The sequence below is a fragment of the Erigeron canadensis genome, chromosome 3, assembly GCF_010389155.1.
Source record: "Erigeron canadensis isolate Cc75 chromosome 3, C_canadensis_v1, whole genome shotgun sequence".
Lineage (NCBI taxonomy): Eukaryota > Viridiplantae > Streptophyta > Magnoliopsida > Asterales > Asteraceae > Erigeron > Erigeron canadensis.
The window spans coordinates 37,216,023-37,287,669 of NC_057763.1; the positions used below are offsets into that span (position 1 = coordinate 37,216,023).

General features: G+C 32.5%; 9 protein-coding genes and 2 long non-coding RNA genes across 13 annotated transcripts; 4 read left to right on the plus strand and 7 right to left on the minus strand.

Moving 5' to 3' along the window:
- Positions 1–3,945: 3,945 nt before the first annotated feature.
- On the minus strand, positions 3,946–5,908 carry LOC122592434 (serine/threonine-protein kinase OXI1-like). Its single transcript, XM_043764658.1, has 2 exons — positions 5,329–5,908; positions 3,946–5,177 (listed from the first exon to the last, which is right to left on the minus strand). The coding sequence occupies exons 1-2, from the start codon at positions 5,718–5,720 to the stop codon at positions 4,340–4,342; spliced, it is 1,230 nt and encodes a 409-aa protein (XP_043620593.1). The 5' UTR covers positions 5,721–5,908; the 3' UTR covers positions 3,946–4,339.
- A 3,456-nt stretch (positions 5,909–9,364) lies between these two features.
- On the plus strand, positions 9,365–10,612 carry LOC122594663. 2 transcript variants are annotated; one of them, XR_006323060.1, is made up of 4 exons: positions 9,365–9,718; positions 9,854–9,950; positions 10,261–10,430; positions 10,516–10,612. It is a non-coding gene; the product is annotated as an uncharacterized LOC122594663 (long non-coding RNA). The 2 variants fall into 2 exon arrangements; XR_006323059.1 differs by having other exon boundaries at positions 9,365–9,950.
- A 38-nt stretch (positions 10,613–10,650) lies between these two features.
- On the plus strand, positions 10,651–12,469 carry LOC122594597. The gene is made up of 3 exons (XR_006323041.1): positions 10,651–10,758; positions 12,095–12,159; positions 12,304–12,469. It is a non-coding gene; the product is annotated as an uncharacterized LOC122594597 (long non-coding RNA).
- Positions 12,470–22,772: 10,303 nt separating this feature from the next.
- On the minus strand, positions 22,773–23,867 carry LOC122592057. The gene has a single exon (XM_043764268.1). The coding sequence runs from the start codon at positions 23,865–23,867 to the stop codon at positions 22,896–22,898; it is 972 nt and encodes a 323-aa protein (XP_043620203.1). The 3' UTR covers positions 22,773–22,895.
- Positions 23,868–29,404: 5,537 nt separating this feature from the next.
- Positions 29,405–30,443, minus strand: LOC122592059. Its single transcript, XM_043764270.1, has one exon. It carries the CDS (start codon positions 30,441–30,443, stop codon positions 29,517–29,519), a length of 927 nt encoding a protein of 308 aa, XP_043620205.1. The 3' UTR covers positions 29,405–29,516.
- Positions 30,444–32,907: 2,464 nt separating this feature from the next.
- Positions 32,908–36,630, plus strand: LOC122593611. The gene is made up of 4 exons (XM_043766037.1): positions 32,908–33,175; positions 33,984–34,650; positions 35,540–35,684; positions 36,387–36,630. Exons 2-4 carry the CDS (start codon positions 34,098–34,100, stop codon positions 36,466–36,468), a joined length of 780 nt encoding a protein of 259 aa, XP_043621972.1. The 5' UTR covers positions 32,908–33,175; positions 33,984–34,097; the 3' UTR covers positions 36,469–36,630.
- A 1,141-nt stretch (positions 36,631–37,771) lies between these two features.
- On the minus strand, positions 37,772–41,227 carry LOC122594460 (peptidyl-prolyl cis-trans isomerase FKBP62-like). The gene is made up of 13 exons (XM_043766911.1): positions 40,919–41,227; positions 40,703–40,789; positions 40,047–40,307; positions 39,868–39,942; positions 39,701–39,781; positions 39,420–39,614; positions 39,253–39,342; positions 38,985–39,160; positions 38,786–38,908; positions 38,545–38,691; positions 38,330–38,457; positions 38,119–38,230; positions 37,772–38,032 (listed from the first exon to the last, which is right to left on the minus strand). The coding sequence occupies exons 1-13, from the start codon at positions 41,103–41,105 to the stop codon at positions 37,982–37,984; spliced, it is 1,713 nt and encodes a 570-aa protein (XP_043622846.1). The 5' UTR covers positions 41,106–41,227; the 3' UTR covers positions 37,772–37,981.
- Positions 41,228–44,663: 3,436 nt separating this feature from the next.
- LOC122594459 (peptidyl-prolyl cis-trans isomerase FKBP62-like) lies at positions 44,664–50,031 on the minus strand. Of its 2 annotated transcripts, XM_043766909.1 has the most exons (15): positions 49,887–50,027; positions 48,225–49,516; positions 47,827–47,982; positions 47,635–47,721; positions 46,928–47,188; positions 46,749–46,823; positions 46,576–46,656; positions 46,295–46,489; positions 46,129–46,218; positions 45,873–46,036; positions 45,675–45,797; positions 45,434–45,580; positions 45,220–45,347; positions 45,013–45,124; positions 44,664–44,931 (listed from the first exon to the last, which is right to left on the minus strand). In XM_043766909.1, exons 2-15 carry the CDS (start codon positions 48,451–48,453, stop codon positions 44,917–44,919), a joined length of 1,863 nt encoding a protein of 620 aa, XP_043622844.1. In that variant the 5' UTR covers positions 48,454–49,516; positions 49,887–50,027; the 3' UTR covers positions 44,664–44,916. The 2 variants fall into 2 exon arrangements, with proteins under 2 accessions (XP_043622844.1, XP_043622845.1); XM_043766910.1 differs by lacking the exon at positions 44,664–44,931 and having other exon boundaries at positions 45,054–45,145; positions 49,887–50,031.
- On the minus strand, positions 48,457–49,443 carry LOC122592060 (F-box/kelch-repeat protein At3g06240-like). The gene has a single exon (XM_043764271.1). It carries the CDS (start codon positions 49,441–49,443, stop codon positions 48,457–48,459), a length of 987 nt encoding a protein of 328 aa, XP_043620206.1.
- Positions 50,032–56,287: 6,256 nt separating the features above from the next.
- LOC122593736 (pentatricopeptide repeat-containing protein At3g25210, mitochondrial) lies at positions 56,288–57,872 on the minus strand. The gene has a single exon (XM_043766181.1). It carries the CDS (start codon positions 57,842–57,844, stop codon positions 56,759–56,761), a length of 1,086 nt encoding a protein of 361 aa, XP_043622116.1. The 5' UTR covers positions 57,845–57,872; the 3' UTR covers positions 56,288–56,758.
- Positions 57,873–65,040: 7,168 nt separating this feature from the next.
- Positions 65,041–68,876, plus strand: LOC122592417 (chloroplast envelope quinone oxidoreductase homolog). Its single transcript, XM_043764635.1, has 4 exons — positions 65,041–65,274; positions 67,222–67,363; positions 67,462–67,553; positions 68,044–68,876. Exons 1-4 carry the CDS (start codon positions 65,209–65,211, stop codon positions 68,734–68,736), a joined length of 993 nt encoding a protein of 330 aa, XP_043620570.1. The 5' UTR covers positions 65,041–65,208; the 3' UTR covers positions 68,737–68,876.
- The last annotated feature ends 2,771 nt before the right edge of the window (positions 68,877–71,647 follow it).

The following is a 71,647-nucleotide window of genomic DNA, read 5'->3' on the forward strand; positions in this document are numbered from 1 at the left end:
CCATACCTTGCCAAATGGCAGGATTGGGTATAGTCGCAAGTATTACCGGACCAAGTTAGGCTAGATTCTATGATTAGGTCCAGATATCGGCTAGAACTAACAATCTTGGGTTGGCCTGCTTTTGTATAAAACTTTTTCATCATCAATTTACTTTCTAAACTAGGATTTTTTGATTTGAATCAAGACACAACTTAAAAGTATGTATTTGGTATGTGAGTATGTGGCAGGCTGATGCTAAACAAGCTTACAATCAATCTGGTAACTGGTTCCATCTATATATATAGTTTTAGACTAATAGTTCTTTAGAATTCAGCTATCAATGAATAACATTTGCTTGTTTATGCTAATTATAATTAGTTAAATGATTAATTGGATAAGATCTTTCTAGGTTCTCTAGTCGAACTCAATATTCTCATCAAACTCAGTTCAACAAACTGATCTTATGATCATAAGTATAGGAAAACATCTACCGTATTTTACTATGTTATTGTTTAGTAGTAATATTTAAGGTTATCTGATCCAACAATATTAAAGGTTTTGGGTTTAAGTGTCATGATGGATAGATAACTGTATATGTGGTGTACTGATGTTTGAATATAAACAGATTGATATACAAAAATCTTTTGTCAACACAGACAGATTGATATACAAAAATCTTTTATCAATACTTGTCGACAGCAATATAGAAAGATGCCCACTTCTTTTCTTTCGTGAGATGGAATTTAATGTTTTGTGTTCTGGCTGGTTTTTTGATTGAGATTGATAAACTCTTCAATTGTTGTTTAGTCCTATCAATGAGTCATGACAACCGTTTATCTTATACAATCATTAATGAATTATCTTTTGTTACATTCCCTTAATTTTCTACTATGTATGTAATTCTTTATATTGATTAAGTAAATTTATATGCGTATTTGCTAATCGTGACTACTTTAATGTTGTCAAATACCGGTGAAGTAGTCAAACAAGGGGTTCAATGGGAAAAGGATTCCTTAAAGTTGCTTCAACTTTATAGGTAAAGTTGAAGCAACTTGAACCATCCGATTGTGAAAAGGATTCTCCAAAGTTGTTTCAACTTTATAGGTACAACTTGAACCATTGGATTAATATCAATGGTTGAGATTAAAAGTTCAAGTTTGAATCTCAACCATTGATTTTATTCCAAGTGAGATTTATTTAATTTTACTCTGCCTATATCCGCACGAGGAATTGCTTCCAGAAAGGAACTACTCTAGTACTGAATGACATTACTACGTAGTTATCGAAAGTTATATGTTCTCAATCTTGGTGCACGTAGTTATCGAAAGTAAATGCTTCTTCATTAAAGGCATATGCATCTATTCTTTTTGGACATGACTTGGCAGTGCATTTAACCTTAATGTTATTTCTAGCAAAATGGAAATCACCCAAAATTGTAATGCTCCCACCCTTTTGAATTTTAGGATTTGATTTATGCAAAAAAGTAATTGAGTTGGTTAATCATTGTCTAGTCTGCCAGTGGCCCTAGAATTTAACTAATGTTTAATGGTGGACTTGTGGTCCAACGATGACAAAATTATTAATTCCGTTTTGCTTTTAGCAAAAATTAGCAATTAACCGAACAATTTAGATAATTTGACTATGTAAGTGAACTTTTTTTTTGAAGCATATTCTATCCTAATTCTAATTTTGATTTACATACATGCCTGAAATGAAAACTCAATATTTTCAAAAAAAAGTCTATTAATTCACTAATACAAATATAAAAAGAAAGATTTGAACTCAACTTAATCTCCTCGAGGTCCAAGAATTTATCAATGACCTACCAACTCCATTAGTAACATGTAAGTGAACTACTTAATCTACTTTTTCTTAATTTTCATCTTGATTTTTTTTTTTACCTGATAACTTTTAAAATATGTTTTTATATAATGAAAGACAAGTATCATTCACATCCACATATTTGCATATTTTTAACCATAAAAATAAATATTACAATCGCTTAGATGATGGGTTTCATGACTTACATCGATATTGTTAGGACAAGGTACACTTGGTTACGTATTTGATTGTTGGCTATCTATTTTGTAAAAAAGGCTACTAAAAATAGGGTTTTTTTTGCTGAGCTTTTCGAATTTAGAGAGAGTTTTTGTTTCAAAAAGTCCTAAATAAAAAGCCAGTGAAAGCAGGATTAAGAAACGTTAATCTAAGCCGAACTTCAGCTCCGCTTCCCAACTCGAATCTTAGCTCACCTACTTTGCATCTCTGACGGTGCGGACATTGTACGCAGTGCCTCGTGGCACATGTCAAGCTGGATAAGATCTTCCAACAGGATAACCATATACTTTCTAATTATAAGTTAATTTAGCTTCTGACCAATTAAGGTTCACATACACGAATGAGTTTCTGACCAAACCACGATCCTAGTGATTACATCTGGGACGTAACCCATCGAGAACCAACTTTCCTTTACATATATTATCCATCTAAGTTAACTTCTTTACAATCATCGACTTTTAGTTTCTTGTTTTTAATAACTTTTTAAAGATTTTTATTCTTTAATAAAATTAATACCAATTCCTAGGTACATTACTTATGAGTGGTTAAGGTTGGATTGGACCCCAAGAAGAGTTGGAACGAAAGCAAAAAGAGGTTGTGTGGGGAGACATTTTTAATGTAATTATTTATAATTGATAGATGCATTTTTCACGAATTTTAGCATAATTTATTGGTTACATGTTAAAATGTCTTACTGAAATTGGCAACATAGTTATACCAAACCTTACGTAACTCCATCCCATTTATGCTATTCCACTTCAAAATGGATTTGTTTTGTCAAAAAGCGCTTTATCTATTTTTCTCGGTTATATGCATGGCACAGGGTAACACCACCAGGCAAAAGTCAACCCCATCAGGGCATTAGCGGCGACGTCGCCGCTAATACTCTGACACTGACAGAGGGTCCGCTAATTTCTTGGTCAGATTTACCATTATAGACATGGGACCCACACTATTAGCGGCGACGTCGCCGCTAATTGTCTTCCTAGTGGTGTTACCCCTTTTGACCTGGTAGTGTTACGCTCCTCGATATGCATATATGAAGTTTGAGTGAATATTTTTCTACGTCATTTTGTGACTTTAAAAAACTATGGCAGGACCTATATGTCATTTTGTAACGCTATATAGAACAAGGCTACACATTTGTTGTAATGCAAATGTGTGTGCGTTGAATTTTATTTTTTTTATATATATTTGAATGTTTTATAATAAGTAGACAATTTTTACATCCGTTTAAAAGTTGGGTTCTGGTCACTATCTTCCCATTACAGGTTTTTCCTCTAGTCCAACTAAAACATTAATGACTTTTTATTTTTAGTGGAAATGAGCACAAATCTCTTTTTTGAAAACTTTTCCTGTTACATTATTTTTGTTGAAAAAGTTGCATTTAATGTCATTGTTATGATAAAAGTATTGATTTTAGTTTTATGAACTTTTATATCTTGTTTTGGTTGAGGATTAGTTTGGATATTGAGATACAGTTAGAAGTTGCATTTTCATTAATAATATAAGAAAGCAACAATTTATTAAGATTTCCATCATTCGTTGATAGAAGTACAACTAGAAATGATTAAAAGAATATTTTGTATGTTAGCAATTAAATTTCCAAAGGGTTAATAGACAAGGAAACTTTGGAGAATTTCAGTTTCTCGCTACTTCTTGAGTTCTTTCAGAGAAAAATAAAGCTCCTGCCTCCTATAATTTCAGTTCTATTCTATAAGCTTGACCAAATAATCTATTTTTATAAGAAGACTCACACGGATAAAACCAAAATGCACACAAGATTGGACCATTTCACTTTTTATTTATGCATCAACAAACAGATTTATAACAATTCAATTTGGTATCAAACAGACCAAATAAAAAAGGTATAATACAGTGACATATATGTTCATTACGTGTTTCAAATTTCTACGAATCCCATATACAAATAATCAATTTCAATTATTTTACACGAATAAAGCACCTCGCATCACAGCCTCTCTTTTATGAATAAGAAGCAATAAAAAAGGACCACGAAACCAAAAAAGATGGAAAGCCGACGGTATCAATCTTTACTTTCCAATTGTTACAACTGCCCAACAACATTTACGGCATTCAATTACTACTTCTTTCTTGTACTTTATTACTCACTCTCTGACACTAGAGTATATATTTCCTTCCTTCTCAAACCCACCTTTTTTGTCAATATGTACCCACGCCCATTTATAAATAGAAAATATATAATAACGGAGTATATATTTTTACTACATATGATATATATAAAAAAATGAAATAACAAACAAATATTTATATAATTAAGTTAGAAGACTAGAAAATTCTTTGCTGCATTTTGGTCGACTTTTTCCCCGATGACATCACCAATGACGTCCTCTTTAAACACTCCTTGAACAAAATCCTCAATATCAATTCTTCCCTTTTTACTATTTTCCTCACTACACACGTCATCATCGAACCGTCCAGGTATATACGGTGGTCTGGAGATCTCCAAGACTTTTTCCCAGTCAACGCCTTTAAGGAAATCGTGACCCTTGATTTCAGCAACCCGTATTCTCTGTTTCGGATCCTTTTCCAGTAATTTCCGGATCAAATCTCGTAACGGTGTCGGTTCACCAACTAATTCGGGCGTCTTTGACAATACCCTGTAAAATGTTTCTTTCCTATTTATCCCTCGAAACGGTGTCGTTCCATACAACATTTCGTGTAAAACAACACCTAAACACCACCAGTCTACCGAAAAATCGTGCCCTGTTCCTTGTATCATTTCCGGTGCCACGTATTCTTCAGTGCCCACAAATGAGTTCGATTTCGAATGTGGGTCGGTTGTTGTAATGTAACTCGGTTCTGAGTTGACTGACTCAGCTGGGTGTACCGAGTCACCCTCTGTGATCCCAGGGTGGCAACATTTGTATAGCTTTGAAAACTTATTTCTCTTCTTCTTATTCTTTATCGGTGTGGTGTTTGTCGGCGTTGTCGATCTTGATGGCGATTTCGGTGACAATTTTGTTGAAAGATCGAAATCCACAAGCATTAAGTGGCCATTTTCTTGTATCATTACGTTTTCTGGCTTTAAGTCCCGATACACAATTCCTAATCCGTGTAAATATTCCAATGCAAGCACTAATTCCGCGGCATAAAACCTATATAATATTTACAAAAAACAAAAAAAATCAACCGTCAACGTTAATGTCAAGGATACCCAATTACAAAATAAAATATACTCGTATAAAATAGTAATACATTAACGAAATGAATGCAATATTGCAATGAGTATTAGATTTAGATAAATACCTGATGAGATCATCAGAAAACATTTTTTCGGTCTGTTTTTTCCGAAGATAATTAAGGTCACGGCCAGGACAATAATCAATAGCGTAGCCAACAATGTTATCAGTAGATAAAACGCCGCGAAGTTTTGGTAACAACGGATGTTCACATCGTCCCAACACTTCTTGTTCGAAACAAATTCTTTTGTACTCGCTACCATCGCTATCTTTTTTCTTTGTTTTCTTTGTAATGGAAGCTCTGGATATCGCTTTCAAAGCCAGTAACTCGCCATCGTCACCATTATGATCAGTTTCATCTTGGACTAAGAATACCACACCCTTAGCACCTCGGCCTAGCGGGGATATAACCTTAAGTTTACCGAGGTCTAATGAAGGGACTACTTGGTCCGCATTCATTGCGCGCGCGCGGTCACAAATTAGACAAAAACTGTTGCCGATGAAGATTATTATGTATTTCTTCTTTCTTTTTTGGAGAGGTGGGTGTGTGTTTGTTGTTGATTTTTTGGGGGGTTTTGGTTTTATATATGGGTTTGTTCTGTTTCAACTTTCAAGTGCGTGGAGAAGGGGTTTGTGTTGATAGTATTTTCTATTGCTGAAGGGTCAAAATAAGGTGGGATTCTGGAATATGGTTCAAACTTGAGGGCTTTCAACATTACTCGTTTTGTAGTGCATTATTATATTATTTTAGTTTAGTTTAGTTAATTAATTCGATTAGATATAGTTAATGCGTAAATTATTCGCATCATAACTGCATATGCTTTTAATGTATATTTGACAATAACTATTCAGGGTTACTTTCTTAAAGGCATTTGACTATTCTGTGAAAAATGTGAAATACTCTCATTATATCCAATACTCCATTTTATGTAAGAAATGTTATGTTTAATTAGATTATGAGATAATTAAAAACATACTTGTCGATTCGTAACTTTTGATTTGATTAGAAAATATGATTTTTTTGACTCGGAACTCAAAACGTGATTCAAATCGTAAGAGTCGGAACATTTTTAAATACTACATAATATAGTATATTTGTATATACGTGACGTCTTTAGAAATAACATATAAGTTTATTATCTTAATAGATTTACCAAAAATAATACATATCCAATGGCTTTGAGCTTCTCTAAATTCACAATAAAATGATCAAAATTATATAGATAACACACAAAAAATAATAATAATATATAACCATAGTAACAAGCTACAATAATTATAAGTTTGCGATTCGTGACTCGGTTTAAGTTCACACAACCAATTGTAAGAGTCTGAACAAAAATGAGCCACCTAGCGAATCGACTCGTTTTCGGTGTAAATCGACTCGACTCGAAAAAGTTCACTCTTAACTCATAAGAGTTTAACAACTATGATAACTAAAACTAAAGAATTTCTAGTTTTACAACTATGACTCGAAAGATGTTCTAGTTTCGGGGTATTGCGGTATATTAGAATCAAAACACCGTCTTTCTTAAATAACTAGAACTAAAGAAAATACATTTTTCGTTTACCCAGTTGATATTCTTATATGTTTTTAACTGTAATTATAAGATTATAAGAGCCGAAAATGAAATAAGATAAGTTTATGTTATAGCTACGGCTATCAAATCAGTATGTAGTTTGGGCATTAACTTGCCAAACTACTATATGCACCTTAAAGTTCGATGTGAACAACGTTTTAGCTCGATTCAAGAGCTATTTGTTTTTAGATATCTGGATCAATTAAATAGTGATTATGGATTGTGTGTGCTACCAAGCCTACCATGTGAGCAAAGAGTTAAATTGATTTTTGACTTGGCATTATTTGAGCTGCTCATCAAAGCAGATAATTTTCTAATATTGCAATATAGACTAGTTATAAATCTGGATGATATGTTTCTTCGTGAACGAATAAGAGAATAATACTAAAATCCACAAATTATAATCAACAACCATATGCTCATAATTGACTGATATTAAAAGAAGCGTGTATTAAATAGTTGTATATTTACTATAAAAATTAAGAGGTGAATTTTTGATATGAAAACGTACAATTTTTTTATGCACATTAAATGAAGCCCTTAGCCCTAAGGGCTTCATTTAACATTTTTTTTAAAAGAATTAAGAAAAAGAAAATCATAAACACCCATTGATTATAATCTTTTGAATTAATAATAATTGTTAATGAACAACCTTATCACGTTAATGAAAACCAAAATTTTTAATATATTTTAACGTAGCTGGGTGAAAACTTCTTGCGTAAACTTTCTAATTGAAAAAGTATTTTAAACAAATACTAGTCACCTTTTGAAAAAATGTTTTGAAAAGCTCACTTTTACAAAATCATTCACATGTGAAGTTTGTCCATCGTGATAAAACACATAAAAGGCTGTCTTGAACTCTTAAATATAAATTAGGTTTCTGTTGCATATTATTCGCCTGTCAAAAATATTTTATTCCCTAATAAACAAAAGATACTATATAGACAAAAATCCACATGTTAGCTAGCTAGCTAGCTTGATTAAGCTTATAATAAATAAAATATAACTTAATATCTATATTACTATATTAGTGTAATATATTAGTGTGCAGTGTGCTATATATATTTATTAATTTAATTAATAATATAAACACAAGATATCCATACAAGATATCTTTTTAACAATGATAATATAATAAGTAATACAGAGCAAAACAATAGAATGTTATAGTATTAGTTCCCGAACTAAACTTTTTGCTTAGAAACTACGGGTCTCAAGATGTCAAAGATTCTTGGTCAAAGGGTCGACTTTTGGTCCGAACCAACGAAACCCGTGGCTGTTATCTTTTTCTTTTTTTCTTTTTTTCCCCTGAAATGTATGAATTGCGCCCTATTATTTGAAAATTTAGTATATATTGTGTTAACGGGGTCCTAATAGAGAGCTCTCTCGCGAAATATATCCACAATTTAAATCGATGAGAAACGTTTATTATTCAAATATCTTGAGAGAAAAATTCATACAAACTCATCATAAATGGAAATTAAATACACGTATCTATTATGTTTAAACGCTTAATAGTCGACATCTATTCTAATGCCCTCCAAACATTTTGCTTATAATGAGAACACAAGTAAAGTAACAATGAAATGAGATTCAAAATCAAAGATTAAAATTTAAAAATCATTTTTGAATCTTGACTTTGATTTTAATTCAATGGTATAGATTTTGCTAACATAACTAGTCATGTTAATAAACTCGAAGGAATCTCTTCACATACTCAATACATATGTTTGAGTAATGATAAGTATGCGTAAAAAATATGTTATACTTTATTCATTTGTTAACACATGTATAATATATTTTCTTTCTAAATTTCCACCATTAATTTTTTTATGTGTATACTTCTTATTGTAAGACACGTCTTTAAGCATAATCTATACGCATATTAAACATTTTCCACATTAAATCGGTACGTAAACAATTATACTTAAATCTCATTTTTTTTATCTTGATCTTTGTCACTGATCATGTTATGTATATCGATCAATTGGTCACATTCTTATTTATGCATGATCGGTGAAAAAAAAAAAATAACAAACGGCTTAATATAAGCATTTGTTGGTTATTGCTCAGGAATAAGCTAGTGAACCAAGTCCTTCAATAATGTTTATTTATTAATAAGGTAGTATACGCTATACTTCAAGCAATTTCAATACGAATATGAGTCCAAACAAGTTTTAATCACTAGTCTTCTAACTATTGTAATGGTCAAGCAACCAGCAAAACAAGAAAAAAAAAAAAGGTTGTTGGAAGTTGCAAGCCAAACAAGAGAGGAAAAAAGAAATACTTTTTACCAAAAGATTGATGACTCATTTTTATGATTTCCGATTTTAGGATAATTCATTTTAGTTTATTCTCATTTCTCATATTTATAAGGTAAGTTATTGGGGTTTTAATTTCGAAAGCTATATATTACATCTTGGATGTTTATATAATTTAATTGTAAGAATAGGATTTAATGGTTAATGTCACGAGATGAGTCTAGAATATGTTTACATTGTTTGATTCTAGATTGTAATTGTACTTGTATACTTTGGTAACTAGTGTTTTGCTAGTTATTTGTTATTAATATATATCTTATATATATCTAAAGTTGTAAGATTTGCAATCAATTCTGAAGCTTCATGATATTTATGATTTTATTGCTTGGGTAATTAAGAGATAAGTATCTTGCTTTGTGTTAATGGATTTAGGTTGCTGCACATTGATGTGAAAGCAATTCAAAAGTCCCTTTTAATAATCATAATTATAGGAATAGTAGTGGTAATATTAAATCACCAAAGAAATTCAGGGGTCTTTTAAATCATCAATCATTGCCGGTTGTAGAGAAGCGGAAGTTACATTTCTTGGTAGTTGAAACATCCCATCCAATGTTCGGTGTATAATTTCTTTCCACATTCTTATTTCATCATTAAAAAAGGGCTCCAAGAAAATTTTTTGTTCTCAGTTTGCTTTTAGATTTTATCATTTAATCTGTTATGACTTTTATTTGTTTATATGATTGTGCAACAGGTTTCCAACTCGGATCGAAGCTTTGGTTTCTTTCTTTATCATTCTTCGTTGGTTGACTTCTGATGAAGATAATCATCAACACATTTTCGATATCCAGGTTTGTTTTTTTTTTTCAAATGTAGTTTAGGTTAGAAGTGGTAAATTAAGGGATTTGGGTCAACTTTAGTTAAAGGGTTGAAATGGGATTTTTTTTTTGGTTGTGATGTTTAGTCTATAGGTACTAAGATGGACGAGTTGGGTCGGGCAGGGCAATGGGTTAAAACAGGCACATTATTTTATGTGCGGGCAATTTACTTTTTGGTGTGATCAATTTACATATGTATTGTTTCTCAGCATTATATGATATTTGATTAATGTAGTTTATTTTTTTGAATGGCATATACACCAATATAAACTTGACACACTAGGTTATGGTCATGGTTGATTTAGATTGTGCTTCCACATGAAGACTTATTCTATAATGCAAGCACCAAATAGTCGTTTTAGCTAAGCCTTTTTCCACTAAACCGGCAAAATATCATCATATAACCAGGTTTTTATTGGTGAAAAGCAAACAAAACCTGCAAATGTGTATCGGGTATGTTTTAAATGTTAAAAGTTTTTTTTTATTAAATTCAGTTTTTTATGTGTTTCTGAGGGCATAAAGGTTGTCTGGCTATTAGGAAGCACTATTGGACATTCTTGCTTATTAATGCCACCAATCATGGGCTTCTCCCTTTGTCATTCGGTAACTTTAATCTGAGGACAAATACTTCCCCCCCCCCCCCCCCCCCCCCCCCCCCCCCCCCCTTCAGTGATATGCTTTTTGAAATGCACGAGGTTTAGTGAGAGCTGTTCGCTTTTGGTATGCTTCTCTTGGTGGATAGATCGTGGTCAAAACTAAGATACTTGAAGGTGTTTTAAAGGTTTGCACCATTCTCGACTCATAAAGTACCAAAATTTACAAGCAAAAAACACAGATTTCTCATTTATTTCAATTCTACTTGAAAATACGTTCTTCTTAACTTTAGTATATACCATTTATAAGGTCTTTGTCTAAACTGAATTTAAGTTGTTGAATTCTGGCTAATCTTTATTTTGTAGTTAGAATAATTTTCATTTAAGCAACTTAAATACCATCATCTCATTTATCAACCCATTATAAAACATGCCATCAGAGTTTCCTTCACTGCCAACATCGTTGATAACACACAAGTCTCCACTGCCAACATCGTTGATAACACACAAGTCTAGACTGTGTCTTTTAGTAACGCTACAAAGTCGCACTTATAATAGTTATGGAATGATTTATATTGTATCTATCTCCGCGGTTAACTACTAAAGATCTAAAGCCCTGTAAATGCGGTTAAGATTTTTGCTTTTTCATTACAGTCGCAATTACAATATTTACAACTAGAGCCATGCAAAGTTGCAGTTATAATAGTTGCAATTATAATATTTAGAGTCGCAAATATAATATTTTGGTTTACAATCTGTTGGTAGGCTTAGACTCTAAATTCCGACACCTTTATTTCGCATATCAAGTTTATGATGATATGTTAAAATGAGGGTATGATCCAGAGGTTGCCACATACACAGAATTGATATAAGGCTATTCTTTACGAGGTAAAATAATGGAGGCAGAGAGGTCTTTCACTCTTGGCATGATACGCAAGCCTAATATAACAACTTAGTAGGTCTTCATGAGCTTAAGTTACAACTTTGAAATTAGGGATGCTCTTAGCGAAGGGGTCTTTGTTTAAAAGTGGGAATCCGAAGACCACCTCATATGGCCTTCATTGGCAATCCTGAACAGGTGATTAATTAGGAGATTTTATAATTTGTATATTTGGCCATTGTGGTGTGTGTGTGGGGGGGGGGGGGGTGGGGTGGGGGGTTGTGATGGCGTAACTTTTTGGTACAGGTGAATAAGGGTGTTATTGGCCTGAAGAACTACTTTGTTCAAAAGTTTTAAGGTGTTATATATCAAGTCTGATTGAACATGTTATATTATTTCAATTATAATTTAAGTGTTTGAATAATAATTCGGATCTATTATGTATTAATATTACCCCTTGCGAGCAACTTTTGACCCATTTAACCTGTTCTTATAAACTATTCTTTGATTATGGCATGTGGCCTATACTGATAAAACATAACCCAAATTGACCAGTTTGTAAGTGAATGGGTCAAAATCATCACATCTAAGTGTAATTTGTATAACATCTATAGATCATAAGTGCTAATCGAAGATGTTTACAGGCTAAACCATCGTAGCTCAAATCGTTGGGAAATTACTTTTCATGGCTGAGAATTTACCAACTGAGGTACAAAGAACTGATTTAATTAGGGAATTTGTTGGTCATACCTGGCCCAAAACTAGGAGAGTGGCATGTAACTCTCCTTCCAAATTGTGCTTTCTTTCTATGACAATTATAGTATTCTGTATTTCATATGAAAAGCTGATGCAGGCCCAAGCCCAACCATTGAGGACCAGACCCTTTTATTTTTAGAAAATCAAGACAAAAAGAGGCCACCACAAAAATGGGCATAACTTTTGCTAGAAGGCTCCGTTTTGGACGTGTGACCAGTCAAAACGACCGCAGAAACGAGGCGCATCAAGTTGCAAATGCCAAAGGCGGTTTGGCCTTTTTCTATGAGTTTTGGACCATTTTGTATGTTTTTTCGGTTTTTTTGGACTTTCTTTTGGTTATAACTTTTGGCCCACTTGTATTTTAGGGCCCATTCGAATTTTGCAGCTTATTTATTATCTGGACATGGGGAAATGATCAGTTTTATGATAAATCAAAGTTATTTTTTTTCACTATTCACAATGTTTTAGTGTGAGAATCCCATTATCGGTATTCAATCTTAATCAACGATAATTTGAAGAATTGTTTTCCGGGTATTCTTTGAATTAATGGAATCAATCAGTTATGTTAAATTTCCGTCTGCATCAAAAGCTCAAGTTATTCCTTCGTGAAAAGTATGGATTTTCACACGCGACACAATTTCTGAAAGTGACCTGATATCCATTTATCAAAGTAATTTTTAGTTAAGTCCCTACCTCCTTCCCTCTCAATTGGTACCCCCTTGATATCTTACATTAGAATGTACCTTCGCCTTTTGTTATTATTAAGACATTTTGTTTGTAGCATTATTCTCAACTCTCAACTCCAAACCTCTGAATATCGCACATGTGCTTTTAGTTGACAAGTGTTTTGGACATTAAAGCAAATTTTGCAGCTAATGATGTAAGATGCTATCAATGATTGGTTGTTATCACAATCATTACCCACAATGCTAGAAGTGCATGTAGAAGAGTGACAACGGGTTCAACAACAATTTGGTAATTTAAATACTCGAATTTTGGCTCCTTAGGCATATCGTTAGATTAGATGGATTCATGCTAACAGTTACCAATATCGTGACTTCTCTTTTATGATCAACTATCTGCAAGTTTTACAATGTGCTTAGCACCCACATGTTGCTATTTTATTAATTAATTGAATGCACTTTATTTTACATTATCTCTTGGCGTCTTGCATTTTTTGGTCGTAATTGTCACTTAACGCCTACGATACAAAGATAACCACGAATAAGAGTATAAGACCAATCGTTTATTTGTCCAAACCATCCCAAGGGAGTTTGTTCGTGACCACCAGCTAGAGCTACTCTTGACTTTAGTCAAATAAAGTTTTGTAGTGATGCTACGTATCAAGCGAGATGCCCAAGATCTTGATAATGAGACTCACCTGCATATAATATTCAAATGGATTCCTTTTCCAATGAAACAGGACTCATTGAAGACAACGTTTTTAGGTTTGAGATGCGTGAAGAGAACTGTATGATTGGTGAGACTGTTTACTTCGAAGTCGGTTAAAATGCAATTTAAGCCTATTTCAAATATATATTGGTTTATGTTTCCGAAATTTTAGATTGATCTTGAAATTAGATTAATGATTAATCCCTTCATTCCAATTTAAATGTTCTATATGAACTTCACAACTTTGACCGTTAATTGTTTCGTGTGTGTTATACAATAATAAAATATATGAATAAATTGAGTTTTAGATGTATTTTTCACTGATATAACTTTCATTTGATATTATATTATACAAAGAAAAATACTTATGGTCAAAGTTAGAAAAAAAAGACTCAGCAAGTCAAATTTGGACATTTAAATTGGGACCGAGGGAATATTTGATTACATTGGTGCAGTCTCTACACTCTTTGCATAAGAAGTATTTCGTCGAAACTTTTGAATTGTTCAATAAAACAACTCCTATTCAGGCTAACTTTCATTAACTATTCAAAACCAGGAACATAATACATGAAATAATATATTTAAAACACGACGTGCGTAGCACGGGCTTTTAAACCCTCGTATTTTTAGTAGTTAAAAAAAATAATAGGATTTAATGATGTGATTTAATGTTAAATAATACCGTCACACGCCACTCTATGACTCTATATTTCATAATTTATACTATACTAAAAACTTATAGGAATATACAAGTAAATTATATGCGGAATGTACAAGTTCGTATAGCACATAATAAACTTTTATCATATTTTATTTTTAACCTCCTAAACTTTCTATCTTTTAACTTTTGTCCCACATTAACGTTTCGTTTTTATTTTCTTGACACTAAATTACTGTGTACATGTTCTTCATCATTTCATAATAACTTTCGCCTAGTCACGATGTACTTTTAACATTGGTTTGACTATTTTTATTCGTCTTTTTATATACAATGTTTTTTAGTTTGTCCCACATCAAAGTTTTTCGTTTTTTATTTTCTTGACACTGAATTTCTGGGTTCTAATGTTTTCATCAATCTTTCACCTGGTCACGATTTTGCTTTTAAATATTTGGTTTGACTATTTTTATTCGTCTTTTATATACATAACATTTTTAAATTTGCTCACATCAAAGTTTTTATTTTTATTTTCTTGACACTGAATTTATGAGTTCTAACGTTTTCATCAAATAACTTTCACATGATTACGATTTTACTTTTTAAATAAAGAGTTTTGTTAATGAAAGTCCTTAGTGTGACATCCGTCACCAAAACTGGTAATTTATTATAGTCTCTAACTTACATTCCAAATTTCTTGACAAGTCAATATGCCTATATAGTATAAAAAGCATAGAAATGTGGTGATCATTTCCAATATGGGATTTTTATTACTTGGATTTCAATAATTTAGGATTTAGATATTTGATCTTCCTAAACGTAGGTGACTATAACTATCCCCATAATTTCTAGACTTGTAGTTGTTAGTCATATTTATTTTTAGACATTGATAAATTATTATACGTTACTTTGTGAATAAAAATCATAATTACAAAGTAATCTATAATCAATACAAGTAGTAGGATAATAATAATAAAATATAATAAAATAATAATATAATATAATAATATAATAATAAATAATAATAATAATAATAATAATAATAATGATAAGATTTTACATCAAAATATGGATAGCATAACCTCATTTAGAGGGGGGCGACCAAGAGAGAAGAAAAAAGGAAAGAAAAGAGAAATTATAATCTTATTAGAACTCATGTTAAATTATATATTATTGTATCCTAATTACATTCAAACTCTAAAACACTTATTTTTATAATAAATATTAAGTAAATACCTTAACAAAAAAATAAAACTATTTTTCTTTCCCCTTTTCCTTCTTGCCGTCGACCCAAAAAAAAAAAAGGAAAAACCCTCACAAGATCAAAGTTATTCTAATCATCATTGTCAAGCAAATTATTGGTAAGATTAATTATAATTCTTATGAACTTTTAATTTAAATTACAATTAATAATAAAATTTTAAAGATTATATTCTATTTTTTTCCCAAGGTATCTAAGAAGGAAATCATCAATCTTGGGGCAAATCACTTGTCTTCTCATTTCATATATATATATATATATATATATATACAAGCATATCTTTTTATTTATTAATCATTATTTATAAGTAACCTATGTTAATGAATATACATATTATGGTAAAATTTATAATAATGAATGAAAGGTGTTTTTTTAGGGTTAAATCAAAAGTTTGAAGTATAAATCATATTAATGTTAAAAGTTTAAGTATTTTAATGTAGCATAACAATTAATGTAGTTAAAGAAATCCAATTATGAAGACATGAAATCATAATAACAGATGTAAATAGGTGTTGGAAAGATTTGAAAGTTTATATATGAATATTTAGTTGTAATAGTCTTTAAAACAGTAAGTTGAGTTATTTCAGAATCTGAACAGATTCGGTTTGTTAACTTTGAAAGGTTGTATTTTGGTCATGAAAGATGGTTAAGTCATGTTTTTGGTGTCTAAAATTAAGTTCAGGAAGTTTACTTTCTGGTGGAAGTAGTTTTGTGTCAAAATATGAAGTTTAACGTTGTCAAACGAATTTTATAACAAAACTGCGCAAAGTTGAGTTTCCGAACAGATTTAGGTCGATCTCAAATAGTCATATCTTGGTCGATTTTATGAACAGAAAGATTATTCTTTTCCAGAAGCATTTTTAAGATGTTAAGAGTGTACAGTAAAAAAATTTGGATTCTTTTGAAGTTTCGAAGGCCCTTAACTTTTATAAAACTTTTCAGCGCGCAAACAGTGAATTTTATGACTAGTCTGTAATTATGGAATTTTTAAAAATAGTTAACGTCCGAAATAAATTAAGTAAAAATTCATGTAACTTTACAGTAGTTAAGATTTGAAAACTTGAATTGTTCGTTTCATCCTAATAAAAAATAGATAAAGTTACAAAAAGTTTCAGCGAATATGAGCTTGTAGAATTCAACCATAATCATTAAACAATACTCTACATGAAGTTATGTCTTTAACTAATAATATATGACAAATCAGTTGCGATATTTTGAAAGAGCCATATATGTAATATCATCAAATACGGTTTACAATGGACGGTTATTGACCATGTCCATAATTGGAACTTGTTCTTATATATGTGTCGTGTAGATTCTAGTGATCATTTTGGACTTTGCACAACTACTTACTTGTTGAGGTGAGTTTCGTGGCCCCTTTTTATTTTATTTCTTTGGGGGGAAATGATGTTCAAGACACTTTTCATTTCTTTACTAGTTGTGCTAAAACTAGTTTTTTTTATGGACAAATACGTGTAATTACGAAATGTGTATGCTAGCTTGCTTGTGTTGATTCCTATGATACAATAGATGTCTGTCGATATCTATTGAAGACTATTTACGGCAATGGATGTCTGTCGAGATCTATTGAAGACTATTTGATAACTATTAACCAACTTTATACTCCAGCTGGTAGTTGTTGGTAGGCAATGTGTGATTGAGTTGTTGGCAGGAGTGTTGGGGTTGTGTTGTTGGATAACTATGATGGCATTGATCAGTATTTGGTTTGCATATAAGCTGCTACATGTTTTACACTATTGTCCAAACGTCATATATCATGCACATCAAATTCATTTGTATTACTTTAAACCTACGAACTCACCAACATTATGTTGACATTTTCGAGCATTCATTTTCAGGTAATAATAATGCGTAAGGAGACTGAGCATATGGGCTATAAGAAGACCAATAAAGAGATCCTTCATGGACTCCTAGATTGCATTTGAACATTGAACTCTATTTGCTATTTGCTACATTTTTCTTTTGCTATTTGAGGCGTGTTGCCTAGACTTATCCCGCTTGTGGAAATTACTTTTATTTGGATTTCATTTAGCAAGACTCTATTATAAATTCCATGTGCTACGCTAAATCATTTCGTCATATCCTACGATTCCGCCTAAGGTGGGGTGTGACACTTAGGGATGTCGGTATTAATTAATTTAATATATTAAAGTTTGTACTTTGTCTTTTGAAAATCCAGGAGGGCGGTTATTGATATATAAAGTACTACTTTTTATGCATGTAATAAGTCCTTAATGACAACCATTTTCCTTAAATATTTAACGTTTTTAAATTTGTCCCACATCAAAGTTTTCGTTTTTATTCTCTTGACTAATTTTTGGGTTCTCATGTTTTTCATCAAATAACTTTCACATGGTTACAATTTTACCGTTTAAAAGTTTATATTATATTTAAAATATTATTCAATATAGTTATTGTTTATGTTTTTATACATCTTATAACACTTTTATTTTTTTTTTATTGTTATTGTTACATGTTTAATTGTCTTTTTTATTTTATAGTTCGAATATTTGACATAAATTTGAGTCTAAAATTTTGTCGTGTAGTCAGCGTACCCCGCGTCAACGCGCGGGTACAATAACTAGTATATATTAAGGATAATGACAAATCTACCTAATTGGTGTGCCTAAAGTTGTGTCTAATTGTAGGATGATGACATGTGGAAAAATCAGAGGGCAATATTAGGAAAGAGAATTAGTGCATTCCACATGTCAACTTCCTAAAGTTTTAGGCATATCTTTAGGCATACCAATTAGGTTGATTAATCATTTTCCATATATTAAACAAATTTGACCAAAAACCCATTCTATTTCTTTGGGCTTGGGCTGACAATAGACCATGGAATGGGCTAACCAATTCTTGAGTCTTATAGTTCGGAATTCCAAGTTAACTCAAGTATACCGTATAGGCGTATAGCACTCTTTTCCAGTTTTCCATATTCGCGATACTTCCCTTCCCTCTATCTGGTCCATCTGGATAAGGGAGTATAGTTTTTTCTTAGGCATAATATAACATTGGATTTACGAATAAGTTAGTCATTTTTTTATATTTTGTATTTTTTGGTAAAATAAAATTTTTAGTTCCATTGAATAAATGGATAAATAATAATGAGTCAGATATGCTACCATACATATTAAGAAGTTATTTAATGAATTGAGGTTTGTGTTTAAGACAATCCATTTAGAAATTTATATCATTGTTGGCTTCTTTTCTCTTTCCAATTTTTTTTATTTATTTATAGTTGTGCTTAAAGCTGGCAATTTTGACACGGAACCTGTTAATACGACACGACACGACCTGTTCTTAACAGGTTTCGTGTTCGACCTTAACAGGTTTCGTGTCTTAACAGGTCCGGACCTGTTAAGACCTGTTAAGATTCGTGTCTTAAAGATCCGGACCTGTTAAGACATGTTAAGATTATACATATATATAAAATACCAAGAATTGATATTATGATTTGATATATGATTTTATAGGTAAGATGTTTATGAACTTTTGTAATGTAAGGATTATTGTCGCTATATAATAGTTGGAATTTGTAAGAATTTTTGTATCCTTAGGGTTTTTTTTCAATATTAGTCAAAAATTCTATAATATACATGTTAACAGGTTCCTTAACAAGTCTTAACAGGTGCACCTGTTAATTTTCGTGTCGTGTTCGTGTTTGAAAAAAATGACACGATTAGTTAACAGGTCGTGTTCGTGTTTGACCTTAACAGGTTCGTGTCTTAACAGGTTTCGTGTGACCTGTTATGCCAGCCTTATTTGTGCTTAACATAACATGGCAACTGTTGATGTTGATAATGATGATAGCGAGTAGTGTATGTTATTGAGGTAAAATTTTTTGATGTAAAAGAGAATCCAATGTGTTGCTACTTGGGTAATAGCTCAGTGGTAAAAGAGGTTTTCCTCTTTCTTGGTGGTGTGGGGTTTGAGTCCCATCTTAGTGTTATTCTTGGCATAATAAATTAAAACTAATATAGGATAGATAGGTTTGGCCGTTTCAAAAAAAAAAAAAAGAGAATAAGTTGTGTACTTGTTATCCGTAGACAAAGATAGAGTAACAAATAATAAATTTAATTAAAAAAGTAAAAAGGGGATATTTACAGAGGTTGGCTGATAAATCTGTATTAAAATACTTTGATAGTATTATTGATATTTGATAGTTCAATACATATGTATTTCTTATGTCATATTTTTGATATTAATTAGAAAATGTTAATTAGAATTTTAAGGACTTTAACATACATAAAAAAAAATATCTCTTTCATATAAATATGTTCACTTTTAAGTTGTGGTAAAAAGTACTACTTTTTACATATTAAAAACTGTCAATAACAAGACCTTATTAATTATCTTACTATATGCCCTAATTGTTAAGTTTTAGCGACAAGGGAAAAATTACAGAAAGTTCTAATAAAACGGGATAGCAGTTCACGTGGAACCAGAATCAAATAAGAGTGAGAGAGAGCCAGAGAGGGGGTTGTCAATGTCATCATGTTTTGAAAGGCGAAAAGGACAATTAAGCGTATACTCTCCAACTAAGCCAATGGTCTTTGTGGGTTCCATTCACCTCTCTATTTCTTCGAAGGGCCAAAACGGGAAGCCTGTCGCCATTTGCAAACGAAATAATAGGCATGAACCTTGTGTCCACTCTTATTTTTGGCAATGTTTTTGCCTCTTTAATTATATTTGATTTACTATCTAAAACATTACTTAACTTTCATTATATGCAACACAATTGATACTTCTACTCTATATACGTCCATACATCAATTTTATTTTTACTTTTTTGAAGTTAACATACATCAAATAATTTATGATAACAAGCTACCATAAGATTTAATGTAAATCGATACTTCTATATCTATATTATTATATACTATTATATAAAAATTATCGCTTCATGTTAAAAAAAAATAAGAAAAATGAGACATTCAAATTGAACAAACTACCCTTAACGAATCAAATCACCACCAACTCTTAATATTAAGTTACATCATCACTCTCTTATATTATAAAAAAATATTTTTATTACCCCCTTTAAACTAAACCCCGCCGCCACCTCCAACACTATGTGTCGCCGTTATCATATTGTCGCTATCGCTATTACCGTTGCAGTGTGTGGACAATGAACTATACACAAATGTATATGTTGTGTAATTAACTACTCGAATGTTTATTGTATGCAATGAACTTTCAAGTCTCGATTATTTGATATATCTGGATATATATGGTAACCATATAAGTTGTCACTTGTAAGGTTTTGATTAGTCGGATATATCCCTTAACCAAGATTTGAAAGTTCATTGCATACAATAAATATCCGAGTAGCTTATTACATAACATAGATATTTGTGTATAGTTAATTATATTTTCAGGTATTTTATCTCTTGTTTCTATTTATAAATCACTACACATGAAATCACTCTAAATACCTCAAAGCTATCATCTTCACTTCTTCATGTACACTCTACCTATTAATTTCGTGCGCCTACAATTCACATGTTTTCATTTTAACCAATGGAAAAATTTGGCGAGAGCGCAGATACGTACTTTATACATTTAAAATTATTGATAATAGCTACCACTCTTGATCAAGTCTGTTAAGACATTGTTTGTTACATATTATTATGAGATTACTTTCTGGAATGCAATTATCTTTGACCGAGTGTATATAGTAAGAAAAAACTAAGTTATGTGTATTGTATGTAAGCAACTCGAAAAAATATTTATCGTATGTAAGAAAACATACGTGGCAACCATATACAGGTGCCACTTGTCAGATTTTAATTGGTTGAAACAAAATTTTTACATGCAATAAATATTATTTCGAGTTGTTTACATACAATACACACAACTTTAGTTATTTCCTACTACAGGCATTTGTTCAAAGTTTCTTATATTCCAGGAAACTAATCCATATTACTCGTATTATCTTAGCAACAAAAAGCTAACTAAAAATTCCTTTATGTACGATCAAATGACTTGGATCATGCAAATTATTTGATAAAAAGTCTTGTATGGTCAACTCATTTTAAATACATCAAAGGATTCAAAATAGTCTTTTTTTTTAAAAAATAAATAAATTAATATATTATCCATCATTACGTAAATTTTTTATGTAAATTTATTCTTATCATAAAAAAACTTAGGGGAGAGGAGTGGGAGCGGGCTCACAGGCGGCATGACCAACCCGCTGAAGTAACACCGCCGCCATCAAGACGGCTTCCCAGCGGCATGAGGTTCAACGGGCTTTAAGCCCTTCGCGGCTTGGAGAAGATTGTGACCGTTGGGAGCTAGGGGAGCGTGTGGAGGTGAGGTCCAACCCACTTTTTTGACCGTTTGATGCTTAAAAAAAAAAATTTTGAGATCGATATATAGTTTCAGGCGTGTATAGCTGTATGCAATAGGGAAAAAGATAGTCAAAATGTCAAAACCTATTATATGTAAATTTTCATCTTGCTCTCTAGACTTTTACTTTTTCTAAAAAAAACCTATCCTAGTTTTCAAAGTTGTATTTTTATACCTTTGACTTATTAGTATAAAAGTAATATATTTTGTTTAAGATTATGTTTGTTGTTATTATCAATAAATATATATTTCTTTCATAATTTAGTTAAATAATATATTTTTCATTAATTGTTTGATTAAATTAAGGGTTTTGTTAGTGACAGCTCTTAGGGTTGTCAATAAAAACTAATTGGGTGTATTAAAATTTGTACTTTGCTGTTAGAAAAATCAGGGGCTGTCATTATCATTTTCCTTAAATTAATTGAAAAAAAAAAAATAAAATTTGGGAGGGTTGAAAAGGTGATGAATGTAATCAAAAATGGTTGAGAGAGTTGGTTGAAAGAGTTAAAAAGGAAAATTGAATTAAAGGTATTTGATTGGTGAGATTTGGGAGAGATGAAATTTTGAGAGACATGACTCTTCTCCCCTTTATACATGTGTCAGCACCTTTCTAAATTTAGTACATACAATCAATGAATCATACTAGCTAAACCCCAAATGGCATCGTAGCTTACCAAATCTATTTATTAGGATTAATTTTTAAACTTAAATTCATGTCTCTTTCTAATCACTCTTGATTGCTTGTATACTTGCATATGAAAAAAATAAAATAAAATCATTAACTAGAAATGTTCAGTTAATTACTCGTATTAATTATGCAATTAGCCCGTATACTATAAAAACACATATTTAATTAAACTTTTAAACATGGTTGATAGGCTATTGGTTTAAATCATAAATAGAACGAACACTCGGTTTTCTCGTACCATTATAATAATATTTACCACACCAATTGTCATACTTCGAAAAGACAAATATAATCATTTCTAGATTACGAAAGAATATTTTAGATTATCTTGTACGAGTTGTCGCGTGGGAGTAACGGAGCATTGTCTACAACGTTAAATCCGATCATACTACATTTAACGGCCGATACCTTATTCTTGTCATCAGCCAAAACCAAGATATTAGACGGGATGTAATTCACCGTCCGACGGTACGGACCGAACCACTTGTTTTGCATAAACCGGTTTTTCCTCCACGGAGGGAGAACCAATCCTCTGCTTTTTAACGACCGCCTTATTTCGTCGCCCATGAGCTTCACAATCACCTTTAAATCATCACTTTTACCGACGAAAACACTCGGCAATGTATTTGACAAGCGTTGGAAGTGTTTTGTTTGTCTTGCTATGTCGAATTCTCGAGCAAAATTGAGATCAATGAAATAACGAAGATTGATGTTATTTGATGATCGAATAACATCAATGAATTCGTGGTTACCGGCTGTGAGGCCACCACAGCTCTCCCATTTTGTTTTGCAGATGGCCGCGTTGTAGCCGAGGTTTTGAAGATATAACATAATGTTACGGTTGAGGCTTTGAGTGTTTGATGTGATGATAGGGCGAGATGTATCGATAGCTTTTGTAACATTATCAAAAAGGATGTTTCTAAAGCGATCACCATTTAATTTTCGCAATGTGGAATTTATTTCTTGGAGTTTTGCTTCCACACGATCAGAATCAGAATCAGAATCAGAACCAGAACCAGAACCAGAACCAGAACCGTTGTCTTGTTTATGACTACCCTCTATGGCAATCACGTCTTCTTTTTCATCGTCTTCTTCTTCAAAACAATTAACAAGATAAGAGAGTGAACGAGCCGATGATGGCGATGAATCACCGCTGATTTGGCTGGTGGTAGCGCTGTGTTCGCTACCACTGCTATCGTACATGATTTCCGGTGGTTTGTCACGACCAACCATTCGATCTTTAACTCGTTCGGCTAAAGGATAAGTAACACGCTTTGATCTCACAACCATTTTAAGTTTGAAGAAAGAAAGGTTTAATGAATGAGAGAGGTTAAGATCGAAATGAAGATGTACTAAAGGTATTCCTCGTATATAAAGTAGTAATAATTGTGAGGAAGAATTTTAATGAAGCATATTCCACGAGATAAGTGAAAATTCAAAACTAATCAACATTATCTTTGAATAATTGGTGTACTTATTGATGTATCAAAAGTTATATATATATATATATTTAAATTCTAAATGAATATATCGTTTGATGAGGTGGTGAGAACTGAGAACTATTGGGGCATATCCAAAAGGCATGTGAGAGTTTATTCTAGTGAACCGAGTATTTATAGGCCATGTGGGGCCTTAAGTCCTGAGGATATGGGCACGTAGCCAAGTGGGTCGTTTTGGTCAGGTTGATGGCTATTGGACTACGCCAATAGTGAAGAATTTAAAGAAGCACTCCGTGTTTGTTACAATGAATTGAAAACTTTTGTTCTTGGGTCCAATTTACAACACACTCATAGGATGGCCTTCTGTTTTTTATCGCGTTTGGTTCACAGAATGTTTTTGGATGGAATGTAATCTATTGAAGGAATTGGAATCTGATGGAATGGAATTTGATGGAATGTTTTTCATTTTTTGAAGATTTAAAGGAGAAACGGAATGAGATTCTTTCCTCCATCCTCATGGAATGGAGATTCCATCAAATAATGGAATGTTGACATTCCAACGGAATGATATTCCTTCATCATTGAGCAACCAAACGCACTAAGGAATGGAATTCAATTCCAATTCCATCAAATTCTATCAGAATTTGCGAACCAAACGCGACCTAATTGGTTGGAGGCATGTGTTTCGAAGAAGATTTACAATATTAAAATTTTAAAAGCTGAACTTAATAATTAGGGAAAATTATCTAAATAGTCAAATTTTATACTAGTTTATACTTTAATTATATTTATGAAGAAAACATTACTTAGATGATCATATAATCTCTATCATCTAACACTTATACTAGATTTTTCCTTTTTTAAAATAACACGTGTCACTTATTTCTTACGTAGTTTTATCAATGTGGAGACTTGCAGAATAATCAAGTGTATTTGCACAATGAAAATGATAAATCCTTCTAAATTTTAGCTTAAAAATTCTTCTAAAACTATAAGAAAGTGACATGTGGTATCTACTAATTATCTTTCATAATCTTGCCATCTGATTTTATCATCTGTCATCATTCAATTGTTATGAGGATTTCTAGGCTGATAGTTTAAGAGGATTAACCATTTCCTTTTGCACATGATTCTAATTTTTTAAAATCACCTCAATCATATCCATAAGTATGGTCTGAAAGGGAAAACGACAACTTTTGTCTTTAATAACAATTAGGTATCTAACCTTAACTTCGGACGTCATTGTTTAATTTATTCATAAATAAATTACGAAAGTTTGACTCTTTTGAACATAAGGAACATGGTGTTCCTTTTAAAAGTTGGAAAATACTAAATGAAGTTTTAAGTTTTGGGGCAAAACATCGACACATTGAACCACATTTCCTCGTACTATTTAAAAAAAAGAAAAAGAAGAGAGAATTCAATCTAGGCCATTGCAAATAGGTTTCATTATACATACAAAATAAAAAATTGTTATAGGAGGCTAACCTTGATCTTAACATTACCAAACATTGAATTCAATAATATTAATAAGACTGGAGCTTCAAAGTAAAACAATATTAACAACATCATCGGTAGATAAAAATAATATAACCTACAACCTATAAAAACAAAACACAATTCACATATCTATAACCATAAACTCGAAACACCAAATGAGCTAAACCTATGTAGTTATGGATTTTAGCTCCAAAATAATTTTTTACTTGGATATATATATATATATACAACTAATAAAACAATAAGAATCTTAGCTTTATAAAGCCATCCAATTCAACTTAAAAATATTTTTTAACTTTGCCACGTAGGAATTTTCTTACGTGTCGCCTCCATATTTTTTTTGAATATTTATATACAATATAATAAAATAATAATATAAATATATTTTAAAAATATTTTTAGACTTTGCCACGTAGGAATTTTCTTACGTGTCGCCTCCATATTTTTTCCGAATATTTATATACAATATAATAAAATAACAATATAAATATATTTTATATAATAAAATAAAATATATTATTATCAAAGAAAATCTAGACAAAGATATTATTGTATCTTACGAAACTTGACAGTGTATACCCAATTATATTTATTGATATTGTATGTTAAATAACCTAAACCTAAATATATAAAATCCTTCGAAATCAAAATCAAAAAAAGCCAAATCAAATGGTTTGTAATACCAACCGTAAAAAATAGTCTACATAGGAGGATTGTTAATGTTAACATAATATATTATATAATATTATATAATATAATAACAAGTTTTAGAAGCATGTACATATTTTTTTTCGTGATTTCATCTCTTTTAATGGATAATTTTATGAATTTGTAACATATACATCTTCATGGTAATACAATAATATTTTTGCTTTTGTTTTGGTTTTTGTAACCAGAATGACATTACTTTTCATCTTAAAGTTTGGTTATGTTAACAAATATTTGTTTTTGTTTTCTGTAAAATTTACTTTAAATTTTCATTCCCTATTTGAGTTAATTACTTCATGATATAGGATAGTACATTCACTTTTGAGTTCCATATAATTATTTTGGTCCTCATTTTTAAAGTGAAACTTTAAATGTATGTTTTCATTCTCTAGCAAAGTGCACCTTTTGTTATATTGTTTAAACAAATGTTAGTATTTGTTAATAATGTGGCAAGGGTGATGCACCATTTTGTAGTAAATTAAGAGTAGTCTAGATCGGGGCCAATTTAGATCCATGAAACACACGAAAAGAAAATATGTCTCGCTGTTTAGATCAAAGCATCGAGAAAAAACAAGAGCCTGATAATTATATTATATCTAACATTTTTCATTACGAATAATTTATATTTATTTTTTTATATTTTAAATGGTTTTTTCTGTTATTTATTTATAATTTTCTGACAATGTCTATGTGTTCCTTTAATTCTTTTTATCCAAATAGTTTAAAATGTGACAACGGCATTTTAAGTGATGATATTTTTGGATTTTACAACCTTCTCTAACAATGTTATGTGTTTAAGGTGAATTTGAGTTTTTAAGATTCTTGCAACATGATAATATTTTTTTTTAATTTTTAATTCAAATTAACTTTTTTGTTAATAATATGTTTTTTTAATATATTATAATTAATCTAAAATGTCATGAGTTTTTATTGTATCATAATTATAATATGTGTTTTAAGAGGTAATCATGAATTTTTATTGTATCTTGATTTACAACAGCCGCACATCGTGCGGGTAAAAAAACATATATATATATATATATATTAAAACAGTAGGAATCATAGCCTTCTAAAGCTTTCTTTCAAGCTAAGCTAACTTTAAACGTTGACACATATGATTTATCCTACGTGGCATTTTCACACTTTTTTTATAATATTTATTTTATAACCTTTATATCTCCTCAAACTAATCTAACTTATTTTATTAATTAATATAAAATATTAAATCAAAACTATATACACAAGATTAAAAATAAAAAATCAAAACCCATACTGTACAATAAAAAGACGTCCATGTCTACTATTTTGGCCATGATAGTTTACAAACATAATATTATTTAAAATATATAAAATTTTGAAGACTCATATCAATTTTAGAATTTATTTAAAAATATTATTAGATTATATAAGATAAAACAATCATGTTGTTTCTCTCCTTCGTTCTCTTGGCCAAAACACATAAAATAAAGCAATTAAAATTGGTTGTTATCTAGGCATAAAACAAAGTCTATTATATAATGATAATAATAGTTACTTAGAGTTTTACAAATGATTTTCTTGATTGACATAGATAAAAATACTTTATTTCTTAGTTGTGTTTAGGATTATTTTTTTTTCCAGTCATTACATAAGGTATTTTCTTCATCTCTTAAACATAACTGGAAACAAAAACTATATGATTTTCTCTTATTTCTCTTATTGTTTTTTTTTTTTACCTTTTTGTATTGTATTTATGTATATCTTATATGACTATATTGTTGTCATGCTTAGTTTTTTGCTTTGTAGATATATATTATTATTAAGTTTGATGAATAGATAGCATGCTACATTATCGATTTACATTTGATTTATTTTTACACAAATGATGTTGTTGATGATATCAAAATATCTTAGGGTAAATGTTCTCAAAAGAAGTGTTTAATAACTACGGTAGGTTGAGTGATTATAATATTGACATGTCAGAAAAGTCAAAAGGTGACCAGAATTTAACCATGAACTATAACATAATCAATTTTCACATAACAAACTTATAGAATACCTATTTACTAATGTATAAAATAACCTTTTTACCTAGTCGCGCATCGCGCGGAGTAAAATACCTAGTATATATATATATATATATATATATCATTAACTTAATTTTATAAATATTTCATCATGACTTAAAAGGAAATTTTGAATTATGATAGACCAAAGAAAGAATATGCTAAATTAAAATAAATATATTTTTGTCATATGACATCATCTTTAATTATATAAAATGTAGGGAAAAATTATAGCATGACATATCATATTTTTTCTTCTAGAAACAATCTTTCTTTATTAATAATAGAGATTTTAAATCATTATTCTGACAAACATAATTATTTTTATAGGCTACCTCTTTCTCTTCCCTGTCAACTTTTCCAACAATCCTTTCTTTTTCCCCACAATCCCAAGTCCCAACCACCAACTTATTCTTAGATTTGCCAATTTATTCCTTTCTCATATATGTTATATATTTTGCTAGTTTATAGATTTGTGGCAACAAGTCATTGCTTCATCCCCACCGTCGCTACAAGCCACTGCCACATGTCACTCTCTTTCTCTGTTTTATTAGACTTGTGATCGAATAGATCCGATTATGTTTAATATTGTTGGGGGTGGTAGGTGGTGATTGACCGGAGATGGTGACTGACGATAGGGTGATAGGATGTAGTGACATGTGCTAAGATGTGTGGATGTATGTTGTTCAATTTGGTGTTTCTATTTCAAAATTTGATATATGATTAGCGGTGATTAATGGGGACCAAAAGTGATGAGTGATGATGGTTGAAGGTGGAAATAATTGATGATAAACATGTTTATAGATTTATTTGGGTTGTTTGTGGCAGAGATGGTCGTTGGAGATGGTGGCTGGAGATGAAGGTCGGTGTCCGGTGATACTTGATTTGGGTTGTAGGTGGCTGGTGGTGGCAAGGTTGGTGATGGCTAGAGGTAGCAGTTGGTGGTGATACTTGTCACTTTATCAAATATGAAAAAATAAAAAGATAAACTTATTTATCAAGAATCTTGAAAATATTAAAATACATAGAAATACAAAAAGCCGAAAAAGTAGACATTTTGGTCGGAAAAAACAATAATTTTGTAAGGAAAAAAGTATTTAAATGAAACAAAAATAAAACAAATTTGACTTTTGGGTACACTTAACAACTCCATATTATTATCGAAATTTAATTTAGAACCATAACGATTAATAATGCATACCGATCTTCTAGAATAAATTACAATACTATTATATATTTGAAGCAAGTTATCTTGTACGGGATGCCGCATGGACTAATGAAACACTGTCAACAACTTGAAATCCAACCATACTGTTGCATTTGATACTACTTGATATCCTGTTGTTTATGGGAACCGAAATCTTAGACGACAGGGTGTATAAATTGGCTGTTCGACGGTATGGGCCAAACCACTTGTTTTGCATAAACCTGTTTTTTCTCCATGGAGGAACAAATAATCCTCTGCTCTTTAGTGATCGCTTTATTTCGTCACACATTAACTTCACAATCACCTTCAAATCTTCGCTTTTACCAACGAAAACAACGGGCAATTTGTTTGACAAACGTTGGAGGTGTTTTGTTTGTCTTGCTATGTGGAACTCTTGGGCAAAGTTGAGGTCAATCAAGTAACGAACATTGATGTTATCTAATGTTCGAATGACATCAATGAACTCATGGTTACCGGCTGTACATGAGCTCTCCCATTTTGTCTTGCAAATGGCCGCGTTGTAGCCAAGGTTTTGAAGATATAACGTAACGTTACGGTTGAGAATTTGCGTGTTAGATGTAATTATAGGACGAAATATCTCTATAGCTTTTGTAACATTGGCTAAAAGGATGTTTCTGAAGTGATCATCACCATTTATATTATGCAGTGTGGAATTCATTTCTTCCTGTTTTGCATCCATAAAATCAGAATCAGAATCAGAATCATTTTCATGTATATGACACCCATCATCTACTTTATCAGTGATGACATCTTCTTCAAAACAATTAACAAGATAAGAAAGAGAACGAGATGTCGATGATGAGGATGAATAGCAATGATCGATTTGGCTGGCATTAGCAGTACTACATTGGCCACCACACACGGTTTCTAGCATGTCACGACCCATGATTCGATCCTTGACTCGTTCGTCTAGAGGATCACTAACACGCTTTGATCTCACCGCCATTTTATTTCAAACAAGATATGAAAGTAATTAAGTTAACAAATGAAGAAGTGATATATAAACCAAGTGCCAAGAAGAATTTGAAAGAAAGAATATTCCATGGGATATATGAAAATAAAGGAAAACTAACCTACATTATCTTGTATGATAATATGGTAAGATTAAAGCAATCAAAAGGATATATTAATTTCTAAATCGAGTGTACGTTTGAAAGTGGTTGAGAAGAATGAGGGGCATATCCAATGAGTCAGAAAGTTTATTCCACACTACCATTAATTGTGGTATGGATTTATAATAACAATAATGGTACAGTAATAACTATTACGGAGTATTATATAAGAAGGGGATGTAGGGCATAAGGATAAATGGGCATGTACCAAAATGGATTTTGGTCCCCTTGATGGCTATCGGAGTGAGCCAAGAGTAAAGATTTAAGAAACTTCTGCTTAGGTGCAAATTGTGAAAATCAACATACCAAACAAAACTGGTCTGTAACAATTGTAATATGATAAGTATTAAGCTTATATTTCTCGAGGCTTATCATCTGTACTTTCTCACATCTTCCTTATTGTCACATTAGCTTTTCTTCTCTCTTTAAGAATTACCTCTAGGAATAAGACTTCTTCCTCACATATTCCTAAAAAAAAAATATTAGCAACGGTACAAAAGTTGGCCTTATACACCCGTCAAAGCACTTCTTAAATAAGAAATGGGAAGAAATGGATGAGATTAGGGATGAGATCGGTACAAGAACCGTACCGATTAATACCGATACCGAAAACGGCCCAAAGTGAGAACCGAATACCGTACCAATTATATGGATACGGTACCGGTTTGGTATCGGTACCAGTATTTTGGTTTTGTACCGAATAATACTGAATTTCCACAAGCATTTTCGGGTTTTACGATCATCTGTAAGTCCAAATCCCATGTGTCGTTGTTAAGTGCTCAAATAGTCATTCATAAGAACATGCTTTATATCTTGTATCTGTTATTTGGAACTTTAATATTGAGCAGATTGATTCTCAATTTCCACCTTCTAAAAAGATTGGAATTAATTCAGTACAAAAAGGAGTTGGAAGAAATTATTGACATGAACCAAATGAAAATGGACTGGCTGCATATGTTCCATTTGAAAAATGGTAGTTGTTCTATGATATGTAGAACTATCTTTCATAGGTTTCAATTTATTCGTACTTTTGCTGGTAATTACATTGATTTGAAACTCGCGCGTACTCGCAGGGCTTCATCACTTTAAAGACTTAAATTTATAGACTACGCAGAAGGTATTTTTAATTAAGTGTTCAGTGAATCTATGCATGCTTCTATCATATGAATCGATAAAGAGATGTAAAACTATAATATAAATAAGTGTAAATAAAACTAATGGAGAAGAATCACTAAATACTAGCATTGCATCCTATTGTTATATGCATTTTCACACAATTCGCTTTCTCCGTACCGAACCGGTCCCGTACCAATTAGTACTGAAACCGATTTCGTCCCAAAATAAACATTGATACTGAAACCGAATCCCTATTGGTACCGATTTTCGATACCGGTACCAATACGGTACCGGATCAGTTTCGGTTTTCCGGCTTTTTTGCTCATCCCTAGATGAGATGGAAGGGGTTCCTAGCATTAACTTTCTCAAAATAAGAGCGTCAGATGAGCTCTTCCTCACCTTACTACGATTGGCCTAAAATTTTCACGAAAAAGTTATATCTGTTTTTCATTGAATATTATATATATATATATATATATATATATATATTAAAATTTTATTAAGTTATTTGTTATTATACTGGGAAAAACCTATTACTTATCTTAAAGGCTAAGGGTGCGTTTAGTTCAAGAAAACTCATTTGTTTTCCATTTTCATTTTTCAAGAAAACATGGAAAACAGGAAACGCGTTCAAATTGTAATTTTTTAGAAAAGTTTTCCTAGAAAAGGAAAATTCCCTTCTCCAACTTTTGCACTAAAATTTGAAAACTGTTTTTTTCAGTTTTTGTTTTCACTTTTATATTTTCTAAACCTTTTATAAACCTAAAATTAGAAAACAAGTGAATTTGAACATGTTTTCTAGTTTTTTAAAATGGAAAAATGAAAACTCCATCTTTTATTTTGAACACGTTTTCAAAAATTTCAAGGGTTTTTTAGAAATGAAAAACCTTTTCATAATTTCTAAAACTAGAAATGAAAAACTTAAAAACATTTTCTCCAACTAAACGCGCCCTAAAGCATTGAACAAATACCATGTTAAAACGACTTAGTTATTTTAAAAAATGTTTAAATAAAAAAAAGATACAATAAAACAAACTAATATCACTATCATAAAATTAAATTAAGGTTTACATATAAAACAAATGAAATAAATAAAGTAAAATAAAGAAACGGATAATAAAGATATTATAAAGAATAAAAGTCATTTTATTTTAATTAGACTTAAAATATTACAAGGTAACGGGTTGTTAAGACAATCGATAAATAAAAAAAAGAAATGTAAGAAAAATTGGGAATTGCAAGAAAGAAGCAGACATCCCTCTGTTTTAATTTTTTGTGTTTATAGAATTTCGATAAATATTCTGTCCAAAATAATCGGCTCGATTTTCCATGTTCTTCAAAAAAATTTCTTAAATTTTTATTCTAAAAAGTTGATTAAAGATTCTTGCCGCGTTTGAAGGTTTATTCTTTTGGCAACGATAGGCGGTGGGCTGGCGGCGCTACGGCGGAGGTATTTTTGTATTATTATTTTTTTTTCTTTATGTTATTATTTGATTATGTGATGGTAGTTAGAAATTTTATAGGGTATAAGCTCATCTAATTTTTTACATAAATTGTTAAAGTGTCATGATAGAAAATGATGTATTATTGTATGTATAGATTTCATGTTATATGTATGATAACGATATGAATTTTTAGAAAAAGTCAAGAATGAAACCCTACCAATGATTTAAAGCCTTTTTAAGGTGTTGTCATGAATATAAGGATATTACATGTGTAGGGTTTTGTATATTTTTGTTGGTTTTTATTTATATGAAGATATATATAGCGGTTTGATGACAATTACATAAGTAATTGCCACTGCTTGAAAAAATGTTAACAAGATGTAAAATTTATCAACATTGTGTTTGGGAAAGTGATTGCAGCTTGGCTATTAAAACCTTATTGTTCTTTTGGCAGTCGGTTGGTAAGTATAAGGTTTTCATTGGTGGTGTGTGGTGATCGATTGTGTATGTTTGTGGTGTACCATCTTGCCCACACGTTGTTATCTGCGTTGTTTTGTGTTTTGGTTTGACTGGATTGTTCTGTATATGGAATGTTTTTTAGGGGATAGGTGGTTTCTTCATTGAAGTAACTTGTTTTAACCATTTAAGAGTTTCATATTGTGGGTCGTGTGTATATGTCTTGAGAACATATGATGTAATAAGTAGGTCCACAATTTACAAAGTTAAGCATGATAGTTTAAGGAAATGATATAGATGAGATATCTGTGTTTGTTCTTCATATGATGTACTGAACTACGATGCATATCAATGCAGGTTTCCTTCGTAGATAGATGAGGTTCTGTGATGATTATACTTGCGAAAGTTAGAAGTTTATATTAACGAGGTTTTGTAGATATTATGATATATTAGTCTTCTTGACTAAATCAGATGGACAATAATAAACCAGCTAAAGATAGAGAGACCATTGTTGACATCGGGACTAGTGAAAGTGAATGTGAAGAAGATAGAAGAATAGGTAATAAAAGAGCAAAAACCGTGGTTCGATCTGTAGGTGGAATTTTTAGTTTTGAAGGATCAGAGGATGGTGAATGTAGCAGTAATTCTTATAGGACTTCAGTAAAATCAAGTGATGATGACTATGAGGATATTGAATCATTGACACATTATAAACTTGGAAAAAACGGTGAACAAACACCTCTTTTAGAAAAGATACAGTTGAAAGAAAAACGCAAAATTCCAAACTCTAAAAAGGCTCCAAAGCCACCCCGGCCACGTAAGGGCCCGTCACTGGACACAGCTGACTTGCAATTAGTTAAGGAGATCGCTGAGCAGACAATGAAAAGGCGAGCTAGGGTAGAAAGATTGAAGTCTTTGAAGAGAAAGAGAGCAGCTAAATCTTCACCGCCACCAGCATCATCCAACATCAGCCTCTTTGCTATGGCCATTACAATTCTCTTTTTCATTGTCATAATTTTCCAAGGTAAAACGTCGAGTCTTGATTCTTGATGCATGTCATTTGATGAGATGATGCGCTATATTTGATCAATATTACTTCTATAGTAATTAGGTTAGTAGCATGATTGAAGAAGTGGCACTCTAGTTGTAACTAAAATTAAAACATAGTGGAAGTTTTCCAAAAAAAGTCAGAGTGTCTGGCTTTTGGGGTTTCAAAGTAATCTTAACCCTCTTTATTCTGCTCAACCAGATTCTCCCCATCTTTACCCGTTGATGCTACCTCTATATTCGTAATTATGATTATGATTGATGGTATCAAGATTTCGAACTAACAATAAAAAAATTTAGTAAACCATGTATAGTCGTTGTTTCAACTTTCATGAGTAGTATGAATGTATGATAGATACTAGTTTCTTTTGCTTTTTAGGTTGTCATATATTTCTTTTAGTTTACCTATTAGTAAATGTTTGTAGCCTTTCCCGGCCTGAAAGATTATTTGTTATGTCAGTCGTATATTTATCACTCTGTGCAGAAGTTATAGTAGACGAGAACCTTAGATTGAGAACTTTGGTTGCCTTAAAAGTTTTGGGTCGTAAAACCTTTTTCCTATATCGTTGTTACTACAATCATGTTATAAATAACAACCATGAATCTGCTAACCTGTTATACTTTTCAGTTTGGTATGTTTCTGAAATGTTCTTTGTAATACATGTTCTCTGGATACCATTTAATTTGTGCCCCTGTCTTATCAGTTCGATACATTTGCTCACCGTCGAAACTATATGGTAATTTTATTGGTGATCATGTACTTCAACTTAATAGAGCACATGCATCAACTCTCTTAGCTGTTACTAGATTGTGAAATAAATCTCTGTTTCATATGCATTCAAGTCACCCATGACCTTGCTTTGCAGGTTTTAGTTCTGGTCAAAGTTCAAATTTGAGTTTCGATGATTCTCCAAAGTCATCAGGAGCGCCGTCTAGTAGCCTGATCTCCATCCAGCTTGGAAATAACCCCCTTGAAAGCAATGGTGCTCATCAGATTGCGAACCCTCCCAGGTATGTTGTCCTTTTATGCAATGCTTCTCCATCTTATACTTCTACAGATGCCAAAGTTGATTACGAGAAAATATGAGTGACTAAAGTTATTAAGCATCATAGTATATTTTGTAGACAAAACAAATTTTGAAAAAATAAAAACGGCAAAAGAGAAAGCTCTACATGTCATAAAAATGCGGTATCACGGATAAATAGTGGCATGTAAATGCAATACACCATCCTACTGTTTGATTATCAGAGATCCTTCATTCTTGGTAAAAGGTCAAATGAGTAACTTTTTAAATATAATATGAAAATAGATCAATAGCTTAAAAGGTTGGAACTGCAAAAGTATACTCAAATGTTTACAAACTCGTTAACCATATTATTAGAGAATTTATGTGTGAATTTTAAGACAATGGACAGACGAATGTTGGGGGATCAATCGTCCATGGTCCAACCGGAACCCAATACGTTTCTGCAGCCAATTTTACCTCCTATAGCCAAAAAGGTTAATCTTTGAAAAAGAAGTTTAGCTTTCTATGTTGTATTGTGGGTTCTGATTATATGTTCTTTAATAGAAATTACGATGCATTTTGACGCCCTGTTTTCCTAATCTAGAAAAAAAGACCTAGGAATAAGATGGAAAGAAAATGATGTAAATGATTGATCTTTTGTACCTTGGTTCATTCGTCTGACCTTGAACATACGTGTCTCTTGCAGGAAACTTGTGCAAAGAAGGATATATCACACGGGTTCAAGTTTTGTGGAACAAAACTCTGACTCCAGATCGTCACTTGAATGAGCAGATTAAGTTTTTTTTTCCCGGCGTTCAGGCATAATCGTTGTACACTCTGAGTTGCTAGTTTCTTCTGTACATAGTAATTTTAGACTCGATCTAATCTGTAGAATGCTATCTACTTTGATGATTAAAAGTTAAAACATTTAACATTTTTCTCAGATTAAATAGAGTATTGTTATGGTTGTCCTTGCTACAATTTCCATGCAAGAAACTTGTCTCCTCCTTCTTAACCCTATCGAGTACATAAACTAAATTATGAATTGGTATTCGTTTCTTTTAACATGCTGAAAACTGAAAAGTTTAAGCCCCCATATCTAAATTTATGATCTTGAAATTTGGTTAATTCGGGGTATATATGTAGTCCGGAAGTTGCAACTTTCAAAGGATGGTTGTTTCTGTCTATTTCATTTTAATGGATGAGCATTTTTTTGTATTCTTTAACAAAATAAATGGAAATTGATATACAGAAATGGCCGGGTTGGGCCAGTCTGATAGCAACAGTTCTAAATCAAACAGTTGGTTTTGTTCCCTCTTTGCCAAAAAGTCCCAATCTTTTTGAACTTGAATAGATTTTGGAGTACCCAAAGAATCTGGTTTCAAATTTCCCATTCATTTTGGATTAACTTTGATCGATATCTTGATCCAACATGCGTTGCAAGATCTGCTCACACAAATGTACCCTATTAACACTTTTTAAAACCCTATTCTGGCAACTTGACTATTATATTTCCAAAATAATTATGCATTGCTTTATTGGATGAGAGACTTGGCCAATGTCAGCCAAGCCTTTGCCAAAAACTCCTCGAGCCAACACAAGACATATGATAATGATCGATCCGCTTTGCGACTCCCAAAACAAAAAAGTACTAGAATTATTTAGAGAAAACAAATCATAAGTTGCATTTCAAGCCATGGGCAATTGGGCATAGTGACTTAAAAATCTGGCATTCCCATTTTAAACTCAAAATAAGCAAAGAATTGACATCGCACATGAAAGATGAGATATGTAGCTAATACATCGATTGAGGTCGAGCAATCCTGGTGGCACGCTATTACACATTGTTATGCGGGTTACAAAGAGGCAAATTCCTAAGTCAAAAATCCAAGATATCTTTGGCTTATCCCCATTTTACCACCATTGAACAGTCTTCGTTAGTTGGATTGTTGATTAGGGAAAGCAAATTTGCAGTTATATATTAAGATGGTGTGTTTGCTTTATAAACCCAGAGTTCGGAAAAGTGAACTGGTATCTTCGGGGCTTTGGTAGATAAACAATTGCTCTTGTTCACAGCAAATACAGTAAAAAGAAAAGAAACAAACTCATCTCAATGATATTTATTTATCAAATATCCAAATTTCAATTTGATATCATCCTAATCACTATCAGTGGGTAAGGAAGCTTGCAAACAACATAGAAAGACGAAACGAAAGGACACATATATGTGACATTCATGACATCTATGTATTCATACTACACTTTATGCGATGGTCATGAGATCCTTCATCCTTGTATTCATCAAGCCTTGCTGTCAATGGGCATCGATTCTACCACTTTTGGAGCCGTCTTCTGCAAAAATTTAACACATTCAATATCATCTTACGACACAAATAAAAACCGTCTATTAAACAAGTGATCGAGAAATAGATTTATACTTTAGAATCAACTGCAGTTAACTTGGCGAACATGTTCCCATAGAATTTAGCATCCTTCTTGTTGTATTCTCTCATCTTCTCCTTCAACACTTTGTACACTAGCTTTACATCTCTGTTTAACGATACAATCAAGGAAAAGAAAATCAGTTAACCGTCGGGCGTCGGCTTTACTCTACCACAATGAAAGAGCACGCCAAATACACTTGCATACCTATTATCAGGATCAATTTCAAGGGCTTTCTTTATGTCAAGTTCCGCCAGATCCAGATCAGCTGCATTCATGTAAGCTTGAGCCCTCCTATACAGTGCCTTTACATTCTGGCTATCGATTTCCAAAACCTGCAATAAACCCTCCAAATCACCACCTATACACAATAACCAGAATATGCATTGGACTGCGACTAAAGTTGATTCTTTCACACAGACCTTGGTGCAGAGCTTCTCAGCCTGTTTGTAATCCTTCAGTTTCAGCTTACAAGCAGCATTGTTGAGATTGCACGACACTTTCAATGCTTTGGATTGCTTCTTTTCCTCCTCACTGAAACTAGTATCATATTCGATGAACTTTGCAGCCTGCAAATATTAACCCAGCTTCAGCTCATCCTTATCCAGAATACTACACATAAATCGATTTCAAGTCACATCTCTAGTTGAAGCATAACATTACCTTCTCATATCTCTTTGTTGCCTTGAGATAATTGCCAGCCTTAAAGTAGGCGTTCCCTTCTTCCTTCTTTCTGCCAGCTGCGTCAATCTTCTCCTGGGTGTTCATATCCCATGACTCTTTATCCTGCAACAGAACAGCATTTAAGTACCCTATAGCTTTAGAATTTTTACATTAATGTGGTCAAATTAACTTCACTCACCTTAACAAAAGATACGAGCTCAATTTCATAGTTCACAATGGAATTAGGAGGGACAACTGCTAACTCTTGCTTTGATTCTGTAGACCCGAAAGCATATTCTGGTGCAACTGTCAGAAGAGCTACCTCCCCTTTCTTCATCGTTACGATAGCTCTATCAAGCCCATCAATTACTTGCTCTGGGCACAATTAATTGGAACATTTAATAGTGAGTACAACCAAATTTACGCATGAAAATTCACAATGAACCTAGTTTCTTAATGTTATATACCTGCATCAGTCTTGAACTCGAAAAGCTCGGTCTCATCATGACCTTTATTAATGAACACGGTGCCATCCTGCAGCTTACCAATCAATTTCACTGCCCATTCAAAAAACAAAGTTGTTAGCCACCACTTCAAATCCAATTGACCATGCGATAACCGAAAAGAAACATACCCTGAACAACAGCTCCTTCATTGGGGCGTTCATATCCCTCTCCTTCTTTCAAAATTTTCTTGACAACCTTTTTGTCATCTGTAATTTTTGAGACAGTCTTCCATGATACAAGCTCCAATGTGATTTTTAGTGTAGCATTTGGTGGAACTCCACCTTCATTAGCCAAAGCTTGTTTTCCGTTCTCTCCAAATCCGTCTGTAACCAGGGAAATCTCTATCGAGTCGCAACCAATATACCAAATAAACTCAGCTTAAAAAACTACCATAGTATATCTCACTTACATTGAGGTTTAACTGTAAGAACAGCCTTTTCCCCTTTCTTCATCGTTTTCAAAGCCTTTGAAAATGCGGGGCAAAAGTGGCCTAATTAAAAAGAGCACGTCAGCCATTGTTCGAAAGACATCACAAAAACAGTTCATAAAAGAGTATATAGGTCCAGACTAGTTTACCATCTTGGACAGTGAACACTACACCATCTGCTTTCGCAACCGCAGTCCCATCCTCAAGTTGAACCTCATAATTCACTGCACAAATACAATCAAATCACATGGTGAGCTCAGAAGCCCTCTTAAAACCCGAAGCCTGACAACGATAGATGAATGATTGAATGATAACAAATTAAGGATACCTAAAACTTCATCAAGGTCCTTAGGGTTCTCCCAACTCTCTCCTTTTTTCACAATCTTCTTGAAAATTCCACCATCCTTGCAAATGTCCTTCACACTAACCCAGGACAAAAGCTGCACATCAAACTGCAGAGTGGCGTTGGGAGGGATAGTTGGAGGCGAACCAGACTCGCCGTATGCAAGGTCAGCAGGAATCGTGAAAAGGGCGTTCTCGCCCTTCTTCATTGTTTTGATCCCTTGATCCCATCCCTTTATTACTTGACCTATTGATTAACAGAAAATAACAGCCTGTAAAACACATGCTTTTTCTTCACACATTACTTTGAAAATATACTGGATTCAAAAAAAGGGATCTCATTGTACTAACAGAATTAGTAGCAGGTGATAGTCATAACACATTAGAACATAATATAAAAAAAAATGCCTCAACCAAGAAGATATTAAATGAAGTAATACATATTAGCTCATAACTAAAAGAGAATTTTTGGAAACATGAAAATCATCATTGATCTAAATACGTCCAGAATTAAAGTTACAGCCATTCGAGATTGTCATATATATTGTCCAGATAAGAAATTTACAGAATTAAAACGACAAAGGATATACACAAAATCATAATTATTTATCAACAAAAGACACAATTATATAATTAAATTACCTTGACCGAGGGTGAATTTAAACGGAGTTCCTCTATCGCGACTCGAATCAAACTGCGTTCCATCCAGTAATGTTCCAGTATAATGCACTGTACAAAAAATCACAAATTATTAATTACCAACATATACATACATACATATATATATACATTGACACACATAAGCAGAAATAATAATAATAATAATAATAATAATAATAATAAAGGAGGAAAATATACCTTCAACCTCGTCGCCATTATCAGGTGTGTCCCAACCTTCACCTTGTTTTAACAATTTCTTTTTCAAACCTTGTTTACCCATCTCCTTTTCTTCACCAACCTTGAGTGTCACTGGTAAATCGTCCATCATCAAATCTTCACTGAATTCTTCTCCGGCTGCCGGAAATTCAAAATCCTCATTCTCCATTTATATCACAAATTGATTATTTAAAACAGGTAAGATGAATGTGGTATGTCAGCTCTGTTAATTTGCAAAGCGAGTGATTATTATTGTATGTAATGTAATTATACAGATGAGGAGAACATAGAGCATTTTATAGTACGGTTCTAGAGACTTCTTAATTATTTTTCTCTATTTTCTTTTTACTAATACAGATTGTTCCAGAATACAGATACATATTTACGGAGTTTTATTTTTATTTTTAATATTTATTTATTAATTAACTAACCTAGGATTTTCAAAAATACCCGAACTACCCCTACGGCCCTACCTTCACCTTAAATGAAGCTCGAACTCAGATAAAGAATCCAAAATGTGTTCGAGACAGGACTGCAAATCGATCTAAATTATTAACACTTTTCGAGCTTAGCTCGAATTTTATATATATAAAATTATGTATAAAATTAAACTGAGTCAATTTCAAATATTTTAAGAGCCGATTTCGGGCAACTTACAAGCTGTCGGTCTTGAGGCATTTACACCCGACGGATGTCTCACCCGTTTATTTTTCTTCATAAATTATCCAATGCTATAAAGTTTGTAGTTCATATAAATATGATATTTTTTTAAAAATGAAATGAGTATGTAACAGAAAGAAAAGAAAAAAGTAAGTTTTTGGAAAATTTAAGTATTGAATTGATGACGAGAACGATCATTAATTCTTGGTTCGTTTATTCTATTCATGGTTCCCTTGGGATTTGCTTCAAGTGGTGTGATGTTGGCATTGGCGCATTGCTTGCAACTGATCTTCATTGAGTTACGATTTTTGTTGATGATCAACAATGTATCAAGCCACCAACGCTAGGTGCTGATATGAGATATTTGGTTGGGTCAACTACTCGGCTGGAGCGTGATATCACTATATTAGTGTTAAAGACGTTCTCTTCGGTTTGATCCTTAAAACTAAAAAACAAGTTAGGCACAGGTGGATCTTTAGGTGAATAATTAAGACACCTTCATGGTGTATCCAAAATTAGCAGTGAAGAGGATAGAAGCAAATACCATGCGAGGAAACAGACCAAATGGGTTGGCAATCGTGTCGTGTTCGGGTTGATGTGTAGGAAGGTTCATATACCTCAAACCAAGCCCAACTCTTTTAATCATCGTGTCAAAAAATTTGAACCCAAACTTAACCCACTTAATAAATAGGTTCGTATCAACCCGTGTAATCCATGTTAAATCAAAACCTACGTGATAAAAATCATATGTTTGAGATTTTTATAAGAAAATATATCCATCTATTTATAATCCCTTATAAAGCAAAGTGGATTAAGAAATTTAACATTTTTTCATTATCCCCAAAATACCCCTAATTACTTTTTTTCAACACTTTTCATATTTTTTCTTTTTTCCTAATCATAACTATGTATGTATCAATCCCTAAAACATATCTTAAATCCTAACCCTAAAACATGTCTCCTCCTTGAGCCTCCGCCCTGTCTCGTTAGCTCTGGCACCACCGCCAACAAACCGTCGTCGTTAACATCATCGTCGTCGCATCGCTGAAAATTGAAAAGTTGTACTATTGTAGCCCCTCAATCTCTAAATTTACGATCTTGAACTTTGGTTAATTTAGGGTATATATGTTGTCTGGAAGTTGCAACTTTCAAAGTACGATCGGCTCTGTCCGTTTTATTTTAACGGACGAGCATTGTTTATTGTTTAAAAAAATAGATGAGAATGGATAAACGGTAAAGACCGGGTTGAGCCAGTCTCGTAGTAACAGTTCTAGATCAAACGATTGGTTTTGTTGTCTCTTCTATGCCAAAAGTCCCAAATCCCAATCTTTTTGAACTTAATACTACATTATTCGAGTTTTTGGATTACCAAAAATCTGATTTCAAAATTTCCATTCATTTTGGATAACATTGATCGATATCTTGATCAGCAAGCTTTCTTCATGCTACATTTTCATCCAACTCCACCTTTGAAGCAATAATGATTAGATTGTGTAAATGATTTGATCACACCTTTGGAGTTATAACAAGTTGTGTAAATGATGATAAGTGCCCATTTTTATGAAAATGAAGTAAAAGTAAACTTGTAGGCTGTTATAATAGTTTGCTCTGTATGTTGAAATTCTGTAAACCTTTTATATACAGTATGTCACATCTGCTTTCCATTAACTTCTATATGTCAAAATCAACTTACACAAATCTACCCTATTAACACTTATTAAAAGTTTAAAACCCTATTCTGGCAACTTGACAATTATATTTCTAAAATAATTATGCATTCCGTTATTGGATGAGAGACTCGGCCAATGTCAGCCTAGTCTTTGCCAAATATTCATCGACGCAACACAAGACTTTTGGTTGCAATCGATCCCCTTTGTGACTATCGAAACAAAAAGTACTTAAATTTTTTTAGAGAGAACAAAACAAAGTTGCATTCCAAGCCATGGCCATAGTGACTTAAAAATCTGACATTCCCAGTTCAAACTCAAATAAGCGAAAAACTGACATCGCACTTGAAAGATGAGATCGAGGTGCCAAATGTGTGCAAGTATGTAGCTAATACATCGAGTGAGGTTGAACACTCCTGGTGGCACGCTATTACACATGTTATGCGGGTTACAAAGAGGCAAATTCCCAAGTAAAAAGTCCAAGATATATTTGGCTTCCCATTTTACTACCATTGAACGGTCTTCGTTAGTTGGATAGCTGATTAGGGAAAGAAAATTTGCAGTTACATTAAGATGGTGTGCTTGCTTTATAAACCCAGAGTTCAGGAAAGTAAACACCTTTATGGTATTGATAACTGGTATCTTACTATCTTAGGGGCTTGGTAGATAAACAATTGCTCTTGTTTCACAGAAAATACAAAGAAAAGAAACAAACTCATCTCAATGATATTTATTTATCAAATATCCAAATTCCAATTTGATATCATCGCGTGGCAAAATGGGAGGGTAGGGCGGGTTTGGGTAACGGGTAAAAACGGGTGCGGGTCTAAGCGGGTCATTTTGGGAATGCGGGTCAAACGGGTACGGGTCAAAACGGGTTGGATGCGGACCGGGTAATTTTTCAAACGCAAAGCAAAAGATAATATTTCGTAACTTTCATTTGTTTTAAATAGTCCATATCCACATCGTATTAACAAGCAAGATATATGATATATACGTAATTACATATCTATAATTTTAAGAATATAAACTATTAATATTATTTTATCAGTTACTGTGTAGTGACAATAGTATTAACTATATATGTATTGTTAGATAATTAAGTGATATTAATATTACCATGTATCGTTAATTAGAAAAAATAACTACAACTGTATATAATAACTATATGATCGTAGTATTAACTATTTATGTATTGTTAATTAGAAAAAAAAAATCAGAACATTTCCTTGTTTTGTCGTTAGTTTGTCAAAAACAAAAGGTCCACGTGCTATTCAATTTAGACTTCACCCATATAAACCCACTATACCCGTTTCAAAACCCGCTATACCCGTTCTAGAATTCAGAGGAAGAGTTGAATACCCGTTTGAACCCGCTATTCAATCTAGACATCACCCATATAAACCCAAAAGGAGAAATATTTTATCCAACTTACCCAAATTTTTAGGTTTGGGTAACAATTGCCAGGTCTAATCCTAATCACTATCAGTGGGTAACGGAAACTTGCAAATAGCATAGAAAGATGAAACAGAAGGACACATATAAGACATTCATGACATCTATGTATTCAAACTACACTGTATGTGATGGTCATGAGATCCTTCATCCTTGTATTCATCAAGCCTTGCTGTCAATGGGCATCGATTCTACCACCTACTGAGGCGTCTTCTGCAAGAAATTAACACATTCAATATAATCTTACGACAAAAAGGAAAATTGTCCATTAAACATAAATCAATAAATTTATACTTTAAAATCAACTGCAGTTGGCTTGGCGAACATGTTCCCATAAAATTTAGCATCCTTCTTGTTGTATTCTCTCATCTTCTCCTTCAACACCTTGTACTCTATCTTTACATCTCTGAATTACCAATACAAATAACTGACATGATAATCAGTAAACTGTTGGGCTTTACACTACCACAATGAGAGAACACACCAACTACACTTGCGTACCTGTTGTCGGGATCGCTTTCAAGGGCTTTCTTTATGTCAAGTTCTGCCAGATCCAGATCAGCTGCATTCATGTAAGCTTGAGCCCTCCTGTATAGTGCCTTCACATTCTGGCTATCAATCTCCAATACCTGCACCAAAACCTCAGAATCACCCCCATCCACAATAACCACAACATGGATTCAACTGCCACTAATGTTGAATTTTACACACAAACCTTGGTGCAAAGCTTCTCAGCCTGTTTGTAATCTTTCAGTTTCAGCTTACAAGCAGCATTGTTGAGGTTGCATGACACTTTCAATGCTTTGGATTGCTTCTTTTCCTCCTCACTGAAACTACTATCATATTCGATGAACTTTGCAGCCTGCAAATATTAACCCAGCTTCAGTTCATCCTTATCCAGATTACTATACATAAATCGATTTCCTGTCACATCCCTAGTTAAAGCATAACATTACCTTCTCATATCTCTCTAATGCCTTGAGATAATTGCCAGCCTTAAAGTGGGTGTTCCCTTCTTCCTTCTTTCTGCCAGCCGCGTCAATCTTCTCCTGGGTGTTCATATCCCATGACTCTTTATCCTGCAATAGAACAGCATTTAAGTACCTTATAGCATGGAATTTTTACATTAATGTGGTCAAATTAACTTCACTCACCTTAACAAAAGATACGAGCTCAATTTCATAGTTCACAGTGGAATTAGGAGGGACAACTGCTAACTCTTGCGACCCAAAAGCATATTCTGGTGCAACTGTCAGAAGAGCTACCTCCCCTTTCTTCATCGTTACGATAGCTCTATCAAGCCCATCAATTACTTGCTCTGGGCACAATTAATTGAAACAACTATTAGTAAATACAACCGAATTTATGTATGAAATGACAACACGAACATAGTTTCTTGATGTTATATACCTGCATCACTTTTGAACTCAAAAAGCTCGGTCTCATCATGACCTTTCTTAATGAACACAGTGCCATCTAGCAGCTTACCAATCAATTTCACTGCCCATTTGAAAAACAAATTGTCAGGCACCACTTCTGATCCAATTGACCATGTGATTACAGAAAGGAAACATACCCTGAACAACAGCTCCTTCATTGGGGCGTTCATATCCCTCTCCTTCTTTCAAAATTTTCTTGACAACCTTTTTGTCATCTGTAATTTTTGAGACAGTCTTCCATGATACAAGCTCCAATGTAATTTGTAGTGTAATATTTGGTGGAACTCCACCTTCATTAGCTGAAGCTTGTTTTCCGTTCTCCCCAAATCCGTCTGTAACCAGATCAATCTCTATTGAGTCACAACCAACATACCAAATAAACTCTGCTTCAAAAACTAACATTATATATCTCACTTACAATGAGGTTTAACTGTAAGGACAACCTTTTCTCCTTTCTTCATCATTTTCAAAGCCTTTGAAAACGCGGGGCAAAAGTAGCCTAAGCAAAAAGAATACGTCAGCAATGATTCAAAAGACATCGCAACACAGTTTTCAGTTCATAATAGAGTACATCAGGCCAGACTAATTTACCATCTTCGACAGTGAACACTACACCATCTGCTTTGGCAACCGCAGTCCCATCCTCATGTTGAACCTCATAATTCACTGCACAAATACAATCAAAGCACATGGTAAGCTCATAAGCCCTCTTAAAACCCGAAGCCTGACAACGATAAATGAATAACTGAATAATAACAAATTAAGGATACCTAAAACTTCATCAAGGTCCTTAGGGTTCTCCCAACTCTCTCCCTTTTTCACAATCTTCTTGAATATTCCTCCATCCTTGCAAATGTCCTTCACACTCGCCCAGGATAGAAGCTGCACATCAAACTGCAGAGTGGCGTTGGGAGGAATAGTTGGAGGGGAACCAGACGCGCCATATGCAAGGTCAGCAGGAATAGTGAAAAGGGCGTTCTCGCCCTCCTTCATTGTTTTGATTCCTTGATCCCATCCCTTTATTACTTGACCTATAGATCAACAGAAAATAACAGTCTGTAGAACACATGCTTTTTCTTCACACATTACTTTGAAAATATACTGGATTCAGATAGAAGACTATAATTCAGAAAGAAATACAGGATATCAAAACACAGATCTTATCTGTAATAACAGACTTAGTAGCAGCTAATAGTCATAACACATCAGGAAGTGATACATATTAGCACAAAACTGAAAGATAAACATGGGGCTAGGGTTCCCTCCATTACCTTTTTTTCTGAAAGATAAGCATGAAAATTATGTATCCAATTATGTCCATAATTAAAAATTACAGTCATTCGAGATTGTCATATATATAGTCCACATAACAAATTTACAGAATTAAAACGATAAAGGATATAATAAAATCTTATTGAGTTATCAACAAAATACATAAGTATATGTAAGGCGCTGATAGAGTAAATAATTAAATTACCTTGACCGAGAGTGAATTTAAACGGATTTCCCCTATCGTGACTTGAATCGAACTGCGTTCCATTCAGTAATGTTCCGGTATAATGCACTGTATAATTTAATCACAAATTATTAATTACCAACATATACATACATATATATACATTGATATATATAAGCACAAATAATAATAGAGGAAAATAGGTGGGGGTACCTTCAACCTCATCGCCATTATCAGGTGTGTCCCAACCTTCACCTTCTTTTAACAATTTCTTTTTTAAACCTTGTTTACCGATCTCCTTTTCTTCACCAACCTTCAGTGTCACTGGTAAATCGTCCATCATCAAATCTTCGCTGAATTCTTCTCCAGCTGCCAGAAATTCAAAATCCTCATTCTCCATTTGTATCACAAATTAATTATTTAAAACAGGTAAGATGAATGTGGTATGTCTGCTCTGTTAATTTGCAAAGCGAGTGATTATTATTGTTAACTAGATTAGATAATATTAAAGATTCATAACAAGATCCAAATGTGCATAAATCAGAAATATATAGCCTTACAAACTTATTTCATAAGCTAATATAAGATAACAGTCAAGAAGAGATATCAACCACGGCATATATTCATAGGCGATATGAGACTCTCCTTGTATTTGATTCCCCATTCTTCTTCTACTTCTTCTTCTCCTCCTCCTTGACACTTATACGAGTGTTTTGATGAATCGTAGATAAGCATGTTCATCTCCTTGTATTTGATTCCCCATACTTCTTCTACTTCTTCTCCTCCTCCTTGACACTCTAGCAGTTTATACGAGTGTTTTGATGTATCGTAGATGAACATGTGTCAATCCGCATTGTAGTTTAAAAATACTATAATTCTACCGTCCTCGGTGATTTTGATATATCGAGATAAAAGGAAATACCTCGGAGGTTCCAGACCTACTGCAAAAGAACATGCTTTTGACCATGAGTTACCAACGCCTTGTTCCTTCATTACCCACACATCAAAATTGAGAGTCTTGGCATCGGTGTTCGTGATCATCCATAGGCGTCCATGACACGTACCCAAACAACTTTCTTTATCGACGGTTGAATCAGGTTGATGTAGGCATGAAATTACCATCTTGTCAACATCGAGAGCCATGATTTTCGAAGAAATCATCCAATACAAAAATCCTTTAAGAAAGGTACCTATATAGCCATCAATGCTACCATCTGGAATAGTGAGTGCTGGTTGGCTCCATGAACGAGTTTTAAGATTCAATACCTCACAAGAACCCGTGTTTTCCCCTGAAACTCTGAACCTTCTAAATCTAACAAGTTTCATCTCATCTCGGGCTGCACCATAGCCAAATCCGTATGCATAGACGCCAGCAGGCAAAGGGGAATACGGATCTTTAAATATCTCATGTACACCGGTAAACGGGTTGAACAAAATCATATGCTCTTGATAATAGCTTCCTTTGTAAACATCCCACGTAGCTAAATCCTTAACAACCAACAGGATACTTCCTCTAAATGTTCCGACAAGTTTTACAAATCTATCATCCCAGTTTTTCATAGTGGGAAGATCCTTGAACACCGAAAATTCTACATTTGTAACTGAACCATTACTTCCATCTAATATCTCAATAGACATAGGATTATATGGATGTGACGCATCACGACGTAGATAGAGCCTTGATGATGGTCTTGACATCATAAAAGAGGGATCTGAAATCAGACGATTCCAATGCGTGCATACACATCTGGACCGCCCCATTGTCTTGGGTGGTAGTCGGGAGAGTATCTTGCAAAGGACTTCATCAGGCATATCATCAATTTCAGCCATCTTAGGTTAATGTGGAACTCGATCGCCCAACAACAAATACCTAGTCGTCAGTTTATTTATCTGACCTTTTAACCTGACATATATAACAAATTACTACGAGTAATTAATTTCACATCAAGTATTTCAATATACATATGTGATAAATATCTTATAATTCACAGGCTATTTATCATATTTATTTTTTATAGCTGTAGCAAGCTGATGTATTCTAAAAACGATGAATTTTAAATAAGAATTTTCGGGGTAAAGAATTTCAATCATGTAATTTGAATAGTCGCCTCAATATACATACATAACATATTCTACTGGAAGATTACCGCAACTTCAATTCTACTCTTACTATTCTATTAGTCTTTTTCTCATGTATGTTTTTTTTTTACAATAACGACTCAATTATACATATAAATATTATATATATAGTGGGGAACAAAGGAGAATCATACCGTGTGGAAAAAAGGAGCTCACAAAGCAGATGCAGGACGGCAGATTTGAGACATTTTCCAGTCACTTTCGCAGTAAATTAGGTATTACATTTGCCGGGGAAGAAAGGGGATTAGGGATTTATGTCGGGTCTGTGTAAAAATTGGAAGAAATTATTTGTAAACTTATTTTATGCACGTTAAATACAGCTTTTGGGCTATATTTAGCATTTCTCTTAAAATTAATAAGTTTGGACTTTATATATCTATTCAAGATTTATATTGCTTTATATTTTATAAAACTAGCATGGTAATGCGATGATGATGACTTGGGCGTAATGGCGAAGACGGATGGTGATAGTGGTGGAGGCGTTATATGGTTTAGTTAATTGATGTAAAAGTGTTTGATTTAAAGAGGATAGTAGAGATATTTTATAGTACAAGGGATTGATTGTATAATTTAATATTAAGAGTTGTTAGCAATTGAATTCACGTTCAAAAATATATATTTAATTTATTAAGTGTAGTTTGGTCAATTCACAAGTTTTTTTTTTAAAGTTAAACTTTATTCACAAATCGCCAACTCACAAATGCGGAGTGGCTATATATCTTTACAACGTAATATTCATATACATATGTTAAAAGAATTCCAATCTTGCCAATTCAATTCTCTATATCTCGTCCTACTTTTGAACCAATTAAATTCATATACAGATGTTAAAGGAATTACAACGTAATATTCATATACAGATGAAGAACCTTTTATAATTAACAACTAGCACAATACCCGTACGTTGTTCGGGTTATACTTAATAAGCAACCTTTTATAACTCACTCAACTCAACTTGTACTTTCCAGCACCGGAAAATGCATACCTCTTTTACATGGTGTATGATTTATCTATTTTTTGTTAGTCATTTTTTTTTTATAGATCTACAATACTTTTTTTTTTCAATTTAAATTTCACTATAAACTATCATAAACTTTAAGCCATCAACTGATTATTTTGGATAGGTTGAAAATCCTAAACATGCAATTTCATACTTTTAAGGTAATTTACTACATTTACAGCGATAAGTTGATGAAAGGGTTTTTTATATGCTAATAAGTAGATGAAAAACTTTTTATCACTGAAAAGCTAGCGCTTTTCATCAAAAGATTGATAATCCTTAATTCAAATACTCTTACACTAACTTAAAAAATATGTTTTATTAACATGACTTTATTCAACAATTTTAATCTAATATTATAAATTAATGATCTAATAATAATAAAAAGTAACTTATAGATAATGTCATTGGAGATGCATGCTCTAATACTCAAGTTATAACAACTCATGAATGGACCTCATAAAATTCGTGTCTCTTAACATGTTACGAGTAGTTTAATAGTTGAAAGATGTGATTAAATTATGACAACCAAATTTATATATAAAGCAATTGCAAAACATCTAACTTTTTAAAAATTCTATAAAAATAAATATCTACTTCAATTACATTCTGTTAAAAATTGTTATTTCAAACAATTATTATTACAATAACTTATATTACTTGCTACCGTTATAACCACCACAAATAGTTACTGTCACTGTCATCGCCGCAACCACACTGCCACCTCCACTGTGACCACCACAATTCGCCACGGTCGTTGCCGCCATTACACCGCAACTACCGCCACCGTCATCATACCACCGCCGTGCGAGTTCCCTAATAATATATGGTAAGTTCACAAATACGTAATGAAACTAATATTAATTATTTTCTTAAACTTTAAAATTATAGCTTTTATATAAACATCACCGGTGAAAGCATCCGTCACCAATCTTAGTTTTGTCGATACATTGAAATTGTATAACTCCGTGAACCACGCCAATATCTAGTATACATTAATAGTTAAGAAGTAACATTTATAAACTACTTTTTATATAATTAAAAGATTTATATTATGAGATTGTAGATTTTATTAATATCAACATAAAGGCAGCATCATATATGGATCAATTAACAATGGCAATGGTTATAATCACCATATTCTTTTACTTTCTGTATTTATAAACTATAAGCAAAATGAAATAATATGGATCTTTTAATTACCACAAACATATATTATTTTCAAACAGTACTCCAGTCCAAAGATGAGTTTTTTAAGAAACATAAACACCCATAAAAATATACTTCTATTTGGCTACTTACCAAGCACAAAATATACACATGTTTTATACATTAACTACTATCCATTTAAAAAGGATGGGTTAAGCATGTTGCTTCGTGTGTTGTTAAAAGTATATTATACAAAATAAAAGATAAGCATAATTAAATGACCACATGTTGTATTATTTAGTAACTATCCACTTAAAAAGGAAGGGTTAATGCGGCTCAGATTAATTGGTTTGTGAATCAGACGGTCCCTATTAATTTTAAAGCCTACTCATTGGCGGCAATAGTTATATATAATTTAGTAACCCAAGAATGAGGGTTGTAATTTTTATATAGTAGTATAGCAATATAAAAATATAAATAAACATTATTTTGTTGATGTGACATAATTAACAATTTAGTAACCCTAGAATGTGAAGCTATAACTAATCGAGTTATATTTCAAAAATAAATATAATATTATTGTTAAGTTAAATCATACTTTTATCTCTTTCATCACAGAAAATAGAATAAGAACGATTTATATTTTTAAAAAAATTTTAATTAATTTTTGTTTCTAATCAATGCTTTCTAGTTTCCTTGTATGGGATCATGCTCTTAAGATTTTCTAATTAGTGTGTTTTGGTTTTCTCGTACGGGATCATGCTCTTAATATTAGATTTTCTAATCAACGCTATTCGGTTTTCTCGTATGGGATCATGCTCTTAAGATTGATTACAGCCTACAAGCCGGTTGCAACTTGCAATTGCTAATACTTTTATGGATGGTAGTTTAGTTGACTGGGTAAGTAAAAAATCAATTTTGATTTATTTTTTCAAACCGATTATTAAGTTGCAACAACCCATTATTTTTAACGATAAATTTCACTCCGCACGTTGCTGCGGTTATCCGATTTCGTTTTTAATGGCAATTTACAACAAACCATCATGTTTATGTTTACTAGCAAAAATAATAAAAAGACAAAATGTGACAAAAAAAAATCCAAAGTGAAAACAAAAGGAAAAAAAATGAACAAAAAGATTTTAATAACAATTGGTAAAAATCAAAATATTACCAAAAACAAAAAGAATATATGTGAAACAAAGTGTTAAAAAAACAATCAAAAGTTTAATAAAAACAAAAACATTTAAAGAAAAAAATGCTTAAAAACAAAATAGAAATATAAATATCAAAGAAAGAACAAACTTTAAAATACTCAATATAAAAGAAATGTAAAAAAAAAATGTTTAAGACAAATAAATTAAAAAAATATATAAAATAGATGGGGCAAAAATGCAAAATGACATTTTAAAATCTCTAACGGAAAAGACACAAAATAACAAACCAGGAGGGGAGTAAATTGTAAATATCAAAATCTCCACAAATAATAAAACAAAAGAAAAACAAATAAACATACAATTGGAGTGGGGGAGAGAGACTTCAAACCTTAGACCTCTTGATTAATAAGAGGCACCCAAATGGCCAGCCACTCCAATTAAACACAATTATTGTTTTTACTACACAAACTAAAATATATATCCAAACCAAGTTTTTTACTGTTCACTTTCGTGACTTTTATTAGAGGTTATAATGTATTGTATGTATTTAATATTTATACAGATGAGGAGAACAAACGTTGATAGAGCATTTTATAGATGCGCTACTCGTACGGTTCTAGAGACTTCTTCATTTATTTTTTCTATTCTTTTTACTATCACAACTAATTATTTTTTCTAATTTACGGAGTTTTATTTTTTTAATATTTATTTATTACAATAATTAACTAAACCTAAGATTTTCAAAAATACCCGAACTACCCCTATGGCCCTACCTTGACCTTAAATGAAACTCGAACCCAGATAAAGAATCCAAAATGTGTTCGAGACAGGACTGTAGATCCGATTGAGCCTTCATTTTCAAACTTGAGCTCGATCTAAATTAGTAACACTTTTCGAGCTTAGCTCGATAGTGAATATTAAATTTATAAAAATATGTATGAGTTTTTGTAAAATCTATGTATTGAGTTGATGACGAGAACGATCATTAATACTTTGTTCGCTTTTTCTATTCATGGTTTCCTTAGGATTTGCTTCAACTCTTCAAGTGGTGTGATGTTGCCACTGATCTTCATTGAGTTACGATTTTGTTGATCATCAATGTATCAAGCCACCAATTCTAGTTGTGACTCGAAGTCATCTGGTCCAATTTGGCGCATGTCATAACTAAAAGTTGTTGGCCTTGATTGGGTGTTCATATGAGCTATTTGGTTGCGTCAATTACTCGGCTGGAGCAAGATATCAGGGTTGAAGACGTTCTCTTTAGTTTGATCCTTTATAAGTTCACAAATTGGTTTTTGAATTAAAACTATTTTGATGAGCAAAGGTAGAAAACAAAATAGGCACAGGTGGATCTTTTGGTGAATAATTAAGACACAACTTCATGGTGTATCCAAAATTAGCAGTGAAGAGGATGGGAAGCAAACACCATGCAAGGAAATGTGTCGTGTTCGGGTTGATGTGTAGGAAGGTTCATATACCTCTAGTTTCATCATCAGAGATTTGGAACTTGAAATATACTTGATCAAAGATTCCTGGTATCGGTTTGGTCACATAATGTTTGTCATAAGAAGTGCACTAGGGAGACAGTGTTAACCAGCAGTTCTTGTTAAATTCACTTGTATCTATCTGTTAACAAATCACTAGACGAGCTGCTTAGGTTTCTATTATCTTTTTCGTTTACTTTTGTTATTATCTTGCTAGATCCTTCATTTGATAACGGCCTCTGAAATAACGAGTAGAAAGTAAAACTTTTTGTTTACAGGGTGGTGTTGATGAAGATCATGATAACTAAAATAGCTCTAAATGACTCGTTGTTGGCTCGTTCCCAGAGGTGTTATTGTTGATCATAGGGATGAGCATAAAGCCCGGAAACCCGAAAACCGGCCTAAGACCGACCGAACCCGGACCTACCCGACCCGGACCGGATGCCAAACGGTCCGGTCCTCGGTTCCTAGTTTAAGGTAAATTCGGTTCTCGGGTCGGTTTGGTCCAAACCCGGTAAAAACATGGAGACCGAAAAAAAAACCCGGAAATAACACTAATATGTATGTTGTGGGTATTGGGTTAGACTTTTCTCGTTTTTATACTGATATGTATTAAGGATTCGATAAATCTTATCTATAAAAATTAACTAATAAGTTTTAGTTTTGGAAAACTAGACGTTTCCCTCTACCTCTCGATCTGATCATACACACGCACTGAATATTTAAATACCACTTAATATTCAACTTAAAAAAAAAAAAAACCTACCACAATCTTCCTTCATTTTTTTTTTCTTTCAAAAATCATATTACAAGAGCAATGTCATGGAATGAAATGGAAATTTGGAAATGTAATTTTATTGTTCTCGTTCTTCTGTTTCTTTTGGTTACATAATGTAACTTACATTCTGCTTTGTAATTTTGCATTTTGTTGATGCGTATTGTGTTTCTTGCTTATGTTGATGTATGTCACATACATATAGGTGGGATGAAGCCCAACTTTTAGGGGGTGTTTGGTATGATGGAATGGAAAGAGGAGAAAGAAAATGAGAAAGACTTCCCTTGTTTGTTTGCGACGAATAAAGAGAATGAGAAAGGAGAAAGGGGAATCAATTCCATTCTTTCCATTCTCTACAAATTGTAGAGATTTGTAGAGAATGGATGAGAATGGAAAAAAATTTTTTTTTTTTTTTGAAGATGTTATATGTAATAAATGTATTATTATTTAAAATTTTATTTTATATATATATATATATATATATTCATTCTCTGTGGGTACCAAACAACGGAATCCATTCTCTTTCCAAATATCCATTCTCTCTCACTATTTCCATTCTCTATTACATTTCCATTCTCTATGATTCCCTCCTACCAAACACCATATAGCCCAACAAAGTTCATGTCAAAAAACGGGCCTAATCGGGTAGAACCGAGACCGGACCGATAATTTTCGGGTTAGACCGAACCGATCACTAATCGGGTCGGTCTTCGATTCCTAGTTTGTGCATTTTTCAGGTTTTGCCGGTCCGGTCCGGTTCGGTCCGGGTTCGGGACCGTGCTCATCCCTAGTGATCAAGAAAGTATCAAGAAAGACATTAGAGATATGAACTATCCAGTAAAGTTTTGTAAACCTAGTAGCTTAGGTTAAAACCATGCCTAAGTGCCTAACTTGCACATCAGAGAAATGGATATATGATACCGCAAACAAAGCTAAAATGTTTTCAATTTTCTGGCTCAACATAGATCCAATATTTGCGCAATTCTATTATATTTATTCTCAACATGCAAAAACATCAACTTACAAAGTTACAAGCATCTGCTCATGATTTAATATCCAACTGCAGTGTTAGACAGATCAACAAGTATGCTAAAGAAAGAAATTTTCTGCTTAACAATTGAAGTATGCCTTCAAAATACAATGTTCCAACTTAAATATGAAGTTTATCCGTAGCCCATAATGCTAGTCCCCTATATTCTCTTTCAGGTGCACTGAAGCACAAATAAAAATACAGATGATCCGTCGCCCATAAGCAAATTCAGCCCTATTACCCAGAGTTTCAATTGTTATGTGCTCCAAAGATTCAACTCATAACACTTGAACAAATGTCGGCAGCACTGACCATAACAGTCAACATACTCAACCAATCAGGTTTGATAAACACCGGGTATAAAGCTATATTCAACTCCCGCCTCTCAATGCAAATTTACCCAATCGATCTTAACTAGCTCGCATAATGCAGCCCATTAAGCAAACTCTTATACGTCTTCTCATTCATAAAACTATCTTTCTTCCTAAACTCTTCAAGAACATCAAACGCATCATCAACCCTACCTTCCCTACACAACCCTTCAAGTAACGTCCTATATGTCAACAAATCAGGCGACATCGACTCCCTCACCATATCAAAAACAACCTCAACCGCCTCCTCAAACTTCTGATCCATCGCAAGACTACAAATCAAAATCATAAAACTACTCCCTTTCGGCACCAACCCTTTCCCTCTCATTTCCTTATAAAACCCCAACCCTTCTTCCACTCTCCCTTTCTCACACAACCCATGAATCAAATAACAATAACTATACAAATTCGGCTCGTTCCTATACAACCCCATCTCACAGAAAACACTAACCGCTTTATCAACCTCACCACATTTGGCGTGTGCTTTAATTATCATATTCAAAGCAAAAGTATCCGGCGCCACACCACACGCCTTCATTTGTTTATGCAACGATTTTACGCCGCGTAAATAAACATAACATACATTCACATTATTGAACCGTCTAAGTAACGAATCTAACAACATTTTATAAGTCTCTAAATCAGGTTTCGAGTCTACACTAGTCAACATTTTCTTATAGACATCAAATGCACGGTTAAAAAGAAACTTACGGCCACAACAGAACTTAATGACTGAATTGAACAGGGGGCGCGTGGTGTCTGGACACGCGCCCGCGAGTATTTCTTCAACTAAGGTTTCGGCGTGATTGTATCGTTTGTTGGAAACAGATATTTGAATCATGGTTAAGTAAGTGTTGCTGTTGTGTTTGTAATTACGTTGTTGGCCGGTCCAGCGGAAGATATCGAAAGCTAAATCTGGGTCTGATTGAGAACGTAAGGCTTGTACGACGTCGTGATGGGTGAATCCGGGTTTTAGGGTTTCGACCCATGTTTCGAATTGTTTTACTAGTGGAGTTCTGGGTGTGGGGGTGGAGGTCTGAGGTGGAGCTACGGTGGTGGTTGAGAGTAGCCGGCGGGGAAGTAAGGCTGTGATGAGAGAACGGTGGTGGCGTAAGATTTGCTTGGCCATTTTGCAGGAATTTTTAGAAATTTTTGTTTTGTTTATTCTTAGCCAACTAAGCCAAGTGACACTGGTTTCTGGGCTTGTAGGCTCAGGCTCATGCTTTTTTTCAAATTGGGTTGGGCTAGTTGTGAGATAAAAGATAAATGTTTTCTTTTTTCCATGTAAAAGGCAATGTAAAAGGTTTTTTCTACCAAGGGGAAAGTCATTGACTTTGACAAGTAAATAAAACTTTTTAAATCAATTGTTTCTTTTGAAAATACATTTGTAAGGTTAATGGTTGATAGGTTGAGTCGCTCATACAATTAAAAGGAAAAATAGACTAGCCTAGTTGTTCAGAGATACTATCAGTTTTGACTAAAAGTCTTGAGTTTGATTCCTAGAGATGATAAGTTTTGAAGTTTTTCATCCGAATATTTGTAACAGCTCATGTTCAACATCTTGTTATCTAGAGTACGTGCAAGGCTTTACCATTATTGGATGAGGTTAATTTCTCTGATGTCATATCCTGACTGAAGTTTTTAAAAAAATAAAAGAAAAAGAAAAATGACATGATGTGTGGATCGTATAGGTGCATGTGTTTCAAATAAGTAGGGCACTAGGGAGGTATAGATTACTTGAGGATTATGTATATGTTTAGCAACTAGCAAGTAGCAACAAAGGTACGCAGTTAGTGTTTGTATGTTAATTAGAACCATGATGCAAGTAAACTCTATTACTATTATGATTTCCAATATGAGTAAATTTTATCGTTCATAAAGACCTTAAAAAAATCTTTTTTTAATTAATTTTTTTATTGTTGTCTTTTTTTTTTTCCCTTTTTTTAAACAACTTGATAAGATACTCATAAGAAATATTAAAAGTAGTTGCCTGCAGATCTATGGCGCGCATCCTATCTGTGAATAGGCAGGTAAACCTAATTTAGTTATATTATATACTCCTCGCTGGTTGGAACATAAAATATTTAGATACGATCATTTTTGTAGGCTTTGATTGTTTCATAAGTGTTTTTTTTTAAAGATAAATGCCAAAAAGTAGCAACATTTTTATTTTGTTTCGAGACAAGTTATGTACCCTGTACTCTAAATACAAATATTTGAACAAATATAAAGTTTATCACACATAACGTTACAAATTTTGAAAGCTTACTATCTATAACGGTATTTATTTGAAAGGCTACCCTCTACAATGGTACATATTGTATGTTATATGGGGGTATTTGATACAATGGAATGGAAATGGTGGAAAGGGAATGAGAAAGACTCCTCATGTTTGGTTACAATAGAGAACGGAAAAGAGAATCGAGAAGTGGGAATCGATTACATTCCCTCTATTCTCTATAAATTGTAGAGATCGAATGGATGAGAATGGAAAAAAACAATTTTTTTTTTGTTTTAATGATGTTGTATGTATTAAATTTAATTATTATTTAAATTTTTGTATTTTTCATATATTCATTCTCTACTTGTACTAAATGACGGAATATATTCTCTTTCCAAATACTCATTCTCTTTCCCACTATATTCATTCTAATTACATTTCCATTCTCTTTGATTCACTCCTACCAAACACCTACATGTTAGTATCATCATGAAAACATAAATGTTATATTATTGCTAAATAATTAAGTGCCTCCTTTTTTTTCTAAAAAGTCTTATTAATTTATAGGTTATCCGGGAAATATAGGATCATTTTGACTCAAATGTATAGTAATCACTCAAAATATATATTTGTTATGGAGAGGATCGGATTTACTGAAACTTAGTTTAAATATACTGGCATGTAACATACTGTCATATTGTTAGCACAAATGTGCAAGCAAAGTCTTCCTCGTTAACCCTTATAATATTTCACATGAATACATCATCCACAACATATTCAATTTTCAACTAGACTAAAACAATTTCTCCAAGTCAATCTCCACCCGACCAAATGCTTTTAATATTCCATATATAAAACCATATTATATACTTCCATATAATTTCTTCCATCCAAAGTCTTCTTCAAAATTTCTCAAAAACCTTTCATCAATGGCTGCAGTTGTCATGCTTGTCAACCTTATTTTCTCCACAATAACCATGGCGTCAAACCTCCTTTCGTTTTTGGCCTTCAACGTCACTGCACGTCTCCTAGTAATCGCAATCCAAGGATTAAAAGTCCCAGGAGAAGCTATGCAGTCTGGAATGGAGCAAATTTGTGGTTTGATAAGAAGTTGTGTAGAGTACCTTTTGGAAATTGTTTTAGAGGTGATAAGTGGGATTGTTGGTTTAATTTTTGATCTAGTGAAAGATAGTGTTTCTGGGTCGGTTGCAGCCACTGGGGCCGCGGCTGGAGCGTTGATGGAGAACATGAGGTCGGGCTACGATGGGCTGTTGGAAGAAGTTCAGGGGATGATGGCAAGTGCAGTGGAGATGGTTACTACAATGGTGGTAGATTTGTGGAATAACTATATGGATGCTCAAAGTTATGTCACAGAAAATGCTTGACTTTTGTTAATTATCAACTTATAGGTTTTTAAACTAATGTATTTAGCTTCTTTTTTGTTGTTGCTGTAATAATTTGTAAATGAATCTTTGTTTATGATGTAACAAACAATAGTTGGATTCAAGTAGTGGACTAGTGGTATTAAACAAGTACCTAACAAGATTTTGTTTCTCTGTTTTCTTGTTCTCAACATAAAAATAAATAAAAATGCAGCATTTAATTTTGCTTATGCAAAAACAAAAAATGATTAATTTACATATAAAGCCAAGTAAAACGACGTCCAGTTTATGGTTCGCTAACTTTTGTGGGAGTCTAGGATTTTATACATCTGTTGGTTGGGATAGGAGCAATTATACTTTTATTGTTTTAAAACCCGATTCAATCTAGCCAATTGAACTGAGTTAATTTCAAACCAATCGGGTAACTGATTATTTTATACTACTATTTTTTGGGTTTAACCCAGTAGATGGGTTGACCTTCATATCCTGATCAAACCAGTTTAAAATCTGTATTCTCATTAGATTGTTAGTACTTTGTTATTATTTAATATTTTAATTTGGTTTTGGTTCATTATATTGTTACTTCACTTACTTATTATTATTATTATTATTTGATATTTTAGTTTGATTTTATTTATTTATTTATGTTTTATATTTTATTTACTTCATATTTACAACCACTTCTTTAAATTTATAATATTATCTTCAATTGGGTGTCTTTAGGTGTCTTTAGGGCTATCTCGAATACTATTTTTTGTTTCTATATAAATATAAACGGATCACTTGACCCGGTCAACTAATTGTTAGAATTGCTCAACTAATTGGTAAAATCGGTAATAAAATGCTATATCACGTTAATACATATACAGTATATGTTCTAAGTAATAGACTGAAAACGTGATGGATAAATAAACATAAAATGAGAAACAAACAAAAAAATAAAGTAGGCATTTGTTTGGAAAATACATCACAATCATGAAATTTACATGTATAAATGGCACTTTGGTTTCCTTAGCTTAATCGTCAGGAAACTTCATTCCATACGCGCATGGGACTATTTCCAGGGTATGATGGTGAAAATGCTTTAATAGTCATGCTGAGAAAGCTACATCTTTTGTTACTTGGTGATGGTGTACGGGTATCCTACCCTTCATGTAGTTACGAGGCCTCTTGACTGAGCCAACCTTTGTAGCGAGTAAAAACCATAAAAACCATGAACTCTTATTAGAAGTAATTTTTAGTCTTTTTTGTTAACTGTTTCTTTTATTTTATAGATTATTATTATGTTAGGTGTATTCAATATTTTTATATCAAATTATTACGAGTATGTTTCAGTAACAAAGATACATCACATTTATTTTTCTTTATTGGTTTTAAAATTTTAATTGAAATGTTCGGGCTAAACTCGAATTGATTGGCCACTATATAGAAATAACCACTATAATTACGTAATACAATCTACATTTATAATCTAATCAAAAGAAACTCAAATTCTGATATGGACATATGGTTCCTAAAGCGTATTTATTAAGATTGATCATGGAAAAGGTAAAAAAACAATCTTATTGTTTTATCTTATTATCATGTTTTTAAAATACAAATAATCACAAAAAATTGTTTAGCTGTAAAAATGATCATTTGTGTTTTCTTAAAGGAATAACAATAGTTTTGAAAAAATACAAGTTGGAATATGATTTTAAAAAAAAATAATTTTAGATTTACAAACATTTTACAAACAAAATCTTAAAAACATAACTTTCATCAATTAAATCTTGTCAATGTATTTTCTCTCTTTTTGTTAATTAGACCACATCACATACCACATATGATTGTAAAAGTTTGTTTGTAAAATGTTTGTTATTCCATCGATGCTTAGTCTCATAAACAAAATATAATTCAACTAGATTAGACCCCGTACGTTGCACGTTTATATCTCATTTCATACTATTCCTCGTAAGTTATCTTGTAAATTATAGATTGAAAACGGTTGTAAAAGTTGAATTAATGATTACATATTATAAAATAAACGTCGGTATAGATTTAAGTGTAAAAACATATCCACGTATATTAATGTGCAAAAACCTGGTTAAGCTAATCATGAGTATGTCAACATTTATTAATCGTTTTTCAATTACAATGTCAAGCGAGTCGCATAATACGTCAGTTATTTAATCATAAACATTGACGTATGTAGCGTTTTTCCTTGAAGGTGATCAATCATTAATTATATATTACAACTAATTTATAATTATTTCCTCGCCTATTAGACGGGTACTAAGAGAGCGCATGTAACTTGCTATATTTATTTATTTATTATGTGATAATATGGCATAGATACGTGTAAGTTAGTTCATATATTTTTCAAAATTATATGTTTGCAGATTATAAGGTTTAATTAATATATCACACATAATAAATAATTAAAAATAATTAAAGATAATATGATCCCAAACATGAAAAAGTTATATATTATTTTAGTTTTCAAATAGGTCAATTTAGCAATTTTAAGTAATATTATCTTAACGTATATATATAAAAAAAATGAATAAGAAAATACTCAACATATCATAATTTTTGGTTTGTGGCCAAAAAAGGATTTTTATTTTTGGCACAATATCATATTCAACCAGCCAATGTTTCTAGGGTTTCACCGTCAGACAACGTTGCAGGGTCACTAGCTTGAGAAAAAAAATTCCTTTATGGGACTAAGGGATTCCTAGGCATTTACCTTTTTTTTAAAAAAAAAAAGTTTGACCAACAAAGGCATGTAACTGAAAAATCTTATATATGTATATATTAACTAATAACTCCATTATCTATGATATTTATTTATTTATTTAAGTGTCTCTTTCAATTATTTACCAAATTAACTTGGCTCATAATATTATTTATATATTTATGAGCCTCTTCCTTGTTTTTTCGTTTATTTAGAAGTTTTGATGGAAGTAATCCTTTTATCTTTAGGTAGATGTAAGATAAATGTAGCTTATATTAAATGAAAAAATCGCATAAATAACACATAACATTTTATTCCATGTGGCAAATCTATGATGAACTTTAAAGATAAAAGTGAGTAGTTACCAACTCTTTTATAAATAAAACAAAATTCTTATGACATCATTATATTCTAAGCAATGTTGATTTGTCATTATTAGACTTTTTATAAATTAATTATCTTTTTATTGTCTTGATTAATGATATTATCCTATTTAAAGTTTAATTCATTCTTTAATTGATTTAACCAATTGTTTTGACACCATCATGATATAAAGCTCGTCTCCAAACTCTCTTTTAAAGTTTAGTTTTGTCTTTTTTTTTTTTTCCAGTTTTACTCATGATATTATAAAGCACTTTCCTTCTTTAAATTTATTTCATTTATATTTTTGTTATTTATATGTCTTTTTTTTATTTTATAAAATATAAGTTTTTATTTTCTTTTGAAAACCCTAATATTCTATACATGTCTTTTGAATTTCCATCATCTAAATAATTTTATCATAACAGATTTTTAAATTATCAACATATTATTCGAGTTAATAAGTTAATTATATTTATTCGAAATTTAAGGTATGCTATTCCAATGTTATGCGTATGTTTGAACTATCTTATAATTCTTAAATATCAGTGTAACTTAATATTATTAAACTTTTATTAGTAAGTACTGGTTGAACCCGGATTATTTAGCTAGTTTGTTAACAAAACTAAATATCAATATGTATAATATATGGTTTAAAATGAAAAAAAAAAGGTCTAAAATGGCAAATGTATCTTTAAAATAATCATAAAATTACATTTAAAAAGTAAAAGAAATAAAAACTGATTGAACTTTGGAACATAAAGAAATCGACTTTTAACTTTATTATTTTATCAAAGATAAGGTTCATTAATTGTTAGATATAAATTAATCAACAAAAACCAATTTAGTCGAATTGGTCGATGCTGTTAATAACTAAATCAAAGTCGGCGTGCATAGGTTCGAAACCCGTTTATCATTTTTTTTTTTAATTTTAGTTTATATTAGTAATAGAAATGGTACATACGATATATGCATAGGTGGCCGCTTATTTGTCAACATTTTAGAAACCAACAACATATGAATGACACCTAAGTAAAGATGATGTGGCGAGTTAGATAATTATATATAGAAAGAGATTAAGTCATCCCAAACATTCCTTTATAAACTTTTTGAAAAATTTAATTAAATAGTTTTTAAAAACTACTTCAAATTTGTTAGTAATGGATAAGGATCTCCTAAAATTATATCAACTTCATAAATAAAGTTAGAATAATCACCCTTGGATTAAAATCAAAAGTCAATATTCAATATAAATTTTGAATTTTGACTTTTGATTTGAATTTGATAGGCAAAAGTTGTCCAACCTCATATTCTATCCCCCTGTAATCCAATCTTATATTTACTTTGATTTGATCGAGTTCACAACTTTACATCTTAATATAACACGCCCTCGTGTGTTTTACCCAGATCAAACCGTACGGTAACTATAAAAGAAAACGAAAGAAATACAGTAGGTGCTGATATATGAAGTTTGACATATGACTTCGTATCATTAATTGATTAACTGAATAACTGGTGGATGTGGTTGTGTCACGTACGGTGCGTCAAACAACACACACACACAAAGTAACAGTTAGCACTAGTTAGTAGTAGCATCAATGATGAGTAACCATAAAAGACAAACATTGATTATAATCGTAAGTAACGCCCAAAAAGACAACATATATATAATAAATAAATACATTCCCTAGCTAGTAGTTTCCCTTGACACTCCGTTGCCGCCTGGCAGGCATCGTTTCCTGCCTAATTGTTCTTATTTATATCAATCTTAATTCTATTTTTATGTAGTAATAATTGCTACAATAATAATAACAATGGCGGAAAAGGTTATGCGGGCGCTCCAGTTCGATTCCTATGGAGGAGGTGCTGCTGCTCTCAAGGTCTGTGTTTCTAATTCTTGTTTTCTACGAGTACCTTTTTTTTATTTTATTTAATTTTTATCTATATCTATACTGCTATACAAAGATTATACATTTATACACAATTTCTGGGAAAAAATATTACGAGTATGAAATGATCATTCTACCGTAATGTATTACGACCATGAGTCCCTTATCTTTTAAAATATTGAAAAATTTGTACGGCTAGTATAAATCTAGAGGAAAATGGTGTAATAGGTAGCTTTGCCAAAGAAATTTGTAAAAGTGTGAAGTCCAGTGTTGGCATCACCGGACTTACACAAATCATCAAAAGCCCGGCTTTGCCAATACCGTTCTTCTTTTACATGGCTCCAGGTGGCTTTGGGAGATGATTTGTGTAAATCCGGTGATACCAACACCGGACTTCCCACTTTTACAATTTTTTTTTGGCAAAACCACCTATTACACCATTTTCCTCTAGATTTATACTATCCGTACAAATTTTTCTAAAATATTTCAACTAATTACCTTTACATCAATTAACTCCATCACTTGGCGCCGTTGTCATCACCACTAGCCGCCATCACCACCGGTCTACGCCGCCACCATATCACCGTCTCATTGCGCGGGTATCCTTCTATTTTCTAAAATATTTTCACAACCACCTTTACATAGTTACATTTACATTAGCGTACACCACTCGACACCGTCACCACCACCAATACTCGCCGCCATCACTACACGTCACTGACACCACCAGACCGTCGTCGCGGCCACCACCACTGCATTGTGCGAGTACCGTGCTAGTTTATATATATGTAGACCAGTATGTTTTCAGTCTGGTCTTTACTGTAGTAGGTTTATAAACAAGCCAAGTAACAAGAGTTTTAGGCTTGGCTCGTTTATTAATTATTTGACTCAAGCTTGGATTACTTTGTAAAGTGGTGCTCGAGCTTGAACTCGATGATAGCTCAAACTCAAGCTCAGATAATCTCGTTTATAATCTTATTATAGCACTCAAAAGCTTAAAAAAGTACTTTTAACTACTTTTGTTGGGCTTGTTTGACTCGAAATAACTAAACGGGTTTTCGATTGAGTCAGGCTGAATGTTAATTATGAGAGCTCTGTTCATGAAATTGTTATGCTCAAACATGACCTACACGAGCTTCAACTCAAGTAGCTTGTGAAAAGCTCTGACTAGTGACTAGCTTAAGACCAGTTTCAAATTTTGACTGTTTTCTATTTACACTCTAAAAAGGCTTATTTTATACCATACATTCTGATCATTTGATTAGATCAGGTGACTTTCTTGTTATAAATAATTCTTTTGTCGGGTTACTTCATAAAGTCATTGTTTAACTACATCATTTCAAAAGCATTGTATAAATACGGAATGTTTGGGATTGCTTATTTATAAGTGCTTTTTGGTTAAAAAAAAAAGGAGGTATCTACCTACTTATAATAAGGTGCGTACTTATGCTAGTATAAGCAGAGAAGTAGTTTCAGAAAGAGTGTTTGTTATTGCTTATCCGCCTAAAAAACCGCGGCAATAAGCAGAAAAATAAGCAATCGCAAACACCCCCTACTTGTCGAATCATCACTCTTTGCTATTCTTTGTTATGTGGTTAGTATGTAGATACGGTTTTGTTTTGTCCATCAATAGTTGTTTTCAGGTTAAATAGCCATTCTGCTTTCTTTATGTAGGTAGTTAAAGTGCTATCTGGTTGCTTTAGGTTGTGTATTAGAGAAACCAATGGGATTACTGTATATTGAATCAGGTGTGGGAAGGGTCCCTAGAAATTTTGCAAGATGTTACTAAGTTGAAGAATCTGCGATAATTAAACTCTAATTAAGAGAATAAGTTTATGAGATAAAGTTTAAAAACAAGTTTCTTATTCGCATAAATTATCAGCTCAATTAGTTATCATATTCTATGGTATGAATTTTCAAATGCATGTCGCTTTGTAGCACGTCGAAGTACCAGTTCCCAAGCCCAGTAAAGGTGAACTTCTGTTAAAACTAGAGGCAACTAGCATAAATCCAGTTGACTGGAAGATACAGAAGGGCATGTTACGCCCTCTTTTCCCACCCAGATTCCCGTGGATACCAGGTGTGTTTTCAAAATCTCTTTTATCGGCTGTATAATATCCTATATGCCCTGCACAGTTTGCTTCGTCGATTAGAACCCAATTAACTTTGTTGGAACAGCTACTGATGTCGCAGGAGAAGTGTTAGATGTCGGACCTGGAGTGAAGAATTTCAAAGTTGGTGACAAAGTTGTGTCCATGCTTAACGTATTTGTAAGTTATGAGAACTTCTTTTCACTCCAGCCCGATTATTGTTGCTTATGTTTCAACCCCTTTACTTACAAAGTGAATGGATTTGGATTATTTTCTATCTTTAAGTTAAAGACCTAACGGGGTCAAAATTTAAAGATAGCTAAAAAGGAAATGTGTCAAAAGGGTTGAACTGTTCAAACGGGCCAAAAGTCAACCGAAGAGTATAATTTGTGCTTAAAGCCTCCTGGATCATTTTAGTTCGAAGTAATTTTTGTTATCATATTTGACACAACGTTATTTCTAGAAAACTAAAAAGATTTCCAAAGTTTTGTGTCAACCTATACCAAAGGTTACCCAATTTGATTAGTTATCCGCCCACCCATTTTACCTCCTCTATTTCTGTTTGTTAGCATATAGTAAGTGATAACCCACAAATTCGATTTTGTTGACCCAATCTCACTGTGCTAAATGTTTACATATGATCATTTATCCAATTGAAAAAAAATCACAGAAAGGTGGAGGACTATCCGAGTATGCTGTGAGTAGTGATAATCTGACCGTTTCTAGACCACCAGAGGTATCAGCAGCGGAAGGTGCTGGGCTTCCTGTAGCTGGCCTTACAGCACTCCAAGCCCTCACCTATCACGGAGGTGTTACCCTTGATAAATCCAGCCCAAACACCACCAACATCCTCATCACTGCTGCTTCGGGTGGTGTAGGCCAATACGCCGTCCAACTTGCAAAGCTAGGTAATGTTCATGTCACCGCCACATGTGGGGCCCGCAATATAGACCTCGTGAAAAGCCTGGGTGCTGACGAGGTTCTCGATTACAAAACCCCACAAGGGGCAGCATTGAAAAGCCCATCCGATAGGAAATATGATTTAGTGATCCATTGTGCCACACCTATTCCCTGGTCTACTTTCGAGCCAACTCTTGGCCCTAGTGGGAAGGTCATTGATGTAACCCCGGGGGCGAGTGCGTTTTGGACGGCTGTTGTGAAGAAAATTACATGCTCAAAAAAGAAACTAGTCCCAATTCTTCTGTTTCCAAAAGCTAAAAACCTGGAGTACATGGTTGGGTTGGTGAAAGAAGGAAAGCTTAAAACTGTAATTGACTCGAAATATCCTTTAAACAAAGCTGAAGAGGCTTGGGCAAAAAGCATTGATGGGCATGCTACTGGTAAAATAATTGTAGAGCCTTGAATAGTTGGACTTGTAATTTTGATGTTATATGATTTCCACTGATTTGCGATATGATTGTATATGGACACACATATAGTTTACATTCTATAGCCAAGTATCAAACAATATATATATAGTTTATTATAATCTCTTCTACTGAATCCGATATGCGTAGATTCTTGTAAGAACATAGCAAGCTAAGCGAGGTCATTTCCGAACACAATCTTGGAGGGTAAGCTATTTTAGAAATGCTTTACGAACTATGAAAAAGCCTCAAACTGTGGCTTCTCCATTTATATTTATCAAACTTTTGATTCATAATTTTATGAAATGACAACTTGACAAGCATTTGTGCTTACGTGACAATCATCAAATGCTTAATACATACAGTACCGTTTTGTAATTATTTTAGTGCACTTGTGTCGTAAATAAATTGCTCAAAAGCCATGCCAAAGAGTATCCAGCTTAGAATAAGATGATTAACAGGTTTTAAGCTTTTTTATACTCTTTTGGATGACTTTCAGTATGTTAATTGATTTATGTCAACTGATTATATGAATTTCAAACATCGATTGATCATTTTATCTTTAAATCTTCTATGAAAATGTAATGAATATTTGCCCAACACGTTAGCCGTTTGCTTTATTGTCCCGAATCCCTTTCATAAGTAATTACCTCATCAATCAAAGGATGTTTTGGTAACTCTACATAAAATGTGCTGTGTACGCTACACTTGAACTAATCAATATTTTTAATTCCTATGGTTTAATATCTCATTAAATGATATTAGTGAATCATGATTTAGTAATATTTTTTTTCCATTCACATTCACACTTTAACTAAATACAGGAAGAGCTTGAAGTTACCGGATGTGTCTTCTTATTTTACCTATCGTAACCACCGGACTCGTAATTTTCAACCATTCAGAATATTTTATTTTTACCCTAAAAACTCGATTTTAACCCTTGGTTATCTTGTTTTTTAATTATTGTAATTACATAATTGATAAGAGGGTGCTAAGGTAATTCTAAAATTTAAAAATTGTTGTATGCTTTTCTCCTCAACCAATCCAATATTTTTTTTCCTTATTTTAGTTCCCTTTTTTTATTATAAATATTATTATATTATATTATATACTTTATCAATGGTTTAATATTTATCCGTTCATACTTAGATGTTAAGAGAAGGCCTTGAACTTGGGTTGAGATATACATTACGCCCCTGATGTTTTGACAATCACGTTTATTCCTCAAGTTGTACAAGGCCTTTATTTTACATATTAATATAGTTTCAACTTAATTACTATCTTATAAAGATTTATATAACAATATTATGGTGTAAAGTATGACCATAACTAGGTTTAAATTGTATATGATTTTATAGCCATGTACAGAGGCGGAGCCAGGAATTTAAGTTGGGGGGGGGGGGGCTCGACCGCCAACGTTTTCACCATGGAATTGGATGTTGAACTGGTTCTTGCTGAAGCACTGGTTTGACTGGTCAAAACGAATTAAAAAAGTAACGTATATAACATCTCAAATGATAATATATATATATATATATATATATATATAGGCAAAGGTTCAAATGAGAACCCTTTGAATTGGAAGATCCATGAGAACCTTTTAATTATAACTTGGTGTTCATATGTGAATAGTCTATGTGAACAAATTCATGCACATTTGAACATGTCAAGTTATAACTAATATTACCTATGTTCATATATGAATGGTTTTCAAATGAACTTATGTGAACGAATATATTTACATATACCTATCACATATGAACATCAAGTTATAATATAGTGGTTCTCATGGTTCTTCCAATTTAAATGGTTCTTAATTGAACCTTACCTTATATATACATATGTTTCTAACTTCCTATAAATCTTACAAACCAAAAATTTTAACATAAAATATGTTAGATAAACAAATTATATACATTTTCTCATTAATCAAAACAAAAAATATATGGAGAGTAACAGTTAGAAGGCTAATGATAAATACTTGTAAATAAAAGAAAGTTTTAATATCATACTGATCAGATCAATACACTTTCCTTACTTCCCATGAAGACTATATTTTGAAGCAACCACCACACTATTCCTGTCAAAAACAACCACATCATTTCTTCTATACAAAACCCTTTATCGAAATTACAAAATCAGCGAGATATACTTCATGATTTCCGATGAAATTCAAGGTCTACTTCAATATCTCTAGCGATTTACTTCAAAATCTCATGCGATTTACTTCAAAATATCTGACGATTTACTTCTAGATCTTCGATCGAGTGATGGCTTGCAATATAAGGTTGGCTAGTTGGCACGGGCTAGGCACCCCCCATCCCCCTACTAACCCCGCCACTGGCCATGTACTCAACATTATTGTATGTGATATTTCTTGGACATGTTATTTTACAAACTTTTTTATCAAAAAAATTACAAAAATGTTATTTTTGTATTACTAGTACGGTAGTAAATATAATTAAAAAAAAAAAAACTAAATAGTTCGTTATAGTATAGTTAACCATTGATAAGTTTTACATTGATATAAAAGTTTTATTGGAAAGTATCTATATGCACTGTGCACTACTATCGTGACAAAATATTACTCGTAACATATCCATCACTTAATTTACTAGATACTACAAATATATATATATATTTTTTTTTAGAACAGCGAAGGGTCGGATCACGGGTATTCAGACTGAATACGATAGGCCTACCTGATCTCCTCCCCCGCCCGTTCACCCGGTAAATTCAACTTGTTCCGCCAAGAAAACTTGGCCAGCCACAACGCTCAAGATGGGATTCGAACTTATGATCATCGCTCCAACTTTTGAGTGTCCTACCACTGCGCTAGCAAGTGAAGGACAAATATTACAAATATTTAAAATCATCTCATTCACATTTCTAATATGTACTGTGTTT

Bases quoted from the DNA above. Each gene is read 5' to 3' on its own strand.
- LOC122594460 (XM_043766911.1), bottom strand. From the start codon at position 41,105: ATGGAGAATGAGGATTTTGAATTTCCGGCAGCCGGAGAAGAATTCAGT. The intron at 38,909-38,984 runs GTGAGTGAAGTT...GTTCTGTTGCAG, and splicing joins AGCTCGTATCTTTTGTTAAG to GATAAAGAGTCATGGGATAT. The intron at 38,033-38,118 runs GTATAAATCTAT...AAATTTTTGCAG, and splicing joins TAACTGCAGTTGATTCTAAA to AAGACGGCTCCAAAAGTGGT.
- LOC122592059 (XM_043764270.1), bottom strand. From the start codon at position 30,443: ATGGCGGTGAGATCAAAGCGTGTTAGTGATCCTCTAGACGAACGAGTC.
- LOC122593611 (XM_043766037.1), top strand. From the start codon at position 34,098: ATGGACAATAATAAACCAGCTAAAGATAGAGAGACCATTGTTGACATC. The intron at 34,651-35,539 runs GTAAAACGTCGA...CTTGCTTTGCAG, and splicing joins CATTGTCATAATTTTCCAAG to GTTTTAGTTCTGGTCAAAGT. The intron at 35,685-36,386 runs GTATGTTGTCCT...TGTCTCTTGCAG, and splicing joins CAGATTGCGAACCCTCCCAG to GAAACTTGTGCAAAGAAGGA.
- LOC122594459 (XM_043766909.1), bottom strand. From the start codon at position 48,453: ATGTTCATCTACGATACATCAAAACACTCGTATAAACTGCTAGAGTGT. The intron at 47,983-48,224 runs GTTGATATCTCT...AATTTCTGGCAG, and splicing joins GCCTATGAATATATGCCGTG to CTGGAGAAGAATTCAGCGAA. The intron at 47,722-47,826 runs GTACCCCCACCT...TAAATTATACAG, and splicing joins TAATGGCGATGAGGTTGAAG to TGCATTATACCGGAACATTA.
- LOC122592417 (XM_043764635.1), top strand. From the start codon at position 65,209: ATGGCGGAAAAGGTTATGCGGGCGCTCCAGTTCGATTCCTATGGAGGA. The intron at 67,364-67,461 runs GTGTGTTTTCAA...TTGTTGGAACAG, and splicing joins CAGATTCCCGTGGATACCAG to CTACTGATGTCGCAGGAGAA. The intron at 67,554-68,043 runs GTAAGTTATGAG...AAAAAATCACAG, and splicing joins TGTCCATGCTTAACGTATTT to AAAGGTGGAGGACTATCCGA.
- LOC122592434 (XM_043764658.1), bottom strand. From the start codon at position 5,720: ATGAATGCGGACCAAGTAGTCCCTTCATTAGACCTCGGTAAACTTAAG. The intron at 5,178-5,328 runs GTATTTATCTAA...AATATTATATAG, and splicing joins TTTTCTGATGATCTCATCAG to GTTTTATGCCGCGGAATTAG.
- LOC122593736 (XM_043766181.1), bottom strand. From the start codon at position 57,844: ATGGCCAAGCAAATCTTACGCCACCACCGTTCTCTCATCACAGCCTTA.
- LOC122592060 (XM_043764271.1), bottom strand. From the start codon at position 49,443: ATGGCTGAAATTGATGATATGCCTGATGAAGTCCTTTGCAAGATACTC.
- LOC122592057 (XM_043764268.1), bottom strand. From the start codon at position 23,867: ATGGTTGTGAGATCAAAGCGTGTTACTTATCCTTTAGCCGAACGAGTT.